Here is a 72,089-nt window from a genome sequence, read left to right as displayed (position 1 = left end):
GTAGTAGGTAGTTTTAACGATGTTGAGGGACTGATAAAAGGAAAAGAAAGATATAGCTCATTGATTATTGAATTCAATTTTTTGATATAGTAATAGTCATATAGAGGGAGAAACATTTTACTTTTTTTGAGATGTAATGTTTTATACAGATTTCCTGTGTCGGATTGCCAGATAAAGTACAGGATGTCCAGTTAAATGCAAATTTCAGATAAAAAACAAAAAAGTTTTCATGTAAGTATGCAATATTTGATATATCCTAAAAATATTGTTAATCTGAATTTCAAATGTACCTGGTGTCCTGTATTTTTATTTGCTACACTTGGCAACCCAGCCCCTGTGCATGTTTTTCACCAGTTGAGGATTATCTCTGAGCCTTTGTCTCAAATTTGCTTGCCTAGAGGTGTGTTTCCATACATGCCTATAATGAGAATCATCGTGGGACTCCGCAGAACGCTGCTCTGGAGAGTCTGATTCAGTGGGTTAGGGCGGTGCCTGGGAATCTTGGTTTCTAACAAGTGCCCTGAGCACTGCTCAGGGTCCGGCCTGCCCGCCCGCTGCCTTTAGGAGCCCTGCAGGCTCGGGCACTCCCGACAGACTCCTTCCAGCGCCCCTCCCCTGGTTTCTTCCCAAGTCATGGGTTCCCTTGCTGTGATGTCTCTGCAGTCTCCGTCGTTCGAGAGCCTGAGGCCCAGACACTCATGGGAAGCCCATCATGTTTATTTACCCAGAGTCTGGGATCCAAGGATTTCCGCGTCATTCCCCAGCAGAGAGGGAGCAGGCTGACTTCTCCCTGTCTCTGAATACTTTTACTGAATTTAGTCAGGCTTTGTCTTCACCGTCAGTTCCACATCATTTTTTTTATTGTTGTTCTTACTGTTACCATTATTATTTTATTTCTAATATTTGTCAGTGTGCCTAATCACTGGATCCAGAGTTTAACCGCAACACACTTCATTCTATTTGACGGCCATGTGGCTCACATCTGCTTAGGAGAATAATGTTATAAGGATTGTGATGGAGGGGAGGGAGGAGTAAAAAAAAAATCATCTCTCGAGTTCACATACATTGTAAAATGCTTGTATCCTTTGTTTTTCCCAGGTGTTCAATGCTTTAATTTTATTATATATCAGCTCTTTCCTAAACAGAAGAATTAAACTCGCAATGACCAAATCTACGTGTGTGAATCAATAAATCTCTATTTTCTGTTTATTTTATGGGATGAATATTTATTTTTAATCTCAGTGGTGTCAGGATATATAGAAAGCTCTACTCAAAATTAGCTTTCCTTAAAAATGAATGTGGCTTGGGTGACAAATTATTTGCTTAGGAGAATCAAAGAAGACATTTGATGTCTTTTTTTTTCAAAGAGATGAGGCAAAAGTTTAAGATTATGTCAGTTACAGAAGGAGAGAGAGGGCAGGAATGTTCTACTGTGTTTAAAATGGAAATCAGCTGTCATCCCAGAGACTTCATGACACATACTGAGCATCCTTGTGCCTGCCTGTGGTGGCTTCTCCTTCTAACACTCTGACTCTCTATGGGAAAACGGATGACAATAATTGTTAAATAAATCCAGTCAGGGTACTAATTTGTTAAATTAATTTAGATAAAATGTTTTGTATATATTTAAAAAAAATTCCTAGTGGAGTTATTTGTTAATCATGTTAACTTGTAATAAGCAAGCCCTTAGGAATAACAAGATATGTGGAAAATAGAGTTTTATTTTAAGGCTAAAACTCCAACTGTGGGTATCTTATTTTTGTTTTCTATAAAATGTGTTAACTGATATATCACAAGTGGGCTAATAGATGTAAAATACTCAGGGTAAATGATTGAGGTATACTGTGAACTTAGATGTTCGATTCTGAGGTGGTTGTTTTTTATTACTCACATGAGGAACGTTCTAATACAAGTTTCCTAAAGATCACACAGCCAGGCATATAAATAAAACTTCCCTTTATCTTTGGGGAGTTGAATATAAGTAGAATACTGGCAAAAAATTCTATAGCCATTTTGTTAGAGCTACTTCAGGTTATGGAGTATTTTCCTTTCAGTTAAATTTAGAGTTTCATGCTGGTATTTCATTATTTAACTTGCATGTTTACTCATCCCCAGGACTTCTGTTTAGGGGTAAAATAGTCTAGATTGCTACCTTTAATCAGAAGTTCTGTCGGGAGAAAAATATGTCCTGAGTTATCATTAATTTTCATTTTATATAATCTGTGGTTTCAGTTTAGCCTTTTGAAAATAGTTGAAGATGGAACAGTTACCATGATATTCAGCTTAAAAAATAAAATAAGTATTTTTATTAGTAAATAGCAGTTTAATTTTGATACATTTTATTTTTGGTTATAATGAATTAATAGTTCCTAGTGGAATATCTTATAATTGTCTTTGTTCTGAAGCTATTACAGTTCTTAAAATTTATACTCATCGATGTTATTGTTCAACATGGTGAGATAATATTTCATTAAAAATTTTTATACTCCCACCTGAAGTAATAAAGCCACTTTTGTAAAATAAGTAGTTGCTGAAAAGACTGCCATGTAATCTGTTACTAAGTAATTAGTACACGAAGGAGAAAGAAAATCAGTTCTATAAAACCGCATATGTATTTCAGCTAAGGTTACTTAGAGAAACAGTTTTTTGCAAGTTAGAAACCCAAACATTTTTAGATTACTTTGTGTCTAATTTTCCCATGTTGTATTTGGGAAAAAAAAGTACTAAATATATATGTTATTGAACTACTTTCTACTTCTCAGTGTGTATCAAGAAAGTAAAATGGTTGTGATGGTTGAATATATTTGTGATTTTGAACTAGTTGTCTTTTCATGTAGAAGGTAATTGATGGCCTGTGGCTAAGTAGGCATCTTTTAGGACAATAATACATATCCTGGAAGTCACAGAATAAGTCAGTCTGTTCTTGATTTCTTGTTTTTCCAAGACTGTGGAAACTATTTAAAACTATTTATATGTTTTCTTTTCTTTTCTTTTCTTTTCTTTTCTTTTCTTTCTTTTTTAAAATCTGAACTAGTTTTTTAGCTAATTCACCTTGAAAGGTGAGTTGCTTCTTTCAAGGTATGTAACCATGACCTGTATATGCAGATCATTAGCTACCTAGTTGCCATGATATTTTATAAAGGTGTATGTGACCAGAAACACTGTAGGACATCCTATTTCCTGTATGATGTTTCTGCTGTGGTGCACTAAGCCCGACCAACTATCCTCTTATTTTTGTCTTCTTTAGCTTAAGGACTAGAATAAAGGCAAGTTGAGCGGCTTCCTGAACGTCTTCCCCTTTGGCCTACACTTGCATATACCTCAGAATCCTCACATGAATTATCATAAAGATTTAGTCCTAGCTCATATCCAGACAAAGAATGTGTTTTTTTCCCAAACACTGAGTGATTTGACTAGCTACCCACCCAAAACCTTACCATCTTCGGACCTAAGTTTCCTCCGTTTCAGTATATTTTATTTCTGGTTCATTGCTTAAGTCTCTCCAATGGATCTTAATTGTTGAATCCCGTTGTCTTTAAAAAAAATCAGTGATTCTCACTTAAACAAAAGTAGCATTTGACATTAAAGAATACTGTCTGAACTAAGAATAATTACTAGTTCTTCTGTGTATAACAAAACAGCCCCCTTTGGATAAATATAATACACTAGACCAAATCAGAATTCAAAATCTTTCTCTTTAAAAATCCACCCTCCTGGTTTCTATGATGTTCCTTATCTCACCACCCTTCCTACACATGCCCACCTGAATTTTCTTCTCTATTCTTTCTACTGTTCTTAGTCTGCTCTGGCCACATCTTTTTATGCCTCTGCGCTGCTGGAAGTCCTCCCCTGGCTATGCAGAATGCCTCAGGGAGGACTCACCATGATGTCCTTGCTCCCCAAGTCTCCCTTTCTCTCCTTTCTGTGTTCTGTCCCTTAGTGGATAGCACCGTCTTTCCTCATTCTCCAGGCATCTTCCCTGAGGGCAAGAGTGGAAACAGATAGACCTTCTGAAGACCAGGTGAGGCAATTCCTTTAGTGTGGTCTATACATGTTAAGAGTGTGGTAAGGAAGGTGTGTTTGGTATTGCAGGGAGAGGAGGGGCATGACATAGCGAATTCAGGGAGTGGGTAAATGGAATTACTAAGTAAGAAAAATAAGCTTTTGGGACAATATTGGATGCAATTTTTTTTTTTACCAGTACAAGAATAGAAAGATCAGTGGAACAGTGTAGAAAGAGTAGCAGTACACCTAACTAAGCAAACTAGTATATCTTGAAGGTGGCATTTCAAATTAGTGGAGAGAAATGAATTATTCAAGAAAAGGTGTTGAAACAACTGGCTAACCATTTGGAAAAGGAATAACATTGGTTCATTCCTTGTGACACAAACCAAAATAAACTCCAGATGGATGATAGATTTATGTTCAAATGTTGAAACCACATTTATTGTACATGTCAACTTAGCAGGCTGGATGGTTTTCACAAATTTATGTACATTTCAGGAACAGGTATGAGGCCCTTTAAGGTGTAAATTCAGACTTCTGTTATCCACTGTTTTTAAATTTTTTTTCAAATATTATTTGACCCATTATGCTAAGGTGTTAAATAGTGGGGGGGACACTGGATAAAACCAGAACAAATATTTATATTTTCCTACTTTCGAGCTTCCTCTCTCTCTGTCTCTCTCTCTCTCTCTTGCTCTGTGTGTGTGTGTGTGTGTGTGTGTGTGTGTGTGTGTGTGTGTATGCTATAAATTTTGTAGTCATGAAAATTTCCCTGTTGGTATTAGAACAAAAACTGGTAATTACTAGGAGAATCATTGAGCAATTATATAATACTCTAGGAATGAAAGAGAGTATTGAATGGAAGGTCTTCTAAAAGAGCATTTATGTTTCAGGACAACGTGGAAAAAATGTATAGATTATAATCAACCTGAATACTCAGGAGAATTCAGATGTCTCTCAATGTTTCCATTATATTCTTCTATCTATTGTGGTACACAATCTCCAGGAACAGACGCATCATTTATTGTATAGTAAAAATATGTGAATAACATACAGCAGTGAGAGGAATCACATGAAGTATTCAAGCAGAAGCCTGATTGTGTCATGCCTTTTTAATTTGTTCAATTCATTCATGCCATATACATAAGTATTAACTAGCACATGCCTTTCCTTTTAAGGGCTGGATATACAAGTCATAAAGTCAAAGATGTAGTGTTGTAATGCAATAATAGGAATAAAAAATGTGGGAGCACTAATCCAATACTATAGAGTAAAAGAGGGCTTCTCTGAAGAGGTACCAAAGTTGAATCATGAAGGATGACTATAGTTGTCAGCCAAAAACAGAAGGGTGGAGTGGGAAGAAAAATATGTATATAGAGGTAAGAGACAATGTAAAGTAGTTAGGAGAATTAAGAATGGTTCAATAGGCTGGACTATAACATGCAATGCTGAGACATGCCAAGAAAGGAGGCTAAAGGATCTGGATCATAAAGAGCCCATATATGTTCAACTTACAACTTTATCATTAGGGCAACCAGTAGCAGTTGACGTGAGACCACTATGCAGTCATTTCCTACGTCTGCCATCTAGGGTACACATCACACACATCACAGAAGGCTGCAGGGCCAAGAAGTTTGCCTGTCTTCTAAAAGATGATTTGAACCAATCACAAAATGTCCCATACTTCCACAAACCTTAGTCACATCCGTAAGTCTGGATCTCTCTGGCTTTCAATGATCAAGATTCTCATTTCTGTAACATTCGCACAGTCCTCATCTGGCCCAGTGTCTGGTATTTGCATCCTTCCTTCACCCTTTCACTCTACCCCATGGGCCTTCTACTCTTTAATTTATAGACTCTTCCATAAATCAATCTTTTCTCTGAATGTTACTTTCCCATTCTTGCAAGAACTGGATTGTGTTCATGTGGAGTTTGTTTCTGTTCCCTCACATCACACTACCTCAGAAAGGATCCCCGATGCCCCCAACTATCCACCAAATCATTTTGCCTCTTCTACAGTCCTTGTCATCTTCAACACCCAGGCCTTCTGGTTATAACACTTTCCTCACTAACATCCTCTCCTGCTCTCACATTCTCCCATCATCGTAACTCATCGCTCAGGTCTTTTTCTACTTTACCATCCCATATTCTGGTGTCCTAGTTCCGTGAACTTTCTCCCTTTATCCACCCCAGGCACCCTTTGACATGCTTGCAGCTGCACCCTTATTATCACCAATATTTGCACTATCTTCAACATCTCAATTTCAACAAGTTTACTGTTAGACGACTGCCTACCAGCTGCCTTTATCTTGGAGCAGTATTTCCACATCATCAGCCTTCCAAAACATTTACCTGTACTAATCTCCCACTCCCCCCCGCCACTGTCTTGCTTCACTTTGCATGTAATTCCTCATTAGACACACTCCCTTGCAAACACCCTCAACTTTCTTGCCCTTCTTTTCCTTAAAAACACTCAACTGGCCTTTTGATCAGAACGCATTTTGTTGCCAAGGCAGGAACACAATTCAATTCATTTGAGCAAAAAGGGAGATTTTTCTTTCTTACAATTGGGAAGTCTGAGTTTAGAACAGTTGGGTCCAGAGGGTTGAGAGCGACCAACAGGCTTCTGTATCTTGGTCTCTTTTCCCTCCTTTTCTCTGTAGGAGTACTGATTCCTAGGCAATGAGAATGACTCCCAAATAACACTGGATTTGATTTTTAAAATCAATGGCCTTAGAAGAAAGGAGGTCTCCATTAATCACTTAATAAATGAGTATGACCCAATTTGTATTGTATGCCCATCTCTGCGTCAGTCTCTGTGGACAGTGATTGGTTGTTGTTGAGTTCAGTGTTTGAAGTCACGTGGGCCTAAGTTCCAACTTGAATTCTGCTTCATGCTAGATTTGGGACTTTGAGGGAATAACCTTTTAAACCTTAGTTTACTCAATGCTAAAAATGAGAATAATGATAAAATAAGTATATTAATATCTTTCTCATAGGACTATTGAGAGAATTAACTGACATAATTTATGTACATTACTTAGTATAATATGTACACACATTAAATATCCAATAAACCATTAAATCTCCTAATCTTTTTCAATATGAGATGGGACAGCGCTTCTTTAACTTCTGTCATAAAGTTTAATTTTCTCTATAGTTTCACTCACTCCCATGCTAACATATGAATTTAAGAATCACTGTGAAAAGTTTTCAAAAAAGCTGTGTTGGCATTTGATTAAAGTTTATTAAATCTATAGGTAAATTGGTGAACACTTAAGTTCCCCAGAAATAGTGTGTTTCTAATTTTTATATCTCTCAGTAAAATGAGAAGAGCCTTTACATTTTTCAGTGTGTGTGTGTGTGTGTATATATATATAATATAATCCCTGAAAATGATCAATTTTTATTTTTATTTTTTTAAAATTTATTTATTGATTTGAGAGAGAGAGAGAGAGAGAAACATCAATTTGCTAGTCCACTTATTTATGTGTTCATTGCTTGATTCTTGTATGTGCTCTAACTGGGGATAGAACTCGCAACTTTGGCATAATTGGGACAACTCTCTAATGAACTGAGCTACCCAGCCAGGGTTAAAATAGCATGACTTTTTAAAATGTATTTTTAACTGATTATTGCTGATAAAAAGCTATTGCTTTCTGGATACTCATTTTTTAAATCTGCTGCCTTCCTGAATTTTCTCAGTTCTAAGTAGTTTTCCATTGTATTGATTGTATTACCAGGTAGATTATCTTGTGCACAAATAATTTTCTCCCTTCCATTTTATAGCATAAAGATTTTATTTTGTTTTTTCTTACTGATTTGATTAGAACTACAAGAGCATTTTAATACACTGTACCTTTTATTAGTGCAGGAATTACGTTACCTTTCTATGTTTCTAACTTCTGGCATGAATGTAAAATTTAACCTGAATGTGCTTGTACCTATTAAAAGAATATAAAATTGTCTTCTTGAAATTATTGAGGTGATAAAGTATTTTAATTAATTCTCAAATATGAACTACTCTTAAATTTTCGGAATAATACATACTTAGTTAAGTATTTGATTTATGCTATATAAAGCTAGTTCTAATTTAATTTGCCATTTAGGATTTACAATTTTAATTCAAAATTAAAATTAGTCGATGGAATTTTGATTTTGTTTCCTTTGTCATATTTAGTATTGAGTTAATTTCAGTTATAATGATTAGGGAGGTATTCCATATTCTTCTGTTTTCTGGAATAAACAACATAAAAGTTAGATCTTTATTGTAAGTTTGATAAGACAAAAGAACTTTTCAACTCAGTGTGAAAGAATGTTTTTGGTGGTATTTTTGACAAAATTTTTTTATTATTTCTAGCATATGTTATCTATTTCAGTTTTGATTTCTGCCTGTACATTTATCTAAAAATGTTCAACTTATGAACATATAATTTTGTTATTACAGAATGAATTTCTCTTGTTTTGAAAAATGTTCATTTATATATGTAATATCTTTGTTTTATTTATGTTTCTTAGTAGTTTTGACAGAAGTGCTTTATTTTATTATTCTTTTGAAAGAGCTTTTTTTAAATCAATCCCACCACTTTCTGTTTTTTTAATAGTCTATTAGTTTATGCACTTAAAAATTTCTATATTTTGTTTTCTATTTTTTAATCAGTGATTAGTTCAGTTAATTTTTTGTTAAAATATTTTAAATCTTGTATAAATTTTTATCAGGTTAGTAGTTTATCTGCATTTCTTAATTTTTATGTATTCTAACATTTGGCTTTTTTCCCTGACCTAAGATACACACATGCTCGCGCTTGCGTGGACACACACAAGGTCTGTCCAGAAAAAGCCCAGTCATTGTTAATATATTGAGAATGGTTTGTGTGACATCAATGCCACCTGGCAGCCAGGGAGAGTGGACTGGAATGTGCATGCATGAACAATGGTGACTTCACTGCACTAGTCAAAGGGAGGGTAGACGCTGTTGAGTGAGCATGTGTGCTGTGTGGCCATCACATTCAAAATGACTGAGCAAGTAGAGCAATGACTCTGCATCAAATGTTGTGTTAAGCTTGAACATTCTTCCACAGAAACTATTCAGATGATTCAGAAGACTGCCGAGAAGGGCAATTGGTGTTAGGCAACTTCATCATAACAATGTGCCTGCTCATGCATCACATCTCATGTAGAGTTTTTTGTGAAGCATCAAATCACCCAGGTGACTCAGCCCTCCTACAGCTCAGATTTGGCACCCTGCAACTTCTGGCTTTTCCCAAAACTAAACTAATCTTTGAAAAAGAAGAGATTTCAGACTGTCGATGAGATTCAGGAAAATATGAGAGGGCAGCTGATGGCGATTGGGAGAACTGTGTGAGGTCCCAAGGTGCCTACTTTGAAGGGGACTGAGACATCATTGTCCTATGTACAATGTTTCTTGTACCTTGTATCTTCAATAAATGTCTCTATTTTTCATAGTACATGGCTGCATATCTTCTGAACCTCGTAGATACATCATATTTTAAATAATATACAGATTTTGTTAAACATTTAAAAAACATTTTAATTTTCAGGTAAAGTAGAAAACTGATCTATGATGGCAAAAACTCTAAATGGGCCTATCTAATATACTACTAGCTGTGTATCTATGCATATGCATGTGAAGATTTTTGTAAATCTGTGTACGTGTGTGTGTGTGTGTGTGTATCTGGGGAGGTTTAATTTACTCTTCCTTCCTCATTGTTTACTAATCCTGGGCGGGGGTTGGAGGTGGGAATATGGCAATCAGATGGTGTTAAAAGTTGCCCTGAGTGGAGAGCCGAGCAACTATTCGGTTTTAACTGCCCCACGTCCACATTTCTTTCATACAACTCCTTTGGGAGTTAATCCCTGTTGGGTTTTGTCGTATAGGTTAGGGTTTCAAAATCTCTTGCCAACAAGAGAGGGATATAAGAGTAATTTTATCTGCTGCTACCCAGACACATTGTATTTCAAAAACATACACTTAGGCATTGCTGATACATGCTTAGGAAAACATTTTCATATGTAACTTCCAACCACATTGAACCACATTTGAAAAATTTTTGAATGTCAACTCTGGCATAATCTAACACTATATCATGAACTCAGAAATTTTTTAGTTTTTGATTTAATGGGAATGTGTTTGATATATAATATAATTTTGTGAATGCTGAAACAAATCATAACTTAATTAAGTTGATTTAGGGGCCTGGGAGAAAGCATTTAAAAATTTTTCTTTTAATTTGTTGTTTTTCTTTTTCTTTTTAACTTTTTTTACTTATTAATTTAGAGTCCTTCTTTTTAAAAATGGTTCCCCTTCATTGGGAACTAATGTGAATGGACTATAGCCGTCTGGCCAGTTTTCTGTATATGATCCCTGCCATCCTGATTTAAAGGTATATCACTTCCTTCATTTTCTTTCATCCACAAACCCCATTGACTACACCCAAGAGCTAGGTACCACATTAGACCCTGGACAAATCAACAGTGAGCAAAACTAAGTCCCTGCTTTCAGTCTAAAATGTAAAAGTTGCAACTGTGATACGTGTGACACGATATACCTGTTGATATGTGAACATACGGTGGATGGGCTGGGAGGCCAGGGAAGGATTACAGGGGGAATGGATCTTCTGCTGAGGTTGCAAGTTAAATAGGGATCCACTAGGACAAGTTAAGAGAAGGTCCTTCTAGGCAGGGAGAGGAGCCCATGCATACACCCTGAGATGGATGAAACAGGTATATGTAAAGAAATAAAGAAAAGTCTAATGTGGTTTGGATGCTGGAGAGTTGCAAAGAGGCTGGAGAGGAAGAAGAAGGTGTCTGCATTCTGCTGGATCTTACATGGGAAGATTTGTTCTCAATTCTAAGTGCAATGTGAGGCCGAAGCAGCGTTTTCAATGGGTGATGTCATCTGATTTAAACTTACGACTTCGTTTAAAAAATATTCACCAAGTGCTATTGTCTGTTAGACATTGCTCTGGGTAGTGGAGCTACAGCAGGGACTAAAACAGACAAAAACTGTTCTGGTGCAGCTGATAATGCAATGCAGTGTTTTTAACATGTCAGAGAAGTCCTCATAGGGGAAGTGATATGTAAGCAAAAGTCTGAAGAAAGCGAGGAGATCCAGGAGAGAGCCAATGAGGCCAAAAAGCCCCATGAATGCACATGCACCAGGCAAAACAATTGTAGTTGTCCTGCCTCTGGCCAGTCTGCTGCTCAGAGGAGGCTGATGCATGCATATGCTCATGTACAGACATCTGCACACATGCGCACATACTTGTACATACAGTAACATGCAGTGCATACAGTGAACATGCATAAAAGAGTCTATAGTGATCATGTAGAGTGAATGGCAAGATTTTTATTGCTGAATGGAAGAAGATGAAGTGGATGTGAAGACAGAAAACAAACGAGTGTATTGAGTGACAGGATTCAAGGAGCAGAGAAGGTAGTGGTTACAGCATTAAATGCTGCTAGGGGTAAAGATAAGAATTTTGACATATTTTGGGTTCAATGACTCTAGGGTTACTAAATCTTATTTTGATGGAGTAACAGAAGCTAAGTCCATTGGAATGGAATAAACAAGAATGGAGAGTGTGAAAATAGGTAAAATTTTGAAAGCTTTTCAAAAATCTGAACAAGAGAAAAGGTAGTGTCTGAGGAATGTTGAATTGGGGCAGTTTTTTTTTTAATGGAGAGACAGTGGTATGTAGAGAAATCTAATTGAGAAGCTGTTGAATAGACAGATGAAAGAATGGAAGATTAATAACAGTTTAATGGGTAACTCTAACATGACAAATACTACAAATTTTTGTGGCGACACAAAATCATCAGAGTAATCAATTTATAAATATATTGTTATCTCTTTAAGTGTATTTTTCCAGCATCAACTAATCTCTACTTAACTAATGGTGTTGCTTTTTAAGGAGAAGGGATCATGCCTTTATTCTTCTCTTAGTTGAATATTTGACTTCAGTGATTCACTGCCTCAATCTCGCTTCACTAAAGATAAATTAAACCTACATATTACATACCTTTACAATGCATGACATTTATAAATAGCTAAATTTTAGGAGCTAATATGAAGTACCTGAGTGGAATTTAATCAACCATTAATCTCTTTCTTATTTCTGGGTTATTTATCAACTTGATGCCAAGGGACAAGAAAAATTATCTGAACATTGTTTAGTACAATCATCATTAATTAGTTAACACTTATCCAGAAGGGTTTTTAACCTTTTGCTCCCCCAAGGATTATTCTAATGTCAGAGTATAATACAAATATCTATAGCAACCCTTAACTCTTCCAGGCTTAACATTTATCATAAGTCAATTCGCTCTCTAACAGAAGGCAGGGAGTGAAGGGCTGGTTGTGGGGATCCAGGTACCAACAGCAGAATAGCAGTAGAAAAGAAACACAAGCTTCTAGGAAAATTCTCTCTAATACTTCTTTTGTAGTTTTTAATTTTTGATGTGTTCAATAACCTATCCTATTTATTTTCCATTTCTTTTCTTGGAACTCTTTGTTGATAGGTAATTAACATATTTAGATTAAGGCCAAATTAGCATTATGTCTTATAGTTTTACAACTTTTCAGAATATCATCTACTCTTAAGAGTGGACTCCAAGGCACACTGTGTGTCAAGTATTGAGTAATAAATCCTGGCCAAATGGTGATATTTTGAACCTAATCAACACTGGTGTTCTTTACTTGCACAAACAACCATGAATGACAGGGGATTTGAGAATGGTCTTCTCACATCTAATATAACTTTAAAATTGATTTTCCTTTTAATAATGTTTTTCCTGGCTGATCGATATGAGTCCCTCTTATTGAGAAAAATAAACTATGCAGGATTCACTAGATAATCAAATAATATCTTATTAATTGTTCAGGGAAATGTTGCAGGCTTAAGCAATTTTAGGTGCAGATGATGAACCTACTACTTGCTATATCCAATCTTTAAAGTTGTTCAAAGTCCTATGAGTCATCCTCATGAACTGAAAGGATGACTTAGGTGCATATGCACAAAAATTATGATTTGATACCCACTTGCTCACCAATGAGGAAAAGCTCCAGATAGAGTAGGATCTGAATAAATAAAACACTTTTTTTTTCAGTAGAAGATAATTTGCTATCATTGTCTATTTAGTTTTAGACTAGGCACACATAGCTTTATGATTTATTGCTGAAGACATTTTCTTTTGTACTGTAAAGCCTCGTGTCAAAACACATGATTGTGAAGGGTTGGGGGCCTTTTATAAATTACTTGCAGATCTGGCACTTTGAGCTGAATACTGATTTTTCTATTTGTCTTTTAAGAACAATTTTATTTGTTTCTTTTTTTAAAAAAAACAACCCTGTGAAATACCTCTCTTTTGACTTTTTTTCTATGGTTTTAGTGATTTGGCTTATTTCTATGAATAAACTGGTGCATCTTCAGAAACTGTTTTATTAAAAATATCACCAATGGAGTTTTATTAAATATTTTTATTATATAAAGTTTTCAGGTGTGCAACATTATAATTTGACATCTGTATGCACTACAAAGTGATCACCACCCAAAGTCTAGTTACTCTCTTTTACCGTACAATTGACCTTCTTCCCCTCTTTGCTTACCTCTGACTGCTCTCCCCTCCAGTAATCATCGTCTGCTCTCGGTATCTATGAGTTTGTTTTTGTTTTATTTGAGTTGTTTTTGTTTTTTAGATTTTACATATGAGTAAAATTATATGGTATTTGTTTTTCTCCTTCTGACTTATTTAACTTAGCATAGTATACTCAAGTTTTATCTATGTTGTCTCAAATGGTAAGATTTCACTTTTTTATGGCTGAGTTGTATTCCATTGTGTGTGTATCACATTATTTTTTATACATTTATTTTGTGAACACTTTCTATACTGTTTTCCACAGTAGCTGCACCAATTTACAATCCAACCATCAGTGTATAAGGAAGGACAAAGCTGGAGGTATCATGCTTCTTGACTCAAATTATCCTACAAATTATATTAATAAAAAAAGTATGGTATTGGGGTGGAAAAACCCAGGCACACAGACCAATGGTACAGAACTGAGCCCCAGAAATAAACCTGTGTGCATGTGGAAGATTTATTTACAATTTAATTACTAATTAGGATAAAAATCACAAACTTGTCCTCAAAATATGAATGAGATTTCCAAAAGGAGCATGATAGTGTATTCTGTTGTGGTTGTGTATGAATTAGTACTAAGGAATAGGGTAATAATCAATTTATTAAGTGCAAAACTATGAAATAAGTCAAAATTAGGAACAGTTCTACAATATTAAAATTGGATTTAAGAGTAGCTCTGAACTCCACAACAGTGATGAAATTTGCAAAATGACGGTGGCAGATCTTAATCGCTTCTATGACACTAACTCTTCCTTCCTCAGTAGAAAGGAATGAGTAAAAGTAATCTATTTTTCATATTACCCTGTAGATGATAAGGGTATTTTAATTTTTTATAAACATTTGTATTATTAAGTTGAGCTGCCTCATTCTAATCTTGGCATTTTTAAATTTTAAAATGTATAAAAATAAATACAATTTAAGTCATTATACATATTTGCAAATACCAAATACAGTTTTGTGATTTATGTTCACAACACACAATGAGACTTCTTTACTTCCTCCTTCGTGCTGGTTGCTTTCTGTTTCTCTAACTATATGAGTTTCTTCTTCTTCAAGCTTTGTCTGATTAAGATGCAGAGCTACAATAAATATTAAGCAGATAACAGTTCGGCAGTTTACATGATCACGTTGTCTGCTTTTCCCAAAAATGGTGACTCCATGTGACCCTTGACATAGGATCACATATAAATTTTATGTGATCCTTGAAATAAGTGTATGGGCATAACTGCTGGCATTTGCATGGGTTTAGTTATTCTGAAGTAACTAGCATGTTTAAGATGTTCAGCTCTTTGGAGATATAAGCTAAGCCATTTTCAGTTGCCATTCTGTAACATGCACAATTTACAGCTATTACTATCCTGATTGCCACAGAGAAAAATCTCTGGTCTAACTATGGTTCTCAACCCTGGCTGCCATTGTTCCTGGCCTTCTTTTGGTGATTCATGTTTTCTTAAGTTATCTATATAAACTAGACTTCAAAGTATTTTAATAATATTTTTATGACATTTATATTGCTTGAAGGTTTTTTCAATCTTTGTAGTTGTCTCCTTTTTAAAATAATGCCTGTTTTTGCCTTAATCTCTTTGGTATTATTCTTGTCTATTCACTTAGTTTTTTGAAAAACTCTGTGCTTTTTATTTTGTCAGTCAACTCATCATTGTTTTTATTTTTATTATAGTCTTTTTCTCTTTTTGTTTTATCCCCTAGCTTCTTGTGTTACAAGTAAGTGCATATTTTCAGTTTTTTGTTTTTACCTAAGCATATTTAACAGTGTAAATTTTATTTTGAGCACTATTTTGGATATATTCAAAGTTTGGAAAATAGTGATATTATTTTTATTCAATTTTAAGTCGTTTATAATTCTCTTTTATTTCATATTTAAATTATAAAATTTTCAATACTTGGATTTTTATTTGACTGTTATAGTTTCTTTTCTAAGTATTTTGTTGTGATCGATGATTATATAATGACTTTTATGGTATATTTAAAATTATTTTTCTTTGGAACTACCTTTGTAGTCTATTAGAATGTCAAATTTTATAAATATTCCTTTAATATATCATTAGAAGATTTACTCTCTACCTATTGGAGGCATGAAGAAATTAGGTCACTTGTTAATTATGTTATTCATAATCTCAATGCATTTATTGTGTTTTTAGATATTTGGTCTAATAGTTGCTTAGAGTTATATCAATTTATCAAATATGGTATATAATTAGTGATACCTTTCTGAAGTTATTAGTTTTTCTTTATATATTTTCATGCTATTCTATAAGGTGCTGAAATATTTGGGACTCATATCTTTATAGTAGCACCATCTTCCATGCCATCCCTGGCTACCACTAATCTGCTTTCTATCTTTACAATTCTGTGCTTAAAAGAATGCTATGTAAATGAAGCCACACAGTCTAGGTTTAGTCCATATTCTTATTCTCCCCCAAACAAATAAATACACTGAGTATACTAAATAGACAATTTTTATTGTAATCTATGAACATTCTCCTTGGGATTTTAGTTTCAACTTCTTATTGAAAACATATATTTGTATTTGTACCTATTTAAGTGTTTAAATAGATTATATCAATTTAGTTGCTTTAATTCTTTGCATCTTCTTATATCCTTCCAGAGTTATTTTTTTCTCCTTGGTGGGATATAATTTTATTGAGAAAAGGTTTTGTGCATGGTCTATATTTCAAGTCCTCAAAAGTCTACAAATGCCTTTATTGAGCCCAACTCTCTTGAATGAAAGATGGGCTATAAGAGATTTCCAAATTTAAATTATTTTCCATAGCTTTTTAAAGATGTTGTTCCAATCATTGTCGTATTTAATATTGCAAATTACGAGATCGAAGTAATATATTTTCTTCATTTTAGGATAATCTACCATTTCTGTTTGAATTACTGTAGATTTTTTTCTTATCTTCATTATTTTCAAGTTTTATCTGGACACTACTGTAATCCTTCATGTTTTGTTTTAATCTTTTCCATTATACAGTGGACAATCAATTGGAGGACTAGGCCTTCCGTTTTCCTGCTTCTTCTGACTTTGGAAAATTCGCAGGCATTATCCCTTCAAAATACGTTAATTTATATTCTCACATTATCTTTTTCCCCTTTTCTGGAGTTACTAAGAGTAAACTTAGGAAACATCTAAATCTGCATTCCCTATTTTCTTCTTTAGTCATTTATTTTTTATTAAAAACAATTATATTTTTTATTTTAATCATTTTTATTTATGCTAGATTTTGATGTTACCATTTATGCTTATTTTATGTAAATATTTCCCGTCTTTCTCTGAGGATATTAACTAATTTAATAAGTTAATATTATATCTAAGTCTTTTAACGTATAAATTTTTCGATTCGTTTCAATAGTGTTGGTCTTGCTCAGGTGACTGACTTCCCAGGTGGCATTAGCTTTGGGGCATGACCACAGGAGGGTGTTTCTCAGTACAGACACAGGTGCTAAATGGTGCACAGCAGTGGGGAGTGATGTACCCTCAGGAGGGCGTTTTGCCTGAAGGAAGCTTCCCAGTGTTTCCTGACTTCATTGCTGGGACCTGGCCTCTTTCCTTTCCCTGGGATTATCTCTAGTGATTTCCTTTTTCTTTTCTTTTTTTGAGGATGTATACACATACTAATTAACCCTATTGTATCTTTTCTAAAGGTTGGATGCAGAAGGGGAAGACTACAGCATGTGGTTAGTTTTCTTATAAGCTGAAGATCTAGTTATGTTCATTGTAACATTGGCCTAATGTATACTTAGTTATGTAGTAAACTCTCTTATTGTAGTGCTTAAGTTATTATAGAAACTAATAATCTCTTTTAGGACTTTTTTTTACATCCATATATAGGCAGGTTTAAAAAAAATTTTAATTTGCTTGAGGTTTGTTCATCCTATTATCTCTAGAATAACTTATGTGTTTCTCTTCCCAACCATTTATTTTTTGATGGTTTGTCCAAGATGAATATTCTTGATTTTTAAACAATCAAATTAATTTAAAAATTTTATTGGTACTTTGTGCCTTTTTGGATAAAATTATTTAATTTTTTACATTTTTTCTTTAGCCTTCTTAAAAATTGAGCTATCAATTTATTATTTTAATTTATAGATTGATTTCCATTCCATTAAAATTTTATGTATTAGCACGCAGCTACAATGTGTTGTGTAATTGTTTGTGTGGAGATTTCTACTGGATGAGTTAGTGGGGAAATATAGAGATGTTTTCATTTAAGCCAAGTCCTGAGTTTTTCAAAACCACTGTCAATTATGAAGGAGGCAGCAATAAAAAGCTTTGTTCTATCAATACTACATGAAGTAGTTTACCATTGTCCTGATAACATACTGTAAAAAAAATATATCCATTTACACAATTGGGAAAACAACAGTTTAAAGATCAAAAGGGATCACTGTTTTCTTGTGAATTTCCCTTTTGGCCTGAGGCTAAAATTTGGCATCTGCGCAGGATTTGTCTAGGAGAAGGGCCAAAAAGAAAAGCTGCCAGGCCAAACATTGTATTTCATTACACATAAGCATCCTCAAATGGTCTCAATCTCATAGCTGTGTCTTTTCTCTATCAATTATCATGTGAAATGGAAGTAAAACATTGTGAGTTTGAATTGAGTAAATATAATTATATGTTTTATGTTGGAGATGGTATTATACCATAAAACTGTGGAAAGAATGGCATTCTATGCAATGTTGAGCAAAGAGCAAATTCAAATAGATTTTGCTACGGAAATACCCTTTACTAATGAATAACTCAGAGAGAAGAAGAACATAAGTCTTTCATTAAATATTGGTTGACTCTATTAAATTATTATGCTAGTAATAATTATTCATAGTAATATATTTCTTGATCTTTGTTGTGGGTCTGTTAAACATTAGTAAGAAATGACATCACTCAAATGCTCCCTTCCCAAATTCAACAAACAAACAAAAACAGGTAGAGAATACTGAATTAACTGAATAAGAACACATTTAGATTGTACTGATTGATGGATCTGAAGGCCTTGATTGATTCTTCCTCTTCTCCATTTCCCTTTTACATTATATTTCCTTTATTTTTTTTTGTTCTAGTCAATGCTGTTAAAATGGCTTATCATCCTATTTCTCTAGATTCTAGTAATTTTTAAGAATTTAAATTGCTTTTGTTGCAACAAATGATACTATTAATTATTAATTAGAAAAAACCCCTCTAATTTGTCATGTTTTATGAGATTTATGATTAATTACTGAATTATTTATTTATCAACCTGGGGTGAAAAATATGTTCTCTAAATATAATTAAAATAAATATCATTTATTAATATAATGTATGTGGTGTTGGTTTCATTAATTAAGAAATCTTGAAGTGGAAAATTGAGTTATCATTTTTTTCTTTAGATTAACTTCCCAGTTTACACAATGAGTTTAAAATAATACGGAAACTATTTGGCCTGTGCAGTTTTAGGATTTATCTTTCATATTTTTCATACTTGGTGCATCTTCTATCTTGGCTTTGTGAGAGAACCATTCTGAAGTCCGATAACAAATGAAGATCTGTAAGATGTAATGGTTCAGTTCAATATCTACTCTTAAAGTATTTACCTTGTAATTCTTTGACTACCTCTCCTCCCTTATTGCTTTAATGCTATTTTCTTTCCATTAATATTCTGTAATTTAATTACTTTTACTATGCAGGTGACTCACCCAAAATTTGTCTTGGATCTGCTGCTCTCTCTGGAGCCCCAAACTTACTACTCACTACTACCACCTGTACTTTACACCCACCCCTCCAACACAGTATGACACTGATTTTCTTTCCTCAGTCTGTCACTTACTAATTGTGTGACCTTCAGCAAATCACCTTGGTGCCTCAGTTTCACTATTTGGAAGTTACATGAAATAACACAGGCGATAAGCTTAGAACCATCTGGAGGTGTTCAGTACTTGCTCCCTTGGCTGACTTTTCTCTCCCTGACTTTCCCTCTCCCAGTTTTCTATTTTTGTCAGAATCTCCATCCAGTCATCAAATCATCTTCAGTTTGCTCTTTTCCTTGCTTCCCACATCAGTTCCAATAAGTCCCATCAATTGTTTTTTCTTTGATTCCTAGTGACGATACTGTAGGTCAGGATCTGATTGCCTGGCCCATTTTATAGGTGGCTTTTACTGTTCCTCCTGATATCTGGTTCTCCCTTACTTAGTTCTTCTTGCATTCTTGGAAAAACTTTATGAAATACAGTTCTGTTAGTCCTTCCCCCACTGAAAATTTTTCAATGACTTTCCCAATACCTACAAAATAAAGTTCAACTTATATTGTTTTAAATTCAGGACCCTCAGTTATGAGGTGACTAGTCGTTACGCTCTTTACCTTTTCTATTCTGTTTGCCATCCTTCCCTCCTGTTGCATTAAGCTGCTTCAACTGCATCTACACACCACGTTTTCCTTCCTCAGAGTCCTTGTTTATGCTCTTCCCTGCCTCAGTGCCTCAGAATGCTTTTCTCCTCATGCCTATATGACAAAAATCAAACCTGTATTTTAAAGGTACGACTCAGTTTTCTTTCTTCCCAGCAATTTCAAGTAATTCAATTATTTCTCAATCTAAATTCCCACTTCATCTGTATGTTTCAATACTTTCTGCCTTTTATTAGTTACATGTCCTCTCTGTCCAAAAGTCTTTTAAGTTTTTTAATGGCATAACCATATCTTCTTCATTTTGTATTCACTCATGGATGGAAGTAAAGCTTTTCATCTGGTACTTCATAATTACTTGTTGAATAAATATATGGATATATTTTGATTTAGTTACTACTCATGTGATTCCTAAAAGGATTTAAGAAAATTTATGAGGGTGGAATTAATGAATATAGCAGTCCTTGCTATAGATTTTCTGTAATGTGAGGATAGTCCCGGCATTTGCTACTTATGGATTATAAAGCATGTTGAGAGTCTGAATAAATTTATTTTTACTGTGGCTTTGAATTTACATTAAAAAGTACTGAGATAGTTGCATCTTGAAAACTTTAGATTCAAGTCAAAGATATTAGAAGCATTTCTTTTACTTTGGCAAGATATTTTAAAAATAAGATACTTACTAAGCAGCCTAAGAAAAATGCTGTTTCCCATTCAGTAAAACACTTCATAGGAGAAGAAATATTTTAATTGATAATTCTAAAAACATGCACAATATTTCTTTCTAGAATATCTTGTGAAACTGGGGTTTTCCCAATTTTTGTGCCATGTCTATTCAATGATATTTTAACAGTGCTTTAAATTCTTAACAACTTTACTAAATGTTCTTTATATTTTCAACTAAAATAGGTAATGTGATTTTTTAAAGAGGCAAAAAAGAATTCAGAACAAACTGTTCTTAAGATGTTTTAATGAAATATAGAAAAGGTTTTAATAGCCAATATACTTAACATTTCTTATCTAACAGATGAACTTACGAATTTTTGAGAATGTTTCTTAAAACATAGTTTTCAGTGATTCATATAGTCAAAACATATTTTGCCCTTTAAAAAGGAACATCTCTGTCAATCCTCCAATAAAGTCTATAATTTAAGCTTCTGATTAGGAGCTTTACCACACAACTTCACATTAGGATTTTGGCATAACATAAATATTGCACATTCTTCATTTTTCAGTTTCCAAGATGTACAGCTAGTCATTTTTTTTGGTCTGTGGAATTTTTAAAAGTAACTTGTAGTCAGTTTCTCTTTAATTTACTTTGAAATAATTATTGAATGTTTTCATTTTTATCACTACTTGGTTTTGCCATTAATAATAGTGCAGTCGGCCCTGCACATGTGCAGGTTTCACATCTGCGATTCAACCAACCACAGAACAAAAAAAAATTTTTTTAAAGTTATGTTGTTGACATGTTAGGCCTATGATGGTTACACCTGTACTGAACATGTACAAACATTTTTCTTATCATTATTCCTTAAGCAATATAGTATAACAACAATTTACATAGCATTATATTGTAATCCTCCTAGGAAGAAATAAATATAAAGGAGTAACAATTGCTTTAAAAACGAGACATCCCAATGAATATTTTTGACAAATGTTTTTCTGAACTTACATGGCCAGTGGTAAACATTGGACAATTCATCATTTCTAGGAAACAATGCATAATACATTACTGAATTTCTTAAAAATCATTATTCATTTACCCTTGTTCTGTTTATTTTCCTCTTGATGTGTAACAGTTATTTCGCATATGGAAATTTAGGTTGAGTTTCAGAAGCTGCTTGAGAATTTGTTTGAACCCTTGATAACAGGCAGCGAAACTGCATGAGGCACAGAAATTATTTTCTGAGAGAGCATTATAATCATCTCTATACTAGGAACCACTGTCAGCGTTGTTATTGTAATCATCATGCAGCCATTACTGTGCAGACATTTAAGAAGCTTTAATGATGGAACATTTGCTCTCACAGTGCACATAGGGATTGGTGCATATATTTTGATTCTTTTATTAAATGCAGCTGCTGAAGCTCCAAAATGGTAAGAGACTTGCTCAAGGTCATACACAAAAAATTAATGACAGAGTTAGAGAAAGAACTCATGGAATTACATTACTAGGTCAAGTATATTAATCACTGTATAACCTTACTCTTCTACCAGTGTTTAATGGAAAAATTGTGTGCCACAATTTGCTATACAGATAATATTGTAGCCACAGTATAGGTCAATCGTTCATTATCTTTAGGTCCTGGTCTTCATGTAGCTGTAAGCAAATCACTTTAATCTCTTGACCTTTAAGAGTGTGCTGTTGTTTACCAATGACTTCCAATGTCTACTAAGTGCGAAGTATTATGAAGAGATATGGGCAGAATGTGTTTTCCAGCATGTCCTCAACAGCATCTCACATTGCAACTGCTCTTGACCAATGTCCCCCTATCAAGAGAGGAGGTCTAATTCTGCTCTCCTGAAATCTGGGCTGGTCTAACTGACTCACCTGGAACAACAGCATGCTCCAAAACCGACGTGGCATGGATTCCCACGCTTGGTCAGAAGAAGCCCTGAAGCATCTGCTTTGATCTCTTGGAGCACTCACGGTTCCCAGGTTCTCTCTCTGGGAACCCTGGCTTATCCTGAGGTTCCTAAGTCACCCTGACAGGCCACATGTAGCATTGAGTCTTGGCTGAGCTCAGCTTTTAAATCATCCCAGTTGTAATGCCAAACTTTATGAGAGGGGAAGCCTCCAGTTCTTGGAGTCACTTTCATTCCTCCCAGTTTTACCAGCTGAAGCCCCGGACACATCAGACTAGATGCAAGCCATCTGCACTGAACATTGTCCAAACTCCTAACCTACAAAATAAGCAAAAAAAAAAAAAAAAAAAAAAAAAAAAAGGTGTTTCTGCTACTAAGTTTGAGGAATTTGTTATGCAGCAATAGATAATTTTGAACAGATGATGATAAACTCTTTAGACAAAATGAAAGTTGTTATATGAGTACTATCTATCTCTTGATATCTCTGCTGGAGCAGAGAAGCTTTGATAGTGCAAGCGTATGGATTGGTAACTGCATCACCACCGTCCATGCGTGTTAGAGATTGTTAGGCCCTGGGCCTCCTGTCCAGACTGTCAGCAGCCTGGCCAGCCGTGCACCCTTTCCACTGAAGTCAGATGTCTCCCTGACACATTCTACACACTCCAATCAGCAACACTGAGGCTGTAAGCGCTGGCCTGTAAAGTCCCTACAGTGGATGGGCAGTGGTCTCTGAATTTGGATACGCCCGCTGTGATTAAAGTTTCTTGTAGAAAGGACAGATGCTGGGGTTCATTCTGAGGCTGAGGCAAAGCATCTTGGTAAACAAAAACCTGGGTCAGGAAAGGGAAGTCCTGGCCTTTACCTACAGGTTGCCTTAGGGAGCTCTCTGTATCTAGCTGTCCTTTTAATATCTCTTCTCCAAGCAATGAATTCACATAATAGGAAAAGGGTTAAAACAAATCTCCGGAGAGAAAATAGTGAGATACTGATGAATACATATATCATTCCATTTTTGTAAAAGAAGTATGTGTGCACACACATGCACATACATATACACACAAAAATCTATGAAAGAGTAAAAACCTGTCTTGAAGGGAATATAGCACATACTTGAGAATGGGTATTTATCTCTGTGGATAGAATTAGAATAGAAGAGGGCAGGTTAGAAAATGAGAATTAAACCTGTCTCTCTCTCTCTCTCTGTCTTCTTCTCACTTTCTCTATTTCTCTCTCCCATTCTCCCTCTTTTTCTGAATGTAGTAGAACCAAATCATTACAGCATAGATCTCATCATAGATCTTCTGGATCTGTATCACTAAAAACTTGGTTTCCCAAAAGACATGTTATTTTGCCATTTTAGCAGACACCCCTCACATATCACTGAAGATGATCTGTCTCTTTTGTTGCAGCCATCACTGAATTATTCAGCATAACAGAGGCTCTGGTAGACTTTCCTTAGGTGCAGCCTGCTGTTCCTTACCTTATGCCTCTGCTGAAGGGCTTCTTTGTTGACTCCAAGCACAGGCTGCCTACCACTCATGTGGGCAAAACTCAGAAGTGAGGGATTTAACACTCCATCGCAGAAGCTTTTGACTAGTGGGAAAGGGAGACAATAGGTAAAAATTTTCCCCTTTCCTGGCCCAGACAGAATGTCCTAAGGTGGAGCTCACGGGGCCACTCAGAAGACAGTCCTATGAGATTGTAGTCACTTTTAGCCATGGCCACTTTGATAAAACATTGTCACATTATCACTTCATTTTTCTCTTTTTTATTTCCCTGGTCTGACACTCCTCTTGGCTGGGATTACATTTCTTTATAAAGTAAGTAGTAGCATATGATCCCATGGTTCAGGCTCTGCTGTCTTCTGAACCCTGTATAAGAGACATGGAAAAGAGGAATTTCTTAATTTTTTAAAACGCCTCTTAGCCAAACCTCACGTATGTCTCATCTTGACAAGCTGTTGTCAAAAAACTAATTAACACTGTGGCCAAATAATAATCAAAAACTTGGACTCTGGCATTGATGTATGCTTAGTGACCGCTGGGCCAAAATATTAAATGAAAACTTTTGTACAAGCACATAAAAATACAGAGGGTAAAAATAAAAATTTCATTCGAGTGGAAGCCATTTCTTGGTAGAGTACTGATGGGACTAAGATAAGAATGGCGAGGGAGCACTTCTAAGGAATAAAGAGGCAGCCAGAGGAAGAAGTGAATGGTTCCTATTAAAAATGAACATTGGGAGAGTGGGGTCTTTGGAAAGCTGTTGGGCGGCTGGCTCCTGGCCTAAGTGAAAGTGATGTCAGGTTGAATTCTGAAGATGAAGCCACGTTAGAGAACTCTAGACTTAATTTATAGGATGATAAAGAAGATGAGACCATTGCAAAAATAGAGGCCTTACATTTCCCAACAGATAGGTCAAACACTGAAGCAGAGGCTAATGTAAATGCATATGAATGTCCTTCTGCAGTTCCCTTCAATATATGGATTAAATTTCAAAGGCTTCATAAGAAACATTCTGAACAAAAAAACCTCAGCTTAAAGATTCAGAAGGAAAAGAAAGAAAATGCTCGAGAATAGGTAAAGTGAAGAATGAAGAAGAATCTCATGGTGAACAGTTCTCCAGTGAAACCCAGTGGATGGAGCTTACTCAGTATTTTGGAGTCAGTGATAGGTTTGAACTCTCTGTTTAAAAGAAAAAAAATCACCAGGCTGGGTCTTGAAAAGACCGTAGACCAGGCTGTGAAGTGAAACAATGAGAAAGCCAAGGAGCTCAGCCACCAGCTAGCTGTTGGAGAGCTTAGTGTAAAAAGTGCCCAAGCAGTTGCCTGCCACAACTTTGTAAAAGCCAAAAAGGATGCTGAAGATTTACAGCCTGCCTAAAAAAAAAAAAAAGAAAGAAAGTGACATGGGGATTTGAAGCAAAGAAGAGATGGGTAACCAAAAGAACATGGAATATATGTAACTTGCCAGAGTTCTTCAATTCACTTGACTGTTTACTTGACCTTTTACTTTAGTTTTCAATTGCTCAATTTACTGAAAACAGTTTCTTAACTATGTCAGGAAATTAATAGAAGTAGAAAAAATAAGCCTAAATTTGGGAGTTGATTATCAAATCTTTTCAATTAGTTTCCAAAGAGTTGATCCTTTTGAAGAGAATGAAATGGAGCACACTGTTATTTGTACAAGATGTTTAAGCATACACATGGGGAAAAAGATAGAATTTTATTTCTTTCTTTTTATAGACCCACAGTATAAAATCAATGTTCCATTTCCTCTATTTGGCATAGCATAGCCAATGAACTCCTTGTACTTTCTTATTTGTAATCACTGTAACTGCATATACCTTGGGATTGTGTTTTTAAGATTGGCATTTGATTATAATGGATTAGTCATAGGTGCATGAAAATTTTGATTGCTATTATCTTTACAAAGGACTTTATCTTAATGTTATAAAAGTAATTATTGGTTCTTTATTGAAGGCCGTAGAGTTGATACTTTATGTTCACATAATAAAAGCAATTGACTAATTTTTGTGTACCTTCAGATAAAATATTATAATAGAAAAGGAGAGAATTGTAGTATTTGGAGGGTGATATAAATTCAGCTTGGCCTGAAAATGTCTTCCTAGATATCTCTCTTAGCCATGTCATTTTTAAAAAATGAAATGATTCTTAGAAGAGAAAATGGTATAATTGTATTAGACAGTTGTAACTCAAGAGAGTTATAACTTTGAACCTTTAAAAAAAATGAGCAAGGGAGTGATGGGAGAAATCCAGGAAGGGCTGAGTATGTGGCAACAGAACTCAAATGCTGCAGACAGGCAGAGCACGATGAAGCATGAGAAGTCTCCATTGGAACTGGCCCCGGAAACTAGTCCAGAGACCAATATTTTTTGGGGAAAGCCAACTCTAGAAGATAGCTAAAACTAAGTATTAGAATAAAATGTATTCACATTATCCCACATGCTGGTACTGAGTGGTCATATCTAATGAATTGTTTAATAATATTCCAATGGAAAAATTCTGGAATTTGTGAGCTAAAATGAGCAGAGCTGGGGCAGGAATCCAGGTCTCTTGGTTCTTATTCTGTATGTTCCTTGAGGCTTTACAGTCCTTGAAATGACCAGGTTTATATTACTAGGCCTATGTGTCCAGTGGCTATCTTAAGGCTTAGCACCTAGAACGTACTCGATGAACATTTATTGAAATAACGAATACTATACCATAAATGTTTAAAGCAAAGATGCTCTCTTGCTGTATTTAAACATACACTTAACAATGTAAGATGTAAAAGAAAGAAGTACTTTCTGTAATATAATAGTACTCAATTAAGAATGCTTCCTTGCTGTCACAAAGATTTTCATTGATATGAAATCAATAGTAAGTTCTGTGAAATTGCTAGAGACGTCAAAGAAATGGAAAAAAAGAATGAAACACACACCTTTTTAAAAAAGAATTCTCTGAGGTTTCAGGTATTCGAGAACTGGTCTATTTTAGCATCAGTGCTTATTTACCATATCATAGGATCATAACGGGAAACGTTAAAGAGCCGATGCTTTAGATGGGTTACCAAAGTCTTTAAGTACAAGGTATTTTCAGATTTTGTCAAAACACTTTCTTGTGCTCAAAGCATGTTTAAATTACTAGAAACATACTGCTGCCTGACAAAGCCGTCTATAATACGGCAGGAAAATCAAAGATGTCAAGGACTGCCTCACTATAGTCAAACCACGTGATAAAGAAGATCTCTAGGGATGCATCTTTTTCTACAAACTACTGACATTTTTTAAAAACTTCTCCAGTACTAAAGTCTCATAATAAAAAAATTGGACTATTGGCAAATTTTGAAACAATGTTTTTTAAAACTACAGGAAAAGGTCTCCAGTATCTGGCATACAAGCGGGCATTGAGAAATAAGTGAAATTATGCCTTTACCAATTGAAATGGATGTTCCTAAGTTCTTGCAGGAGAGCTAACATACTTAGTTCATGACACAGCCGCATTGCCCTTCATTCAGAACTTATTCACTTTTATTAATATACAATTTAAATAGAACCTCAGGTTGCAAATTAAGGTAGATGACAGGAAAGCTTTATAAAAGAAAAGGTTTGACACTAATGGAAAAATTTCTCATTTAACTGGAAATACAGGGTGAGGTGAAAGTAGGTTTACAGTTATATGTGAAACAGTTTATTCTTGTATTATGATTTATTAATTTTGTATTTTTTCCATATGAACACGGTAAACATACTTTTGCCCCATTCTGTATAAGTAGCTAATTTGACTAGAATTTGGCTAATTAAGATTTTGTTTCATTTGTTAATAATTATACCCTATGTCATTAAAGACATGGTTTTTTCTTATAGAAACTCAGTTTTCAGATGCAGTTGTAATATTGTACTTTAAAAATATCTTTCGTAATCATGTTTTTGTCTCTGTTAGAAACATCTAAACCTGTAGAGAATTTTTATGAGTTTATTCGAGCCAAACTGATGACAGTTGCCAGAAAGCAAAATCTCAACGGATTAAGAAAGTGCTGTGGAAAATGGCAGTTTTGTAACTTACTTTATATATTAGTATCAAAGGAAGAGGCATGGCGGGGGGCGGCGGGGGGAGTTCCATGACATTCTTGGTGGCAGAGTAGGGGGTAGGAGAAAGCAGAGCGGGTGCAGTGGGTGATCGCTGAGTGGGGCGGGACTGGATTGCTCTGGCATTTCAAGGGTGTGCTTTGTAGATGGAAGAAGACAATAGACAGGCTCAGTAAGGTAAAGATTGACCTTTTGTGAAGGAAGATAACACTGTCAGTTACAGAGAGAAACAGCAGCAACACAGAACAATGTAGAACAAGCAAGAAAGGCACGATTTGTGGAGTGATCAAAGAGAATTTAAGAATGGCAGTAAGTGCCTCATGCTCAAGTGAGAGCTAAGCCAAGCCATCAGATTTGGAAGGAAAGCAGTTTTGGTGTCAGTGAAGGAAGCAGCTTTCATTGGATTTTGGGTGCAATGGCCAGATTTTTATGGAATTAAGGGCTACTAGGAAGGTGAAGTCATGTCATCGGAGATGTGATTTATTCAAAGATTTGTAAATAAAACAGAAAAGAAATGAGTAATGGTTAAATAACATGCATGGTCTAGGAAAAAGTTGTTCAGTATGGTAGAGAGTTGAATCTATTTGAAAAAGGTGCTTGGATTTGTAAATCTGAAGAACCAAAAGAGAGGAAGGTGGAGAGTTATATAATGCTGAAGGGCAAGGTGACGTTTTCGTGGTGTGGGGCTAACAGGGATGAACGATGACCAGTGAAGTGGAGGAAATCTCAAACAGGAAAATCCTTCATCAGGACTATATGAAATTAACCCAGTTTGTAGGAGTCAGAGAAAGATTACTATCTTTAAATTTCAAAGTAATCATCTTAAATATGTTCTAGCTCAGTCCTCATTATTCACCAATCCCGTATTTATGAAGTTACGTACTCACTAACATCGATTTGTAACCCCGAAAGCAAGTCTGTCAGCACTGTCACTGCTGCCCTCCTGCACAGGGAACAAAGAATTTGAATCACTCATGCACATGCTGCCAGTTGAGGTCAAACAGAGGGACACTGCCTTCTAGCTCCAGTCTCATACTGTGAACAAGTCTACTTTTTTGCAGTCTAGTGTCATGTTTTTTAAATATGTCTGCATTTTGTTGGTGTTTCACTGTTTAAAATGGCCCCAAGCATAGTGCTGAAGTGCTGGCTGCCATTTCCAAGTGCAAGAAAGCTCTGATGTGCGTTATAGAGAAAATATGTGTATTAGGTAAGTGTCATTCGGGCATGAGTTACAGTGCTGTTAACTGTGAGTTCAATGTTAAAGCAGCAATAATATATATATAAGAAGGTGTCTTTCAACAGAAACAGATATAAAGCAAAGTTATTTATTGATCAGTTGATGGAAATGTGACCAGATACTCGCAGGGACCTAACCCAGTATTTCCCCCGGAAGCAATGGTTCAGTATTTGCTAATTCATTGTTCACCGTGACTGTTTAGAACACAGCTACTGCAGATGACAGGAACTGACTGTATTTTTAAATAAGTCCAAATTTAAATGTTATTAAAATGGAATATTGATAATTCTCTAAAATATTTTTTAGTTCTGTGTTTTATACTGCCATAATATATTTTTGGATGGGAGCATGGTAATTAATAAAACATTTTTTATAAGTTTCTACATTGAAGCAAAGAAAATCAATTTATTATCTTTTCATAAAGACTCAAAATGATAATTTAGAAGAAATTTTATAATAATTAATTCAGTTGTTATGGATCTTTCAGATAATGAGCCATTAAAACTGGCTTTTGTATTAAAATGAGTCTTAATATCTGAAAAAGTATTTTAAATGTCTTTATCACCTTATATGCCATAGATAATATAATACTGATATGTATCTTTTCTCCACTTGAGTTTTATTTCTAGTACAAATTCATTTCTAAAATTTGATCAATGTGGACAATTCCTGAATGTTTTCTAAGCCTTCTGTTTTATTTGGTTCAACTGACTATTTTTCCTATAAACATACTAGATAATGTGACTGTTTATATCATCATCTAGAAAACCCAATAGAGAACCAAAATCATTTCAGAAAGGTTAGATTTATAGTAGTTTTGTAGAAATGATGGAATACAAATTATTGAGAACAACCTTCTTATATCTATGCCTCTGCTGCCCTCCAAAGAGAGATCACATAATGAATCAGCAGAAGTAATTCTTGTTTGAATTATAGGATTCAACGCGTGACAGCATGCTTAATATTTAATATGGATCCTTCTGAGAATTGAACAGATAAGCACAGACTATTCATCAGTTTAATGGGCATTTAATAAGCCATATAAGGTTTAGTGGAATATTTTTGTGATAAAAAGGTAGGAATAATTGAAGAAAAAAGAGATCAGATGAACACTGCAAACTCATTAGAGCCTCGAGCCAGAACCACTTTGCTAAGCCACTCCCAAATTCCCGACCCTCAGAAAGTGTATGAGATAATTAATACATGTTGTTTTAAGTGACACAATAAATAATACATATTATTATTACTTTGGATCAATCATTTAAGTGTATCTTAACTTGCATTGCTCAGTGCAATGTATAAGCCAACGTAACTGAAACAAGCTGAAATTCCAGAATTCTCAGAACTTCAGGAAGATGCTTCATCCTGAGGGCATTGCTACTGAGATATCAGGGGACAATAAATATATAAAAACATAATACAGACAACAGACAAGAAGAGAGAGAATACATGCTATGTTGCATCCCCTAATGTAAAAAGCCAGAATGTGAAGTGGAAGAAGGAGGCATAGAGGACAAATGTATTTTCTTTATGCCAAATCCTGTGTATCACTGGGTTTCTTCACTAACAGTTTCCTATAGTCTTGATGGAGAAAGAAGAGCAGTGAAAAAATTAAACTAGAACTTAGGACATAAAGTACAACTTAAACTTTATGAGGAGTTCCTGGATTATAGTATGGAAAAAACATTAGGATTAAATTTTAGGTTAGGTTCAAAATTTTCATGAAATATATTTACTCTTACAGTGGATCTAACACATTTGAACTTACATGAAATAAAATGAAATATTCCAAAGTGGGAGTTGATGCTTTGAGATACAGGGAAATAGAGACTATTTCCACAGTCCTTGTACGTGGAGAAGACAAGAAGTAAGCTAGATATAATCAAGAATATTTTCTTGGAAAGTTTGCAGTGTACTCATGAGGAGAGAGTGTTTTGGGAGAGAGAAAGATTAAGACTAGAGGAAAGGTTTTAGAGAATGTTCTTATTTAATGAATGCGAGGAGAAGGGTGTGAAAGACAGCAAATTAGACATGAACTGTAGCAGAAAAAACAGAGGAGAGAGTTTTACAAAAGTACACCTCAGCTTGATTTAAGCTATGGTAAAACTTATTTTGGTATGAAACCACATTTTTTTCTCATCAAGTCTCAGCAAAGACTGTCAGAACCTGTTTGACTCAGTAACGGTGCTGAGTAGTATTCAGTTGCTGAGGTAAATACAAGGTCTGGTGAGGGTAGTTCAAGTGGAAATTTTTCCCATTTTATTTGATACTGAAAACCTTTTTAAAAATTCTATATCTGTCTTTGATTTAAGATCTAATGGTGCTTCAAAATCACATCATTTTCAATGTATATTTTCTGGGTTTAAGAGATTAAGGAGAATTAGTTCTAATACCAGGATATAACTTGAAAAAGCTTATTGCAAGTAAATCCATTATAAAATTTCATTATCTTTATCTTTGACTGTTTCCCTTAGAAGTGCATTAAAATACAGTAGTCCCCTCTTATCTGGGGGGGGGGATACGTTCCAGGACCCCCAGTTGATGCCTGAAACTGCACATAGTATTAAGCCCTATAAATACTGTAATTTTTCCTTACATCCACACATACCTCTGATAAAGTTTAATTTATAAAATAGGCAGAATAAGAGATTAACAACAATTAATAGTAACAGAACGGTTATATCAGTGTACTGTAATAAAAGGTGAATATGAGCTCTCTCTTTTTCTCTGTTTCTCAAAATACTGTACATTTTCAGGCTGGGTTGATGATGTGTACTGAAACCATAGATAGTAAAACTGGATGAGAGAGGACTACTGTAATGCATTTTGTCAAGAAAGAAAGGACAAGTAGGCTGAAACCCAACTTAGTCATCGATTATAACTGTCATATATGTGTCAATAAAATAATTTCAATGGCTAAAGCAAGTTAATAGATTAAAGGTTTTGTTGTTTTATGGTCATCTCTTGTACATTTTATTTTGAAGTTTCTGACAAAGTAAGTCATAGAAAAGATACACATGTGTTGTATTATATCCTTGAAGCCTTGCACCGTTAGTAGCTCTTGTATAGTTTATTCAGCATATGCATACATTATGACTTTAGATAAAGGTATCAGAAGGCTATCAAATTAAATATTTTCTATTGTTTATTCAGATACTAATAATCTAACTTGTTAAACCATTGTGCAGCATCCAGAAGGTAATTTTTATTCTTCATAGTATTTTCAGATGGACAAGAACTCCAGTGTGAGTTTCCCAGAGGTCCGTCTACTTCATCTTAATTCATAGTGTCATTAATAAAACTCAGTTGATAGAGACATTTCAGAAATAAACATTTATGGTGGGTAAGCATAAATTCTTATTAAAGAAAGATTTTATTTATTTATTTTTCGAGAGAGGGGAAGGGAGGGAGAGGGAAACATCGATGTGTGTTTGCCTTTTGTGCGCCCTCTACTGGGGAATCTGGCCTGCAACCCAGGCCTGTGCCCTGATAGGGAATCAAACCAGCATTCCTTTGGTTCGCGGGCCAGCACTCAATCCACTGAACCACAACAGCCAGGGCTAAATTCTCATTTGGAAAAATACTTCAGAAATAATTTGCCCCCTGATTTGAAATTCAGTTTATAATATTCATGTGGCAACTAAATCATAAGAAAAACTAGTGCCAGGAATAATATTTAAAAACTGTGAGGAATTTGCCGTGTTTTATAGAAGTGAACATATGCGTAGTATAATAACTTTTTATATTAACCTTCAAAAATTAACAGTCATATTTGTTCATCATTCAAGTGAAGACAGTGATTAATTAGAGCCAAAAGATGATGAATGAAAATGTGTTGCTTGATTGAAATTAGCTTTTACGAAAATGAGTACTGACTTTGTTCTTTGTGAACTAATCAAGCTCATCATGTAAGTGGTTGTCTTCTTTCCTTTAGAATAGATTCCATGTAAATGAAATGTGATGACTTAATTCCAAAACTTCTCACTGGTCCGTCATCCTATTACACATTTTATGATACTGTTATGGGAGTTAACGCAAGACATTTTTTATTACTATGACTTGGGGTCATGCAGTCATTTTCATTGTAATTAGAGAATTAAATCATATATGTTGTTCATAATCAGTCATAAGAGCCTGAACATATAGTTGGTTATAGATTTAAGAACTTATTCTCCTGTCAAAATGTATTGCTCACACGTGCCTTTGTGAGTCTGACCTGCACTATGAATGTCTGGGGAAAAAAGGTACAAAAGAAGAGAATGCAATCTGTTCATAATTTCATGTTGGGTGTTAGTGTAATTTGGGTTGAGAGCTGGAAGCAGAAGATAGGACATGTGGTCTAAAGCCATGAATTTCAATCCTCAGTTATTAGTCCTATCCTGCATGTCAAAATGCCTACAGGCATTCATAACTTTTTATTTCTCCTCTCCCTCTTAGGATGTATGTCAAGTATTTCAGTGTCCTCTTTACACATCTCTGCTAAACTTGAGAGATGACAATGTTAACCGTCCCAAAGTTTGAAGGATTTGCAGATTTGTTCTATTTTGATCCAAAGTGCAGAAGTATGGCCAATGGTAAAGGGAGGTCCTAACCTACCGAGAATGTAACAACTGGGGTTTTGAACTTTTAGCATGCTTTAAAATATAAATTGACCATCTCCCCAGCATTAAAATTGTGAAAAAAGGAGCAATATTATGATATGCCAGGAACACTGTGGGAGAAATTTCTGCAGAGACTGGACTGGAGATCTGCACTTTTGTTCTACCTAAAAACTTTTTTTCCTTCTTTTAAAAATCTCTTTTATGCTTTTGTTTTTTCTCCATCAAAGCAACAAAGAACTGTGGTGGAGACAGAATATGGACAACATTTGACAAGCTGAAGAAAATATATAATTTCTTTGTATTCCCTAAAGCCCCAGACGTTTATGTCCATCCATATCTTGTTCACTAAGCTGGGATTCTATTAGATGAAAGGAGAAAGTAGGATTCCTTAAGCATTTATGTTTTTTTTTGTATGTGTATTGTTCCCATATTTCTAGCAGTGCTTTCTAGCAGTGCTTTCAGGGGTAAGATTTTTTTGATAATCCCTGGAAAGGGATTCTGAAAGTTCAATATTATGCTTGTTTGAGTTAATACTTCATTATTGTCCCACAAATTAGTACACTGAGCAATAAAAGTAAATGCACATTCAAACTCTTTACCAAAAGTAATAATAGTAGCATGTATTACTTATTGCTACATAACAAATTACTCCCAAATTTAGCAACTCAAAACAACTTATGAGTGGTTTAAGTGGGTGGTTCTGGTTAAGAGTTTATTATTTATTTATTTGTTTAAATGATTTTATTTATTCTTAGAGAGGGGAAAGGAGGGAGAAAGAGAGGAAGAAAAATACCAATATCAATGTGTGGTTGCATCTCAAACACCTCCTGCTGGGGACCTGGCCTGCAACCCAGGCATGTGCCCTGACTGGTAATCAAACCAGTGACCCTGTGGATTGCAGGCTGGTGCTCAACCAGCCAGCTAGGGATCTGGCTAAGAGTTTTTAATGCAATTGTAGCCAAAAGGTCAGTCTGAGCTACAACCAGTTGGAGGCTGAACTGGGGCTGGAAGCCCCGCTTTTGAGAAGTACCACTCCCATAACTGTTGACCAAGCTCAGTTCATCATTAACTATTGGTGGCTGACCTCAGTTGTGTGAGCCATTCCATAGCACTGCTCACAAAATGGCAGTAAACTTTCCCTAGAGGAGTGATCCAAAGGTAGCACCATGGAAGGCGCATAGTCACAGAGATGGCCCTTATGACCTAGTCCCTGCAATTGCGTGCTAACACATCCATCTTATCCTGTTCATCATTGGAGGTAGGCACTAAGTCTCCCCTGCACTCCAGGGGAGGGGAAGCAGGCTTTTCCTTTTGAAGGGAGAAAGATCAAAGACTTTGTGGACATTTAAAACTATTACATAGCACTGCTATTAATAATGGATAACATTTAGTGAGAGTTTATAAGTTAGACACCATTTTCTCTAAGCACAAAACTAGTTCTATGTAACTTCTCTATCTCAAATTTACCTGATGTGCTCAGATGCCCCTGCCTTAGCATATGCTCTCAAAGCTGTGATATCTTCTTTCCTTTCTTCTTCTTACTGTCCTGATTTAAAACCAACTTTTTTTTTGGTCTGTTGATTTTATTATAGGGTTCTTTCACATATTACTTTGTCCTCTTTTTCTCTCTTCATTAGGACTGACATTTGGTATACCAACCCCAGAAACATGTTCATTTTCCCTGATCAAGAAAGCCAGTGGATTTATACCCATTTGTTTATAATGACCTAAAATCTCTCTCAAGCAATTCTTAGTAAAAGGACTGGAAAAATAAAATTGTATCTTCTATTTTATACCTGAAGGCAAGGAAATTGTGGAGGGTCATAAATTTCCTCAAATTCTCTTGTTGTAACAATTAAAAAATGAGAAAAAGTCAGATATATATGAGTACTCTGAGTTCATTCCTGGTGGGCGCATTAAGATAAGGTACACATCACCCCTGCCCCCCCACCAAACCTTATAGATTTGACCATCATTGAATCTAGTGCTTTTTGTGGAGTCAGCTACGTGGTAAACCAAATGGTTCCACATGCAGATTAACTGCTAAAGAGAACTTTTTGAAGTAAAGAGAACTGATCAAAGTCATGATAATTAGTCAAAAATAAAGCTACTTATTATAATATTCCATTTAACCCAATTAGGGGAAACTCATGTTTAATTGAATCTATACTTATTATCTAATAGATTTAAGGTTTTTTAAGATAATAGGGCCATATAAATAAAATACAGTGATAGCAAAGGAAGTTCAACCCTCCGCTGTAGAATGTAGACTGCACAGTTTGGTAAACTAAGCAGGGTGCTTCCTCTTGAGTGCACACGTGGCCAAAAGCAACACCATCATCGTTATCGTCGGTTAATATACATTCAGAGCTTGCTATGTGAGTAATATTTTCATTCTGTAACTTAACTATAAAAACATGTATAAATAAGTCCCCTTAATATATTTATTGTATAGATGAAAACACCAAGGCATAGAGGGATTAAGTGACTTGTTCAAGGTTACATGTCTAGGAAAAAGTAAAGGAGGACTCAAATCCAGGATTCCTATGTTGTTAACTCCCCATGTCATATTATCCTTAGACTATATTTTGGTGCTTCCACCATGTATGAACTGCCTTTACCAGCCATACAGACCCTATTTCCCATCACAGTGTAATAAGGTATCTATCTTCTTCTCAGACACTTGGCAAGGAAGTCCAGTATTTGACTGAATGCACATATATAGATTTGTTTTTAGAAACCTTGGGTAGGCACACTAGAATATGGTGGGAAACATCCAAATCCACAAGAATACTCCTTTTGTCTTCCTCTTCAGCATTATTATTTTTAAAAATTTTAATAAAAGGGCTCTAATGTAATGTAGTGAATGGCTTTGGCTAGTTTTAACACATTTGTCATCATCGCTGCCTTTATCCTTACCCCCAGCCTCTAGTGTAGTCTGTATGAAGAAGTGTTCCTGTCATCAAATGTCAGCAAATGCCACTCTCTTCAAATTCTTTGACATCAAGACGTTGTTTGACCATAGTTAACAGTTAACAGTCACTGTTAACAGATTTGTTATTCAGTGCTCCTTGATTGCTATGATTTTTTAAAATCTAAGGTTCAACAAAGCGTTTTTATTTTCTTTATTTAAAAAAATTATTGTATTTTTTCCCATTACTGTTTAGGACCCTTATACCCTCCCCAACTCAATCACCACACTGTTGTCCATGTTCACGAGTCCTTTTGCCTTTTTGCTCAATCCCTCCACCCCATAACCTTCTCCCCTTTACCTGTGCTCCTGCTCTCTATCTATGAGTCTGTCTCTGTTTTGCTTGTTAGTTCAGTTTGGTCGTTAGTGAAATCATATGGTACTTGTCTTTCTCTGCCTGGCTTATTTTACATTGCATAATGTTCTCCAGGTCCATCCATGCTGTCACAAAGGGAAAATTTTTCTTCTTTTTAACTGCTGAATAGTATTCCATTGGGTAAATGTCCCATGGTTGTTTTATCCACTCATCTACTAGTGGACACTTAGACTTCTTCCATATCTTGGCTATTGTAAATAATGCAGCCATGAACACAGGAATGCTTATGTTCTTTCAAATTAGTTGTGTTCCTTTGGATATATTCCCAGAAGTGGGATCTCTGGGTCAAAAGGCAGGTCCACTTCTAATTTTTAATCCATACTCCTTTCCACAGTGGCTGCAGCAGTCTGCATTCTCACCAACAGTGCAAAAGGGTTCCCCTTTCTTCACATCCTTGCCAGTAGTTGTTTGTTGGTTTATTGATTATAGACATTCTGACAGGTGTGAGATGCTATCTCATTGTGGTTTTAATTTGCATTTTTCAGATTATTAGTGACATTGAGCGTCTTTTCATGTGTCTAATGGTCATCTGTATGTCCTCTTTGGAGAATGGTCTATTCAGGTCCTTAGCCCATTTTTTAATTGGGTTATTTGTTTTTTTGGTGTTGAGTTTTGTAAGTTCTTTATAAATTTTGGATATTAACCCTTTTCAGATGTCTCAGCAAATATGTCTTCCCATTCTATGGGTTGCCTTTTTATTTTGTTGTTTCCCTTTGCTGTGCAAAAACTTTTTAATTTGATGTAGTCCCATTTGTTTATTTTTCATTTGTTTCCCTTGGAAGATATGTCCAATAAAATACTTCTATGAGCGATGTCTGAGATTTTGCTGTCTCTGTTTTCATCAATGATTTTTATGGTTTTGGGTCTAACATTTAAGTCTTTGTATCAATTTCGAATTTATTCTTGTGTGTGGTGTAAGAAGGTGGTCTAGTTTCATTTTTCTGCGCTTATCTGTCCATTTTCCCAACACCATCTATTGAATAAACTATCTTTAGGCCATTGTATGTGCCTGCTTCCTCTGTCAAATATTAATTGACTATAAAAGTACGGGTTTGTTTCTGGGCTCTCTATTCTGTTCCTTGATCTATGATTCTGTTTTTATGCCAGTACCATGCTGTTTTGATTACTATGACCTTGTCGTGTAGTTTCATATTATGTAGCATGATTCCTCCAACTTTGTTCTTTTTTTTTTTTTCAGGATTGCTGTTGCTATGCAGGGCCTTTCGTGGTTCCATATAATATTTTGAAATGTTTGTTCTAGTTCTGTGAAATGCGACATTGAATTTTGATAGGAATTGGCATTGAATCTGTAGATTGCTTTGGCTAGTATGAACATTTTAATAATGTCAGTTCTTCCTATCCACAAACATGGTATGTGTTTCTACTTATTTGTATCTTATTTAGTTTCTTCAGTCTTATAATTTTCTGAGTACAGGTCTTTTACATCCTTGGTTAGGTTTATTCCTAGGTATTTTATTCTTTTTGAAGCAATTGTGAATGGGATTGTTTTCTTAATTTCCCTTTCTGTTACTTCATTATTGACATATAAAAATGCAACTGCATTCTGAATGTTAATTTTGTATCCTGCTACTTTGCTGAATTCATTTATCAGTTCTAGTAGTTCTTGGTGGAGTCTTTGGGGTTCTCTATGCACAGTATCATATTGTCTGCAAATAAAGACAGTTTTACTTCTTCCTTTCCAATTTTGATGCCTTCTGTTTCTTCTTCCTGTCTGATTGTTGTTGCTAAGACTTCCAGTACTGTGTTGAATAAGAGAGCTGAAAGGGGACATCCCTGTGTTGCTCTCAATCTTAAGGAGAATGCTTTTAGTTTTAGTCTGTTGTATATGATGCTGGTGGTGGGGCTATGATGTTTCAGATGCCTACAAAACTAGGGTTGGGAGGGACTTCTCCCAGTCTCTATTTACTGATCCTTTCTGGTTTTTTCCCCACTAATTCCATGGGGGAAATGGTGTAATAAAACCTACATGTTAATATTTTCATTAATAGACCTCCTTGGCTTTTTGGCTATACTGTCTGTTAGCTATTATGGAAGAAAACCTTTCACCAGAAGGCAAATTAATGTCAGAGAGATGAGATGAGGGCTGGGAAGTAAAATGACGTGCAGTGCATAGTTCATTTGATATGGTCCATGCTGTTTGAACTGTTCAGGGCAGGGAGAAATAAGATTTACAGTTGTGAATATGGAAAACACAGTATATTCTTGTATTATTTTTCTTAATTGCATTATTTTCCATATGAACAACTATAAACCTACTCTTGCCTCACCTTGTATTTGTTTGTATTACATTTGGTACAAGGTTCTATATGTTAAGTTCTATTATATAAGGTTCTATTATATGTATTATACAATTTGTGTTTTAAGACATATAAATGTGTATTATGTCTATACACATGTATGCATATAACTTGAAAAATTAGTAAGTAATGTATTTCTTCATAGCCTAATACTTTATTTTTTGTTAAAAATATTATAAAACATGGTCTCAAACTTTTAAGTACACCTTGAATTTCTCCTCTGAATTGTTAGTTATTGATGATCTCATTTATAAACACTAAATTCTGTCACCTCCTGTCATTTTATCCTTTATTCATTTAAATGTTTTTTCTTATGTGTATTATAAAAATGTATTTTATGATCTGTTACCTAAATAAATATTTGCAAATGGCAAAAAATACCTATATGTGTGTATATGTATATACATATATGCAATCGCTGCCTTCATCCCATCTTTTTATATATGTGTGTATACATATATGTGTACACATGTGTATATATGCATACAAGTATATACTGGACATATATGTAATGCACACATATGAGTCTTACTAGATATATTGTACAGTGTCCTTATTCTGTCCTCTTTGTATGTTTTCTATTTTTTCCACTCTTTTGTTTTTGCTTTTTTAACTTAATTTTGGGTCAATCTTTCATCTTAGTAATGTGATTTTTGGTTGATTTAGTCTATTCTTAAATCTATTTTGTTTATACATTTTTTCAATTATTTTACTTTGCCAAACTGTTTTTTTCCCCAACAATCTAATAGTTTTTTCCCCCTCATTACTATCTCTGTTGTTGGTGTATTATGATAGCCTTTCAAATATCTCTGAGGTTATTAATTAGATTTACTCTCCCCACCCCCTTGCTTCCTTTAGTAACTGTTTTTCAGGAGTTAGTCTGCCTGGGTGCAAAACTTGTAAATAGCTTGGTGAGACTTTTCTTGCTTTAATTTTCTTCAACTTTTTGATGATTTGAGGCTAGATATTCATATTTGTAGTTATAATTTTAGATTAAGTAGTAGTGACAGCTGGAATACCTTTTTAAAGTCTAAATGTGGGTTATAGAAAACTAATGTTGTTGCTCATGAGTTGGAGGGGTAAGAGGCCTGTTAGGTTGAACAGGATAGGTAGGTGGTGTTTTCTGAGTGTGAGACCTCTCGGCCATAGTTATCAGAGAACATGATTTTAGTACAGAGCCTATTTTAGAGTGTCCAAGTCAGAATTACACTTGCAGGTTTAGCTGTACACACCTAATTTGGGGGAGGCTTGAAAATAATTGTATGGGACTATATCCCAGTAGTTAAAACTATACAATATAGGTGTAAAATAAGTTGAAATGAATCAATACAAACGCAAATAAAAGAATCACAGAACATCGGCTATATTCCATTAATATTCCAACTAAGCTCAAAAGCTGATTAAAAGGGAAAATAGGAATGGGTGCCACAGAGCAGATAAATATGCGTGTGAGGAGCTGATAATTATAGCCAGTGGAAGAGGACCAAACTGTTACCGCAGTTGCTCTCTGGTGCTCTTTTTATTTTCCTAAGCTAAGCTGGTGTTTACTTAAAGGAATTGTGCAGCATATGCCTGTCATGCTCACAGCAGATTTGTAGTTCCTGCAGACTTGGTGTCAACACCTACAGCATGGAGTACCAGAAGTTCAACTTACATCCTTAAACAAACGCTAAGTCAATATCCACAAGGAGTGAGCGGTGTGCCCCAATCTCATGTGTGGAGTTTCTCAACCCTGCAAATGCAAGGTCCTCCCATTACAGCTTCTGGTTCAAAAGAATCACAATGGAGCCCAGGTCTTTTGTTTTTTTAAAGGGTGATTCTGATGGACATCTTGAACTGAGAATCACTGGACCATAAGTTGAAGAGAAGGGATTAAGGGAGAAAAAAATAAGAATATTAAAAAAATAAATAAGACCAAAAAAATGGAAGATAATACATGGTGAGGGTGAGTTGCTTGTGTGAAATCTGTTAACAGTTGATGGTGTAAAACTCCTTTTTCACTTGCCTTTTCTTGATTTCCTGACACTATTGCCATCAAAAACCTCCCTGCTAGGTGGAATGATTTTGAAATTTATTCAGAATAAGGAAAGATTGAAAGTAGAAAATAATAGTTATGCTTAAATTTATGCATGCCTTAAAACCAGTGGGAAATATTTCAAATGAGTGCTTAAGCCTGAAAACTTGGTGAGGAATTAGGAGTATGTTTTATTTATAAGAAGCTACTAAACTGGTTTTCCATGTGGCAGTGGCTGTACCATTTTATATTCTCTAGTTCAAAGTAGACTGTGAAATATAACAGGAGAGGCATATACCACAGAGCCTGGAGTTAAAAAGCAGAAGCAATGACATCTGTTAGGGAGAATTAGAGAAGTCTTGACACAAAGAAAATTATTTTGGCCCTGAGAATGCATAAGAGTTTGTTGAATGTTATTGTTGAAAATCCAGATGCTGAGACAAGTTAAAAAATACACCTGAGATTACACCACTCAAATAAAACTGTAATTTACATGAGTATATTTCACTTTACTCTTTCTCTGTATTACCTATAATGATATATAATTACCTCAGTATATATTTGAGAAAATAGTATACACATAATTTTATATGCTGTTTCAAGTTAATAGTATATTAACTTAAATAATGTAGGGTTGTACCATAGTTTAAAATATTTTTATAATTATTGTAAAGTTAATAGCTATCTCTTGTACTATTTTAAATATTCTCAATACTGAGCCTGCACTCTTCTACAGGATTCTTTAGGTAATGTCTTAGGCTTTGCTAATATAAGCTATGTATTGAATATCTTCTTATGTAATGCTGCTTTCTACATTTTCAGATTTTTATAGGGTAGATAATTAAAGAAGAGGCTACTAGGTCAAAGTTTGTGACAGTTTTTAATGATAGTGATACACAGACAGACTGAGGAGTGAATATGGGATGGCGGTGGAGATGCAAAAATAAGAGAAGGGCATACAATGAAAATAGCAAGAGAGATAAATCTAAGATTCCACATGGGTGAAATCATATGGTATTTTCTTTCTCTGACTGGCTTATTTTACTTAACGTTCTCTAGGTCCATCCATATTGTCACAAAGGGTAAAATATTCTTTTTTACGGCTGAGCAATATTCCATTGAGTAAATGTCCCATAGTTTTATCTGCTCATCTACTGCTGGGCATGTGGGCAGACTCATAGATGAAGAGCAAATGGCAGCTAAGGGGCGGGGGAGGTTAGGGGGTAGAGGGATTGGGCAAAAAGGAAAAAGGACTCATGGACAACAGTGTGGTGATAGCAGGGGCTGAAGTGTATTAGGGGACAAATGGTAATGGAGAAAATACAATACCAATTTTTTTTTTAAAGAAAGAAAGTAATCTAAGATACGTATGGAGAGTATTTAGTTCTTCACTTTGACTGAAGGGTAATGCACAGGCTGTAAAAGAGAATAGCTGAAATGCCCTGAGGTATGGCTAAACTTCCCAAAACTGGAATATCATTTTCTTTGGATGCTGCTAGTGGGTAACACTAGAGACTGCTCTGGGTGCAAATAAATGCAGAAATTTAATAACCGAACAAACAGTTTTTTACAGGGATTTTCAGAGCCTTTAACATGTTACTGTGAATCATTATTCTCTAAGTGGAGAATAGAATGGGTAAGGTTTCCTGTAACTTTACCATGGGAAAATGGGAGGCTATGGCAGACAGGATTTGACTGATGGAATCTGAACTCATTTCGATGGGCAGGAAAATCACTAGAGAGAGCCTGTCTGCTCATGTTTACAATAAATGGTGAAATTTTTATCTTTGGATCTTCTTCCTAGAATATTGGACTTGATTCACATAAGTATCTGTTGGTTGAAGAATTAATGTGATCAATATTTTTCATCTGCTTTTCCAATAAGTTTAAGTTATTGCACTCATTATTCAATCTTTTGACTTTCCTGGAGCCTTTTGAAAAAATGCTCCAGTCCTCAAATGTTGCTATTAACAGCCACTATTGTCACCATATGTATGTATTTGCATGACAGCTTCCAGCTTCTCCCTTCACTATTTCAGTTAATTCAGATAAAAAACAATAAAATAATATTTCCTCCCTAGAGGTTTGCTTTGTCACTTTGTATTTCTAAAATATCATTATTAGTTCAACTCTACACCATTCCCTTTGAGGTTTCCCCTACTTTAGAATTCCTGCATTCTTTATTATTCCTGCTATGTGAACTGACGCTCAGTTCATGCCCTCTGGCAAATAATGCCCTGAAGGTCAGATGACACATATCATAAACACGGAACACTCATCACTTGTAAAATTATGGTCAAAATATACATTTTATTCTTACTATTTTTGATTCATCAGACATCTATCCATCTATCTTCCTCCTTCCCTCCCTTCCTCTCATTTTCTCCCTCCCTCCCCACCTCTTCATTTTACTATTTGGCAGACTCTGTAGAGAACCACCTATGGAAAATGCTATCTGTGAAAATATGGGTGAACTGCATCTTGCATGCATATACTTACAGAGGTTATCATTTCTGTTATCTCCATAAATCTTCCCTAGTAAGCTCCTTTTCCTTTTACAAAAGTACTTTACTTACAGTCTAGTCTGCCTTCCTTTCTGATATAAATAAATCACATATTTTCTTCACATAGTTGCAGAGCCACCTTTTCTGTGATGCCTTTCTGAAATATTTCCTGCAAATTAATTCCCTCATGCACATGAAGCATAAAGAAAATCTAAATGAACAGCAAGGCAGAAGAAAAAAAAGAGACACATGTTAATTTAAAATTTAAAATATTAAATATATCAACTGCTATTCTATAGAAAAAAGTATTGGCAGGTGGTATTCAAATACATATTTTCTATTAAAATAGCAACAAAACAGTTTATATTTATCCTTCTAAAGAGAATGTAACAATAAAGTTTACCTGCCTAACATAAATTTCAATCCTTTTAGATTATTAAATTATAAAGAGCCAATTTCTAGAGGAATATATGTTATAGAGAGAGAGGAAGGAGGAGAGAAAGCAACATCAGTTGGTTGCCTCCTGTATACACCCCACCCTGTGACTGAACACACAACCTAAGTATGTGCCCTGACCGGGGATTGAACCCACAACCTCTTGGTGTATGAGATGATGCTTCAACCAACTGAGCCACCTGGCCAGGGCTGGAGGATTTTTAATAGCAGATATCAGCTATTTTCTCCCCATCACCTTGCCTCATTAGGTCTTTTTGCTACCTGAACTCTAATTTCTTTAGATACTAGCATGTCCCTTGAGCTTAGTGAACATGGCTCAGGGAATGATGAAAATTGGTCCAAACCAGTCTTGATAAGCTCATTTTCCTTGGCCTGCAATTGCTCTGGAAGTACGCACATGACCCAGTTTTGACAAACAAAATGTAAACAGAGCCTGTTGGACAGCAGGGCTGCTCACCCTTCCTTTTTGCCTAATCCCGTCTCTGGCTCGCTGTCTTTTCTCCTGTGGCTCCTGCATTTCACCCCCTTTCTTCATTCTCCAACCTCATTTATGCAAAGCTACGAACTAAAAACAAGTTTTCCCGGAGGTCTGGGAGTGAGACAGAGAGCTTACAGCATAGAAAAGAACAAAAATACTACTTAACTTTAAATGCTAAATGCTGCTATTCTTAGACTTTCATGGTCTGTCTTCATTACAGAAAATTTCTTACTTCTTGTTTCCAGTAAGGCCTCTCCATTATCGCCAGGTATTTCATCATTGTTCTACCCTTATGTGAATGCCAAGTACTTATTTCCCTCTTTTTAATTTTGTTTGCTTTATTATACAGGGAAACTCAGCACGTTCTCTTAATGTTTCTGTTAATAAAGGCTCTGATTGTCCGATGAAACTTTCCTTTTTCAAAGTAATTTTAGAATATATTCTTAAAGAAAACGCCTAAGAAATCTATGATGAAAATACTTCCCCTCTGCTAGATAGCAGAAGCAAGGCCATTTTTTTTTAAAGTCGACTGTTTATTATTTTTTTCCTCTTTCAGTTACAAAATTATACCTACCTCCACTAAAAACCTTTCTCAACACTCTGCCCCCTCTGTGGAAGTTTTTCTCATCATTTTCGCAGATGGAACAGGAATACTGCCCTGTGGGGGACCACCTTTCAGGCTTCAGTTCGGCTTCCTGGGGGTGCAGTGCTCTGGAGCTGCTGAGTCCGCTCTTGGGCTCTTCCTAACACTTCTAACAACGCTTACCACGTGGTGGGCCGGGCAGAACCTGCTCCCGAGGCAGAAGGAGACCGACAATGCTGGCGTCTGGCAGAGTTATCAAAGGCGCCATGTCACTTGTGGGATGCTCTACCCTTAGTTATTTGATTATGATCATTTAAAAATGACCTTTTTTTTTCTTCTAAAAAATCATTTTTCTGTTCTAATAGGCTCCCTTGATCCCTAATAATATCACCTGGCACTTTCTGAAAACTTATATAGAGCTTTTAGCATTCGATTGACAGAGCAATGAATGACAGGTGAATACACAGAAGTAATTATTTTTTGTTTGTTTGCTTAACAAATGTCTGAATATCTTTGCTTTTAGGTGAAGTCTTATTTTATTTCAGGCTAAATCAATCAAAGCCTACATCAGATTCTCAGCTAACGGGATGTAGGCAAGTGATACTGATCCCAAAATTGCTTTGAGAAGTTATCTGGTCTGATGATTGAGTGAGGATATCAAGAAAAACCAGGCTAATCATAAGTGAGCTATAATTTAGTAATAACAATTAGTTAGGGGTAATGGAATTCTGTTCAACAGCAGAATAGAATCATTGGCAAGCAGTTGAGACATCGACAAATTGTAATCTCCAATAAAGGAGAATGAAAAGGTGCTTCCTATAAAAGTGCCACTTGTTCCTAGTAGTTCTATTTCTGTATTTGTACTCCAGGCTATATTTATTTTCATGCCATTGGTTAAGGTAAGAAAATATCCTGAATATTTCTAGAATATTTATGTAATAAACTTGGTACTTTGTAATTATGGTTTTAAAAATTAATAAAAACAGATAACATTCTTGGATTCTAATAGTTACTAACATTTGTAGAGAAAGGTGTATATTATCATGTTTTTAAAGTCAGTATTTTTCCCTGCAATAGCAGAGACCCTCAAAGAGCCCTGCTTTTATATGATTTTTCTCATGGAATGAGACACCCATAGGTCATAGATAATCCCTTTACTTTTTAAACTGGTAAAACTTACAGTATGAGCTCCATATTCTATCATGAAGCTCAGAATAATTAAAATTTAAATACTTTTCTTCATCAATAATTTATCTAATATAAGAAAAATCATTTTATTAATAAAAAAATTAACTCAATTTGATCATCCCTTTGTTAGCAACTGGGTTCCAACTAATTAAATTTTCACATAATTATTTTTTCAATCTGCTGCCATTTCTTGTAAAGTACACTTTTTTCTTCTTTTTCCTTATTAGCATCACATACCCTTTCACCTTAAATTGGGAGATTTAATGAAATACTAATGAGACTTTTAGATTCAAAAGAATGTTTAACATTGTTATTTTCCAAGGCATTTAGAATAAAGAGCTGTAATTGCATATCATTTTTTTCTTTTGCCTACCTGACTGTTTTTCTTAAAAGACATATTTTTATTTCCAAATAAATGAATCAATGGCCAATGTTAATACTTACGGTGTTTTCTTGAATAAAGATCAAGGGTAAAAATGACTAAGCCATAAAAGGAAATACTTTTGTGCATTCAAATGTTGGTATCATAATAAACATCTTTTTCCCCATGACTTTCAATGCATCTTAGGTTTGTTCTGACCTGTCGCTGACCCCACACCAAATTCAGTCCCAGGCATCCTCAGTAACCATGCAGGCCTTATATAAGAGCCAACTTAAACACAGAAATGGTATTTTAAATACATTTTCACTGTATATTCTTTGATAACTTTTGATTATATTTTAGCAGTTTTATTGTATTATTGTTTAAAGAGAAAATAGAAAGATAGCTCAGAATTTTCTCTAGCATGGTTGATGAAATTGTTTTTATTGTTGTTACTTTACAAGGGTATACTTCATCTTTCCAACTCAACACCGATAATGCTATATTATTGTTTAGGACAGTTATCAGTCCTCTTAATTTTACCTTAGTGCTTTGGCTAGTCTTGCTCAACCTCATCTCTTCCTCCTCAGATCTGTTAAATTTTATGTTCTTTCTCAAATTCACTGAATTTTGTTGTTTGAAGTTCTTGATTAGATCTAGCATAATCAAATAATTTCAAGAGTCAGATGATAATGGGAAAATATCATAAGGGATTAAGATAAGAAATTCATGAGGATTGTGGTGAATCATAGAATATGTACTTTACCTAAAAGGCATTAAAGTTTTAAAAAGATATACTAAAGCTTTCTGCCTTCCATAAAAAACAAACTCTTGGCTAGAAGTTGCCCAATAATCTACCAGTTTGTGACCTGTCTGAAAGTGACAAAGAATCTGTCGATCAGAACACCTTGTTGAATGACACAGTACTATGGTAGAGCTATGAATTAGATCTAGATCTGTCATTTCCAAAATCTTTCATCTAAACTTGATATTACATTGTCATATCATCCTAGGCATTTAAAAAATAGAGACATTTTCTTGGGGATAAGGGGGATTCAATGAAGTGAAATGATGTAAACAAGGTGTGTTTTTAGAAAGAACTTTTGTTTATAATAAAAAAAATTGATTGTAAACTTGCAAGTATAACATGGTTTCATATTAACCAGATAGAAAGTTGTTAGAAATTTGTACAACAAATTATCATAAATTTAGTAGTTTAAAACAGCTACATTTATTATCTCACAGTTCTGAGGACAGAAATCGTAGTGGCCACCACCCAAAAGTACTAGTGCAACTTCTGCTCCTAACACTACCACATCTTGCTTCCTTTTAGGGCCTGTACTAAGTACCATATTTGCATTTGCTTATTTAAATCTTGCAACAACTCTATGAAGTAAGTTTTTAGTACATGCCCATTTTAAAGAGGAGGGAACCAAATGGTGATGGTCATGCGATTCGATTCTATCAGTAATCAAGTGTATCTCCCATTGTTGTTTCTTCTCACATCTCACTTAGAAGTGGAAGGTAAAGGAAGACTTTCCCAGGATGAATAAATAGTAGAGGATGTCCTTGCTGTGCTGGAGCATTTTCTCGCCCCCCACTCTAATGCATTAATGATGCCACTTTAACTTAGCTAAAATAGTGCCATCCTTTTTCCTGCCAAAAATACAAGAACAACCTTTCATGAAAAAATCTCCCAGTGTATCACTAATAATCTATGCAGGAAGACAAAAGGCATTATAAATATTGCAAATAAATATAGAGAATTTGTTAGGAAATTTTGGGGAGGTTTGGAGAAGGAAGAAAGGAAGTTGATGTATTCTTGATATTAATAGCTATTGGAAGCTCTTCTTTTCCTGTTGGGATTTGAAAGGAGAGAGTGGGTAAACCAGAGTCCAAGAGCAGTTCTACTGAGGGGGTTCACTGCTGCCCGAATCCACTGATACTCTGCAGAAACGTCAAAGGCTCCTCAAGTGTCGGGCCTCACACTGCTGACACTATGGCTGACACCCCAAGGGACGCAGGCAGAGGAAGAGAAGTTTCTCTCTCCCACTTCTTGTGCTTTTTATTGGCAGAACCCAAACTGATCCAGCATGAGAGAAAGTCTAAGAAATGTCATTTGTAGGTTTTCCAGTGCCTTGAAATACACAGCTGAATCAAAAGGAGCTGGAATGTAGCTACAAGCGAACAGTCAAATGAACAGCACATTGGGAACAAATGCTACGGAAACTGGTGTACAGATAGTCCCCAATTTATGACAGTTCATCTTATAATTTTTTGACTTTTGGATGGTGTGAAAGCGGTTCGCAATCAGTAGACACCATACTTAGGATTTTGACCTTTTCGTGGGCTGGTGCTATGTGCAGTACAATACTCTCTTGAGATACTGCAGATTAACAACAGTGTTGTGAGTGTGTTTAAGTTAGAGGAAGCTAAGCTGTCATGATCGGTAGTTTAGGTGTACTAAATGTATGCTCAACTCACAGTGATTTAATCTGGATGTAACACCATCATAAGTAAAGGAGCATCCATAGTTCCTGAAGTTCTTGTTTCCTCTTTATACCCATCCACCACCACTCTTCTCAATCTACCCTGAACCCTCTTTCTCTGTTTTCAAGGTTCTAATGGAAGGAGATGTCCATTTGTTTTCCTAGGGTCCTTTTCTTTGCTTGTGTTGTATTTCAAACCTGTCTGAAATTGCTGGAGTTTTTTTGGCTTCATAATCTACCTGAGTGCCATATTGCTATAGATCTTATTGTCTTTAATTTGGAAGAGATAGGTAGTAAATTCTTTGGATCAGTTTGTTTTCTTAAAATCAACATTTATTGAAATTTTGAATATGCAAATATTCAGTTGTAAAGATATTCTTCCACATTTTCCCAAGAAACTTTATAATTTTAGCTTTTACATTTAGGTCTATGAACCACGTCAAATAAATTTTTGTTTATGGGATGAGAGAGAGAGGTAAGGTTCATTTTTTTCGAAAAATATATTTTTATTGTCATAGTGTTGTTTATTGAAAATACTTTCTTTTTTCCTATTTATTCAACATGATAGTTAAAATATTCCATTCTCTACTTTTGATAGTCATTTACATATGTTTATCTTTATGCTTGTAGTTTTTAATAAGAATTTAAATTTTCTTCTATTTTTGTTTCATGTTTGTCAATCATAGAATATCAAATAGTGTTCAAAGCATATCTTGGCAAAAGGAATAGTATCTTCTGAATAATAATGATTTTACCCTTGTAAATTTACTTCAGAAGAGCTCTGTTTAAGCACTAAGTTGATCCTATACAATCCCACAGTATACTCCACTGGATTGGTAAAGTAAGATTTCACTAATAAGTGACAACAGCCTTCATTTTGATTTTTATTAGACTTCAGTAGTCACAGAAGAATAATCCAGAAAGTCACGTTAGATATTTTAATGTATCTAAGTTTAGTAACAAGATTTTGAGATCTCTTCCTAACCTTTTTTTTTTATAAGTAACAATATTGTATTTTTTTCCATTACCATTTACCCTACCCCCAATTTTCTCAACTCTCCAGAGTACTGGCTATTATCACAGGTAATTGTCTCTCACAAGACATCAGGAAGAATGAACAGCAGAGTATTAAATGTAACACCCAGAGTCACTCTGGATTGCTTAAAGCCCAGTAGTGTCTCAATATTTCTGCTAATGGCTTGATTTTTAATATATACATCACATTTTTCTCATTATATATATATATATAGCTGCTCCTTCCGTTTTTGTATTCCATTTTTAATTTAGTTTTACATTTTTAAAAGTAACTGAGTGTCATAAAATTATAACTAATGAATGTCATTCTCAGGTTTAGTCATCTATTTATTCTTATGTGAATATTTAAGTTAGAATATATTTATTAATACTGACAATATACCAAAATTCTTTCATTTTTGGTTTTAATGAATATGTTTTTCTAGGGGTAACTTCAGCTCCATTCAGTGATAAGAGAACTGATAGTATAAAGCTTTAATTTGGTCCATGTATAATGAAATAAAAATTTATTTCTCATTTTCACCTTTAGCCACAGGCAAGTGGGGTTGGAGGTATCATTACTTTTAGTTTTCAGAAGCAGAAATGTTAAGAATATGGAACAGAATAGTGAGTCATTTATGGTTTTAAGTCTTGAACTTAATTGTTCAAGCCTGTTTACAATGGTCGATGTTGATGAAATATGAATTTAGTTGTAAACACTCAGAAGATATTTCTGTGAAACATGTCGTGAAAAATATCAAATAGTTTAGTATGTTGGATTTTAGTTTCCATTGGCTACCATACAATTTATTTTTACACTTTTTTATGGTTGTAGAGATACAGTATTTTAGGTTAAATGAATTGCAAGAGTAATTAGAGAGTGTATTTTCCTTTTTTACATTGAGAATTTTGGCTGACCATATTAGTTGGACCATAAAAGCATAGGGGCATAGCAACAATTAAGGTTAAATTAAATTAACAATTAATTTAATTTAAATTAAAATTTCTAGCAAGTATTTCAAAGAAATCAAACAAACAAAAATCAACCATTCATACCATCCCCAAATCCCCAACTGACAGTTGGGATGGGATATACGTGATTTTGCGTTTAGAACACTCTTGGTTGTTTTAAATTAAATAAGAGACTAAAAATTTTCCTCCTTATTACATAATCTTAATCCAAGAAGATAAACAATGCTTGCTTGTTTCATGTCATTTCATTTCCTAACAGAAAGAGGCAGCAGAATGATTTAGAACAGAGACTTTGCCACTGCTGAGACTGAGGCTCCAGTCCCGCTCTCCCTTGTGACTCTACACAACTTATCCTTCACGAAACTTATTTTACTTTTTCAAATGCTGATGACAGCCATGCCCATATCACTAAGTGGTTGTAAATATCAAATAAGACGATTAAGTAAAGTTCTTTGCACCATTTGAGGACATATTGACTGCTTAAGAAATATCAGCTTTCATCACTACTAACTGGTAAATGTAGCCAGCTTTTATACACATACTATTTTTCTTTTTAAAAAAGATTTTATTTATTTTTAGAGAGAAGGGAAGGGAGGGAGAAAGAGAGGGAGAGAAACATTGATGTGTGAGAGAAACGTTGACAGTTACCTCTTGTAGGTGCCCGGTTGGGGACCAAACCCACAACTCTGGCAGGTGCCCTGACTGGGAATCAAAACTGTGACTTTTCTGTTTGCAGGAGGAGGATGCTCAGCCCACCGAGCCACACCAGTCAGAGCACAGCTTATTTTTCTTTCTGTCAATGACTAACCATAAAATTAATGCTTAGGTATTAATGTTTTTATACAGGATTAACTATGAGGATTTTACTTAAGATTAATTTAGAATAAAGGATTTTAAGTCCTTAAATCGAAGGAAAGAAACGGGTAAAACACCAGATAAAATTAAAACCTTGCCCTCAAAGAAAACGTTGAGTGCAGTTGGAAAATTTTACTTTTAAATGAATTAATTACTGTTTTATGTAACTTTGTTTTTAGTTTTAAAAAATTAGATTTCTTGATTACACAGAGACCTCTAAATGTTAAAACGGTAAGAGAGAATTTCATGCCGTAAATGTAAAATTAAATATTTAATGCTTCCATTAAAGTTTACAAGTCCTTGAGGAAATTACCTTCTGACGAAGCTGAATGAGGCTGGAAGTGTCGCTGCAGCGAATATCCTTATAACTCTGCTCCACGTGGCCCCTGACACTTCCAGCATTACCTTTGACATCCTTTTCACAGCCTCAACTCTTTCTGGCTTTCTGATGCCTGTCACAGGATGCATTTTCAGGATTCCAGAGTTTCTGAATCACACAGGCTTCTTGCATATTTTATTATGCACTATGTTTTTAACACAGAACAGTTAGATATAACTGGGTCATTGCTACTGAACAGTGAATGACACATTTAATGTCATTTTTTAGTGGCAAAATCTGCTCTGTACTTCCAGTGAAATGTGACTCACACAAAGTGAAAGACTCATATTATTTTTCCTATGCCTGGCAGTTTCAAAGAACAAAAAGTAAAATCATGATTTTTTTTTTTTTAAAACAGGTTCCTTTATAGAGAGGTACATGTCTAAAGTCAGGAGTAAAGCATTACTCATACCACGCAATTTCTGTAAATGAAAAACAGATACTTTTGACTACTGTTATATGTTAATTTGTAATGTTTGTTTTTATAACTATGTTCAAAACGGTAGTCAAGATGCATCATCGTTTGCTTTGAGAGAGTGACACAAAATGTGGTACTCTTGACTTTTAATGAGACTTCATGCAACAAGCTTTTATTTAACACCTATCAATCATGCTATATAAATATAATAGAACTTATTCTTCATATCTAGTGGGAAAGCAGTTATATCCAAACAATTACAATTGAGGCACTAGGTGCAACTAGAGTTATGTTCAAAACATTAAAGTGAAGTAAATGATTTTAGAATTATGTCAGATTTGTGAACATACACCTATTTTATTGCTTATAATAGAAATTAGCCTATCTGTGGCTCTGTATTTAAATGAGTATTGAATAGCACAAATTACAAAGTATACTATAACTCAGTACTTCCTGTTTATAGTTCAGCTTTTTTGCCTCTTCCAGTTTCTCCCCAGTGTCCTGCACCAAAAGGGGGAGTTTTTTGTTTCCTGTATTCACTAGGGCTTCAGGTAGAAAGCCAGGCAAATCTTGATGACTCTCTAAACTATCCTCTGGTGGGTAATTTTGTGTATAAATTTGGCTGGATCACAGTGTTCAGACATTGGTCAGACATTATTCTTGATATTTCTGTGAAGGTGTGTTTTGACTGAGATTAACATTTAAATTAGGAGACTTTGAGTAAACCAGATTGCCCGCCATAACTTGAGTAGGCCTCAGCCAATCAGTTGAAAGCTTTAATAAACAAGGACTTCCCTACCCTGAGGACAAAGGAATTTTGCTAGCAGACTGTCTTGGTGTCCAAATTGCAACTCTTCCCTGCATCTCAGCCTGCTGGCCTGTCCCATCAGATTTTGGACTCTTCCAGCCTCCACAATCATGTGAGCCAATTCCTGAAAATAAATATCTCTGTATACAAGGTCTGTGTTCAGAAAAAGTCCAGCCATTGTTATTATAACAAGAATGGTTTGAGTGACATAGAAGTAACCTGACAGCCAAAGAGTGGACTGGAATGCACATGCATGAACAATGACAACTTCACAGTACTAGCTAGTGAGGGCTATAGATGTTAATGAGGGAACATGTGTACTGTGTGGCTGTCGCATTCAAAATGACTGAGCAAGTAGAATAATGAATCTGTATCAGATTTTGTGTTAAGCTTGAGCATTCCTCCATGGAATCTATCTGGATGATTTAGAAGGTCACAGCTATGGGCAACTGGTGATTGGCCGCTTCATCACAACAGTGCATCCGCTCATACGTCACATCTCGTGCAGAGTTTTTTGGTGAAACATCAAATCACCCAGGTGACTCAGCCCCACTACAGCCCAGATTTCGCATCCTGACTTCTTGCTTTTCCCACAACTAAAATCACCTATGAAAGGGAAGAGATTTCAGACTGTCAATGAGATTCAGGAAAATACAGCGGGGCAGCTGATAGCGATTGGGAGAACTGTGTGAGGTCCCAAGGTGACTATGTTGAAGAGGACTGAGGTGTCATTGTCCTATGTACAATGTTTCTTGTATCTTCTTCAATAAATGTCTCTAATTTTCATAGGACATGGCTGCATACTTTCTGGACAGATCTCGTATATACATGTCCTCCTGGTTCTGCTTTTCTGGAGAACCCTGACTAACATACCTCTTCTAACCAGTTTAAGTTCCTATTTAGTTTTATATCAACTCACCCTCCCCCCTTGACCCTGAGGAGGGGGCACACAGAGCAGGGTCCCACCGACTATACAGGGGCAGTCATTTTCTCTCTGTTCTCTGTGTCCTTATACAGTCCACAAAGCTCCTCTGTCTTCCTTTCTTTCTCTTTTCCCCTCCATTCCTCTCTTTCTCTCTCCCCATTTTTCTCCCTCCTCTTTCTCTATTTTTCTTTCTCCTGAGTGTCCAGAAAAAAAATAGCTGTTTAAAATATTCTCCCTTCTCGGTGGTTAATTATAAGCTTTTTGCCTGAATCTGAAAGTCTATAAGATGAAATTTTTAAAGAAAAGTTCTTGTAATTCTAAAAATCTCATAAATCCCCAGTTGGTGCCTGATTCTTGGCATTGAATAAAATTCAGGACTTTTATGACCGTTGTCCATACCAAGAGGTAAAAACAAAAGAAAGAAATGGCAAACACAAACAAATATGAGAAACGCAGTCTACTTTGTTGTATGTGTGTGTTGCAGTTTTAGTTTAATGGTGGATGAGAATAGGTCAAAAGGACCTAAGAGGATGAAAATTACTTCAAAATGTCCCACCACCTTTATTATAGCTTGGCAAAGGAAATTCAAAGGAAGAACATGTGACATAGTTTCAAGAATTACAAAGAACATGTTTATGTTCTGCAAATGACACAGGGCAGTTTCAAGTGTTTGGGAAATGTGATTGTTATGTGGGTATAGCAGGCGGAGGTGACAAGATATAAAGCAACAAGGTATGGTGGGAAAGGGTGGACTTTAATCAGAAAGTATTGGATTTAAATCCTGATTCTAATACTAGCTATGTGCCTTGGACAGGTTCATTAAACAAGCTTTTCACATATATTATAGGGATAATAATAAATAGTTCTCTATGAATGCTTTTGGAAAGTTAATTTTTACGTATTCTAGTCTTTTCAAAATGCATGTCAAGTTATACCACTCTCTGCTTTAAGTAGTTTATCTCTTTAACGAGGGTCAGGAAACCTTATTTCTTGTACACATAACCCATAAACATACCTTGTTGGTTTGGTTCTTTCCTCTGCAACTGTGTTTCACCTTACTTGTACTCCTTATCCTTTTTGATTCAGCCATATGGAGCCTTTTTAGTTCATGAAATCTACCATATTCTCTCACCTTTGGGTTTTGGTGTAGACTGTGTCCTCAGCTGTTAGCTTAGATACCTCATATTTATCTTATATATCATCTAAATGTAAAACTATTTTCTTGGGCAAGCTTTCCTGAACCCCTAGTCGAGTCAGCTCCCCAGCGTATGGACTCTTATTCTGAAATTTATTTTTACACAACCCATGAGATTTTTGGTTGCATGTTCCTCTTTCCTGGAATTTGCAGACTCTAGTACAGCTCAAATATTTTTGTTATGTTCACTGCTATATCCCTAGGACCTAATAGGCTCTGCCTGATCATGCTGAATTGAGTAGAAATATAAAGCACTTAGTTCAGTAAAGAAATCATAGTTGCATTTTCCCTTCTCCCCCCTAATATTTTGAGAAATATATTGTATGTTGTAGTTATAGAAAAAAAAGAATTAAAGCCTCCTACATTATACTAAGAAAATTGGACATTAAATTCAAACTAGCTTTTCCAAAAACAAAATTCTGAATTGCCCTCCCCCAAATTGTTCCTTCCCTATTCTTCCCCTTTGAGGTGATGTCACTATCATTCCAGTTGTTCAAACCAAGAATCAAGATGTGTTTCTTAATTACTTCTTTCCCTTGTTTCTCACATGAGATCCTTTACAAGTTCTCTGAACTCTGCCTTCTTAGGTCACCATTTATTTCTCTTTTCCAAACCACTAACATGCCTTGATTGCACTTTTACAATAGCCTCCCAAATCTTGCCCTAAAAAACCCCAGAAACTATTTTCTCAGTGCCATCTTTTAAAACATAAGCCAGATTTTGTGCTAAGACTTCATTATCTACTCATCATGCTAAGATAAAATGCAAAGCTCTTTCTTGATTTCGAAGGCGAGTATGAGTTTCAGCAACCTTACTTTCTCCTACCACTCTTTTCTCTGGTCCGCTCTTTCTAACCAAGCTGAGCTGGCCTTTTTTCTGCTCCTAAACAATGCACTTCCCACTGGCAGTTCCCTCTGCCTGAAATGCGTGCTGGGCCTTAGCTCATTTGTCACCTTCGCAGGAAAGTCTTCCAACCACTGATTTATGAGAATCTCTAGTCATTCTCTATAACATAACATCATTGTTTTTTTTCTCTTCTTAGCACATGCTATTATTTGACATTATCTTTTCTAGTTGCTAATTTATTTTTTTTATTTATTCTTACTGGGATATAGATGCTCCATTAAGGCAGAGAACTTTCTGGCATATTTGGCGCTGTTAACTCAGTGTTTGGGTTGTAGAACACATTATTATTATTATTATTTTTTTTGTGTGTGTGTAGATGGATTATTGAAGAAATATACACTATTTTTTTTGTGGAAAGGTAATTGTAGGAGCAATTTAGTTTAAAAACATTTGTTAAATAGCTTGTCTAGTTGTACCATGAAAGATAAATAGAATTGGAATGATTAGGGAAGAAGTCCATGCCCAGGAATGAGGTACAAGATATGCTTAGAAAATGCGAAGTCGCCATCTGAGCATAACTCAGTGCATGTTACAGCGTGAAGAGAAAATGATGAAGGCCTGAAACCCAGCAGTGATAGTGGGGATGTACAAAATGGAAATATTTGGGAAAGGAAACTGGAGAAATTTTTCAGATGTTTATTTTTGAGACAGTTTATTTGTTATTAGATTATTTCAGTATTCCCATGCTATGTGGGTGTTATAGGATTTTAAATCTATGAGCAATAAAAAACACACAAAAGTCAGCAGTCTGAACAGGATTGTTAATATCCATAAAAATTTTACTGTGGATCAGGGATAATTTCTCATCGTTGTTTCTCATTTCATTTGAATCTATTACTCATATTCTTAGAATAAGGGTTTCAGGAAATGTATTTCTGTTTGTCCTGAATTGTAACTATTTAATTCTGTGCCTCTACCTGTTGATTGTGCTACATATTATGAGCTGGGACAGAATGATACTTCTATTCTCAATTCACTGATTGGAAAATGAGACTCCCTCAACTCCTCCAAAAAAGAAGTGTAAATTATCCAAGGTTTTGGAGTTATTTACTGGTCAAATTATGGCTTAGACACAAATTTCTTAATGCCTGCTTTTCTAACTCCTCTCATTAGACTACTATATTAACTTATCTTCTCTTTGAATATTTCCCCCTAAATCCCATATACCTGTAAAACAATTATTTTGGGGAAATATTCCCTTTTAATGTGCATGTTTAGGAGATATAGGACACATGCCTCATACTTGCTGAAAAAGATCTCATGATCCTTATATTAGACCTAAAAAAACCCAGTAATATTATTTTTTTGCTTACTAAAACAATGAACTCTCAAAAAGGAGAAAATTCTTTTTCTCTAAATTGATATATGAGTTCTGAATTTTATTTCTGTATTATTTGCCATGTGTAAAATTAGTCAAATGTTTTGGTTTTAATTATATTTTGACAGAACATATACAACTGAGGTCACATTTTGAGTGAGAAATGGAAAATTCATGATATTTTATAATACTTTAATTACCAATTACAAATCAAGTTCTTTATCTGTGAGCTTTTTGAAATCTTTTCAGTTTAAATATAGCCTACCTTATATTTTGGAAAACACATTAAAGGATAATTTAGCTTTTTAGGTTATTTTGATGTTTTATTTACTCTTTTATTTGAAAGAAAATCTCACCAAAAATGTCTGTTTTTTTTTTTGTTGTTGTTCACTTATCTGCTATGCATATTTTCAGGTTACTTTTAGTCCAAGCGTGTAGATTCGGAGATAGACTCACTCTGTTCCATGTCTCTGAAACTGAAAAATCAAATGGGGACTTGTGAAGTGACTCAGTGACAGCAGGGGGCAGAGGAGCCACCTTGTGCATTCACACGCCATCATCACCATGGGCATCAGAAAAGGGTTATTTTCTTTTTCAGTCCCACATAGCTTCTTACAAGGAATACCTATATGCTGGAATAATTCTTCTGCTTGACCCACCTTACCTGCCAATTTCTTCACACATAAGCTAGGTGAATATTAACTAGGATAGCCGCTTTCTAGAACATTTCTCTATCAATTACCCTTTTTCTCACCCACATTCCCTTTTTTTGCATGTAATTTTTGGGAACAGGATATTGTGCTTTATACTTGATTTTTATTTTAAGGCAAAGCTTTATAACCTTAAACAACTCACTTATTTTCTAGTGTATTCCAGATTATTTAAATGATGCAAAGCCATTATATAGAACCAGTAAAGCATCCTTGGATACTTTATTTATTTCTTTATTATTAAATTTATTGAGGTGATATTGGTTAACAGGGTAACATAGGTTTCAAATGTACATTAGCATGACACATGATCTACGTAATGCATTGTGTGCTCACCACCCGAAGTCACATCGTGTTCCATCTCCATATATTTGGCCTCCTTTTCCCTACCTAACTGCTACTCCTTGCATCCTTTCCCTCTGGTAACCTGTTGTCTGTCTGTGTCTCTGGGTTTCAGTCTTATATCCTAAAAATGAGGGAAATAATATGATTCTTAGCTTTTGCAGACTGACTTATTTCGCTTAGCATAATATTTTTGAGGTCCATCCATTTTGTCGCAAATGGCAATATTTAATCTTTTCTTATGGGTGAGTACTATTGTATAGGTCCAATCCTCTATTAAAGGATACTTTGGTTGTCTTTATGTCTTGGCCAGCATTGATAATGCTGTAATGAACATAGCATATATCTTTTTAGACAGGTGTTTTTGAGTTTTTCGGGTAGACACCCAGAAGAGGAATTGCTGGATTGCTGGGTCATATGGTAACTCTAATTGTATACAGTATCCCCTGCCTCCTGAACATTTGTGGAAGACCTACATTAGTATCTGTTTTTGCTAATTGAAAGAAATTCAAAGAGAATTTTCCCTTTTATGAAAAAACCATTATAGTGCAAATAGAGGTCTTTTTGTAAAAGGGAAAATTCTCTTCTGATATCTTTTTGTTTAGCTAAAACCAATGTAGGTCTTCATAAAAGTGAAGTTGCTTAATGCGAACTCTCCGAAAGCAGAATATACTTTTTGCTTTATGCCATTTTAACTTATGAAAAGTTCCATAGTATGCTCTACTTTTGGATAGTAGGGAAAAGTTTTATGTATTTTAGCAAAAACAATGTGAAAAGGAGATATCCGCAGAAAGTAATATCAATTAGCAGTAATCAATAGCAATAAATAGCAGTAATTCAACATTGTAATCGAACTCAGGGCATCATCAGTGATACCTTTATCAATGAAGGCATTTACCAATGTATTGATTGCTGAAAGTCTCAGGATTACAACTATATTCAAGTTGAACTTTCAGCATTGACTGATGTCTTCATTATTAGTACATTATGAAATTGGAGACCTGATTAATTCTAGTCATAAGCCAATTTTAGTCTTTGATCCTAGATTTCAGTAGTCCCTACAACTCACTTAAGTTATACCATGTATGAAAATAAAACTCTATAGAGTTTCAGTAAAAACTCAAAATAAGTTTTATATTTTTTGATTGATTCAAAGCCCAGCAAGAGGAAACTCTAAGGTGACCAACAAGCTAAGAATCATTACTTGAAGTGTCACAGGTCTATATTCATAGAACTTTACTGCTGCTCTGGTCTGTCAGGTCATTTTAGTTCCAAAATTTTCTCATTTTTTCAATAATGAAAAGAAGTCTACAAGGGTTTGAATTCTAAATCCAGGGCACAGGCCCGAAGCTTGAAGAGCCAGGATGAGGGTTCATATTGTAATCCAGGGCCCTTTGTGCTGCAAAACTACAGCAGAGAAATCTTCTCTCTGTATTTGTTATGTTAGAATAAAAAGATTTGGGAGCTCCTGTGTTAATGCACATTACTTAATTTTACTATACCTTATAAGCCTGGTTTAAATATTTCTAATAGCCTAAATCTATCACATTGCCATGAAGACATTAATAGAAAAAGTCCATCTCTCTTTTGTAACATTTGTTACTATTTTCTAGAGTGGCACAAGAATCCTAAGATTTTACATTTAAATTACATTTGGAAAAACATTTCTCTTTTATTTATTCAATAAACTTGAATGCTTGTTACATGAAAGACAATTAGCTAGACATGGGGGGATTTACAAAGAACTTAGAGTAATGGAGTGACTGTAAGGAAAACACGCATCTTTTCAAAAGTCAGCAAAGTTTTCAGGTTTGTACATGGGTGCATTAAAGTTTAATACAACAGAATTTATTTTAGAGTTTCTAAAATATTGTTTTTTAATTTTATTATTTGATATCGAATGGTTAAAACCATGCTTTTTCCCTTCATGTGGAAGACCATTAAATGCTCATAGAACATGGCCTTAACATTTTGATATTAGTCAATAGTAACCTTGCTAGATTCTACTGTGGAATGACAGCATATAATTAAGAGATGCAGACTGAGTGTGAAAAGTTAATTAACTGCAAGATTTTGACAGACACCAGGTAATTAAAAATTAAAATGAAAATAGCTTTTAAAAAATTTAATTATGTTTTATTTTATAATATGAAGCTAAGAAAAGTGAAAGGGGATGTTTTCCATTAGCTTGTTCGTCCATCATGGTAGTTCTCACATTATGCTCCCAATGAAGTCATAATGCACTTCCCACCTGCAGTGCCCTTAATCTGTTTCCTAAAGTAATTTTAGAAATTAGCATACTGCTGTGGCATTAAAGTTTAATACTTTGTTGGCACCATAGGCAGAAACTGCTAAAAGGAAAAAAAATATCCCACAAAATTGAAACTAAAATTATTTTTCTTTGTCTTTTCTCTTTTCACAAAGAAATGGAACTTGTGTGTACTATAATCATGAGGACAATTTAATTTATGATTCACTCTGATTCCCTAGGAGCATTAGCTATATCTTATTATGCCTTGACCTTAGTTTCCTGATTGTTTTATTTTATTAATTCTGATTGGCTTTGCCTGTGTTTTTAGAAAGAGATAGTTCATTCTTACAAATCATGGACCGTAGTCTTTAAAATGGGTTTGGGGCTAGTGCATACGGAAATCTTAAGACCACTAAAGTCATTCAGTTAGAACTAACTACAGATATCAAATATCTTGCAGGATGTGAACAAGATCCATTTGAAAAGGCAGCTTGTTTATTATAAGGCTTTCAGTTTGGTGAGTAGCTGACAAATGTTGGGCTATTGGCCTGAATGTTACAGGTCTCCTTGTAGGACTCTACTTGACAAGCATTGGAAGATTCATACAACATTCATGTGTTCACCAAATATTTATTGAATGTTTATTATGTGATGATTGTGATTTTAGCACTGGAGATAAAATAACAAGCAGACATGGTAATTGCCCTCATAGGACACCCATTAGATTGTCATTGTGTAGGTGGATGAAAGCCATCTTGATACATGAAGCAAAATTCATTTGCTCCATTGAAAAAAAACAAGTTGAAGAGGTATTCTCCCTTTATCATTCTCAGATAATTTTGTCTAGAACTTTTCATAAGGAATGCTTCTTCCAAAAAGTGTTAAGTGAACAATAAAAGTCATTGGCATCAGCAGTTATGCAGGGTAGGGCAAAAGTAGGTTTATAGTTGTGAGTATGCAAAACACAGTTTATTCTTGTGTCATTATTTATTCATTACTATATTATTTTCTATACAAAAGCTGCAAACCTACTTTTGCTCTGCCCTGTATTTCCTTTGTATGAGTTAGTGCTCTGAGTAATTTCTTAGGGGAAGAGAAGCTATTAATATGCCTAGGACTGAATGTACCTCTAATAATTTTATTAAATGTTTAGTATTTTCAAAAACCTATTATGTATTATTTTAAAAGCATTAGGTGTTTTTAGAGAAAAAAATCAAGCAATATAATCCTATCCTTATTAATTTGCAAATTAAATTAAAATACTTGTAAAAGTATTTTACTTTTTTTTACTTGTAAAACAAAATTTACAAGTTTGGTTTTAGCAGTCACTATGCTCTAAATCATTGAGGGCTTACTGCAATGTCAGTTTTCTCTCTTATTTTTACTTAACATGGTGCAGTTGTTCTTGACTATGTTTTTGGCTTTTATTAGGTTTATTAAATTTTTTAATTTCATATTTTACCATTGGGTTGCTTCCTATTACCAGTTCCTTCAAATATATTAGAACTTCAAAAGCAATTAATTAGTCATTATAATAATAATAGCAGTATCACAATACATATGAAGTTTATTATGAACAGAATTTAAGAAAATGTATAAAATGTGACTATGTATCCATCAATGTGTGTATTCATGGCTATTTCAAAGAATTCCATTTAAATATGGGGCAAAGAGGAAGTATAATTATCACTATCTAAAAAAGTTAATTGTATTGGTTTACAATAATCCATTTGCTTCAAATATCTAATATATTGCCTATTATGAAATTACTAGTGATTTTCAGAACAAGTACAGAATTACATTTCCAGTATAAATTTGGTTAATCCTATAATTGTATATAGAGAAGGGAAAAACCTTAGAGTCACTGTCCCAAATTATGCTCCTCAAAACAAAAATAAGAATAAATAAAACTATTTCCAAGAAATTTGTAGAAAAAATTGTAGAACACATTATTGACAAAACATCCTTGTTGAATAACACTGTTGAGTGCCACACTATATTGGTATATGTTGTAGACAACTATTTTTTCAATATGTATTCTAATAGATATTTGATTTCGTAGCTGCATTAATCAACTGATGTGCAGATTATGAATCAGCTGTTACCATATATACAAGTCGAATATGAGGAGAGGTGCTCAACGGTGATTCAGTTCCACCTCTTTGAGGGTAATAAGAGGACAAGTTTACTTTGAAGTGAATGTATCTTCCACTGAACTTTAATCCATACTCTGAATCATAGTTATTGCACATATATTGAAAGAAATAGGGAAAATTAGTAAGAGGATCCCGTCACTATTGCAAAATATTCTTTTCAGTATGCTGAAACAACTCTGATGCCTATTCTGAGGTCAGCTGACCATTGAGTGTAAAGGCAATTTCCCAAGTGTTGAAAGGAAACAAACAAAATAGAAAGCAATTGCTTCTTGGAATCAGAAACACAAGTACAGAGAAATTTCATGACTTCAAGGGACATGTATAAGTAACTATTCTAGTAAAGTATCCCAAGCTCTTCACAGCCTGAACTCAATGCTTCAAGAATAAAGGAGTAAGATTTCTCGTTATGTGGAGATGGTATCAGAATTTTATATAAAGATGAAACTCCATGATCAAGAATTTGACATTCTTCTGATACTCTTCCTAAGAATTCTTTTGAGAAGTATTTTATATATATACTTGGACATGTGTAAGAACCATGATGAAAAACCAAAAAATGAAAGCAAAAGCAGGGACAAATAATTTCCAGGGCTGTAGACAGTCAAAGTAAGATTTGAATTCCATATAGTGCCCTCTCCCTTAAAATAAAACACTCAGCCTTCTGTTTTTAAATGTGCCTTTCTCACTGGCTTTGCTTCTGAAGAAGTGCTGGAAATGGCCTTTAATGAGAAAACACTCATAATTTCTGAATCCTTCCTCAATCTTAATATTCTGAAGGGCTTGATAGTGCCAGAAATGATTGCCATTTCAGTAATTTATTTTAGGAGATTAGATATTCTAATTTGTAGAATTAAAGAGTCATAAAATATGTGGAAACCGACAACCAATACAAGCTTTCAACCACCAAGGAGGTTGAAAATAATTATAAACAATATAATTTTTATCATTGTATGAAACAGTTGTGACTTTTAAAAACAGTTTAAAAGGACTGTGCTTTATTTTTATTGCTGAACATTGTATTAATTTCATTTAACAACTGAGATCCACATTGTCAAGCACTGAAGCACGTCCTAACATCATCAGCAACTGCTACGGCTGCTAGTTGGGCCTGCCCAGCTTGCATCTACTTAACCCGTGAGGAGGCAACAAGCCCAAATGAATTAGACACTTTACCTCTCACAGCACAGCAGGCAGCAGGAGCTTCATGTTTGTGTCAGTTCTCCATGTGCAAAGGGTTCAGGTAGGTGTTGTGCACACAGTAGGTTTGTGTCATGGCTGAGGAACTCGAAAAACCCCTGACTTGTAAGGGGATTGGTACCAAACCTATTTATCCTCCACTTCAGACAGAGAGGTTATCCAAATTTTGGTCAGGAAACCAATCCCCTCTGAGACCGGAGGAGACACGTTCTTTGTTTCCCTGGAAGGTACCTGGGAAAATAGGGGGAACTTTATTACCCTAATACAGAAACAAGTCTGTTTCCTGACCCACAGCATCTCTGCAAATGTCCTTGGGCGCACTCTTGGGCATGGTGGCTAGCTTAGACTGAAGGGGCAGTTCAGGCCACCAGCCTCTGTTCTTCCTTGTGTATGCCAAATGGTTAGCCCAGCATGGGAAGTCCATTGTTGCTTCAGGGGCCAAATCGCCAAAGAAGTTAATGTTTGATTATGTCTGTAAGTATATGACTCCATACTGAGTTTTTATCTGCCAATTTCCATGGAACGTTCTGCCTTTTACCACTGGGCTAGGCAAACGTAGGCTCAGCGTTGGTATAACCCTTCTCATTTCCAGCGAAGTCAGAGTTCTTCAGTGCAGATTGTATTCTTCTGAATACAGAACAATGGAGGTATAACTCTGGGTAGAAAGAGTGACTATCTCTTTGATGTGAAAGTTAAAAGTGGATTTCCAAATTACCAAATAGTTACTATGGGGAGACTATTTCCCCATAAAGGATTACAAAGAAATAGAACAACTTCTCAGTGGATCAAAAAGCAAAATTCTGAACAAATAGTTCTTAGAGATGACTTGTTAAACACAGCATTGGGCAAGTTCTAAGACTGATGATACATTCTTTTGGGTAGCTGTTGGGAGACAGGTTTTCTCATATCTTCATGGAGTGTATATTTGAACACTCCCTACAGAGGACCACTTGTCAATAATGTTTAAAGCTGTAAATTTACTCAGTAACCTCACTTTTGGGAATTTAACATAGAGATGAATTATGGAAGTGAAGAATAACATGGCACTAAGTTATTTTTCTTAACATTGTTGTTAAGAGCAAAAGATTAGAAATAAACCATCTGTTCATCATTAGGGCAAAATTAAATTAATTGCTGTGCATCCCCACAATGAAATACTGTGTATGAGAAAATGAGGAAGCTCTCTGGGTTAAAATGAACAAGTTTTCACTTAAACAATTTTATTGTTTAAAAAAGTTTCAAAATTGTGTGTACTGTATAGCATGTTATCTTAGATATAAAAAGTGGGTAACTTCATGCATTCATATTTCGTTAGTTTGCATATTGTCGCACTAGAAGAACATAGAAAAAAAATAAGTGTGGTTACCTGGAGGGAATGGAGGGGAGTCCGGGTGGATGGGCACAGGGATCTCATGTGAGCTTCTCAATGTATACTGCTTTTTATATTTTAACTTTTGAACCCTAAAGTCATAGTCCCCATTAAAATTCAATAATAACTAGAGAATACAAATGTTAAAAGTTTAAAAAATAGAAAGTATAAGGAGGTATAAGAAATGAGATTTGTTTATATTAAGCAGAGGGAAGTTAAAGCTAAATTGACAATAGTCTTCTAGCATAAATGCTCTGGCTCAAAAAATGAGGGATTTAAACCATGGTCCATGCTTTCTTCAAATTCTGAGACCTTATCATTTAACATAAAGAGTTTTTATGAGAAGCGTTATGTTCAGATATTTTCTTTCTCCATTAAGAATAGCACCAGTCAGTGTGGGCTTACGTTTTCAAAGGAGAAGTATGATGTTGGATATGGAAGAATTTCAAATCATCCATTTCTGATAACAGCAGTCTTGATTTGCACATATTGGATATTACTATGTAGTTGACTTTAGGAGCTTCCTATTTGTTTAGTTTAAATTAATTAATTTAATTTTAAATGACATATATGATTGCTGTAAATCTCTAGTGGCATAAAAGTACATAAAGTCAGAAAAAAAGGACTCCAACTTCTTTAGTCCTACTCTGCAAAAGTAATTATGGTATTGTAACTTTTTTCTTACATATACCTCATATATTTTATAATTGTACATGTAGATGCTAATACATATATATTATAAAAAGAGAGAGAGGAGGCAGAAGGACTGGGAGTGAAGGAGAGAAAGAGGGACAGAGAAAGAAAGGGACAGAAAGGGATTTTCTTTTCAAAAGAAATGAGTTTACATAGTTCTTTGTAAGTTGCTTTTTTTCCCCACTTACAAATATGGCTAGTTTAATCTTCCTCATACCTATACATTTACCTCAGAAGATACAATCTGTATGATTTTTGCATTTTGAAATTTACTTATGTATTATTTGTACCTTAAGGTAGTTGGTTTTATTTTTGCAAATATTATATAGCATCATCAATAGGTTAAAAATTTGCTTTATATCTATTTGTTGACTATATTGATTGTATTTTATTATCTTCTTTTTATCATCCTTGCTTTACTGATTTCATTAATCTGTTCCCATCTCCCACTGCATAATGCCCTCTAGGGAAGTGCTCAGAGATCTAGACGGAAACCGATTTGGTGTAGATTTCAATGTTTTTATGATTAATTCCTTTAGGCTTTCGTAGCTGTTCATCATTTCACTGCCAGTGGTGTGCTTCTCTGTGGATTTTGTTCTTGATTCATTTTAGTGAGTTTCAGAGAAACATACTTTAACCTGAAGTCCTAATTAAATAACACATATCATCTATTGTAGGTTTATATACATGATTGAACTCAAAGAGAGAAAACTGGTGAGGACAAAGGAATTAATTCTGATTAGATTCAGAGAAGTTGTGATGTGGTACTAAAAACAGAATTTTAGGACGCTGGGCATAGTCCTTAGGTAAGCTCCATTAACTTGATTCAGATTGTAAAAATAATACTAATTCATGTATTATTCTACAGCAATGTATAAAGAAGTTGACAAATCTAAAGAACAATAATCTATTTTATTTATAGAAAACATATGAATTAGGACTATATTGTTGTGTTCTAAGCAGCACTTAGCACATCTATTTGAAGGTACTAAAAATATAATCACCTTCCCAAAGAAACATACTTTAGCACTATTTGTTATAGAATATTTATCAAAAAGCTATCATGGAAATAAATAACTTGGAAATGATTTCATTTGGGTTTTTATTTTTATAAGATTTTAGAATTATCTTATGGCGATTCTTCTGTGCCATCAAATTGGAGTCCTTTTATTTGGCATCTATTTCTTACCACGGAAATAGTCATTGTTCTCACACATAGTTGATACAACCTGTACTTTTGAACCTTACTATATGCCAAAAATTAGGCAGGAATGTAGAGATAAAATTATAAGCCAAAAATAGATACAATCTCTGCCTTCATGGTATTTACAGTATGCCAGAGTATATTTACAGTCACTAAATAATCTCACACATCATATATATGAAATAAATATACATGCCTTCCCTTAGATAGCTCACTATATATAGTGTATGTGTTTGTATAGTATATATAGTGTGGGTTGTGTGCACATTTGTGTTTGAATGTGTACAGAAATGTATGTACAGAGAGATACACAGGGTCATGTTGGAAGCTAAAATTGAGGGTTTAGTGGTAGTTAACTAGTCTAGGAAGGAGGCCAGTGTGCTCTAGGGAGAGGGAGTACCCAAGCAAATGCTTCATGGAGCAGAAAACTTGGTGGGTATGAGGAGCTAATTCAGGCTTAGGGGTCTGACGTGTGAGACGTGAAGGGGACCCAGCCTTATGGGATAGCAAGGCCGTGCTAAGGTTTTGCTTTTATCCTGAGAGTGATATGGGGCTCTGGTAAAGGATTTCGAGGAAGGACATAAGATGATGAGACTTTTACCTGGTAAAGATTTTTCTGACTGCAGAATTGAAAAATGTTAGGGGGGCAAGTGAGGCTTAGAATGGGTGCCATGGGGAGAAGACAAACTACGTGATTCAGGGGAGACATGGCACCCTGGACTAGTGCCGTGAGGACAGAGATGGTGATTGGACATGGCAGTTCTAATGGTCTTCGCCCCTTGAACATGTTAGTCTGAATTGTCTTACTTACTTACGAAGTAATTACGTACTAAATCTTACTTACATACAATATAGTAAGATTTAGAGTGACTTGTAAGAGATTTAGTAACCTGACCTCCCTAAGAAGTAGGGTGAATTTAGGATGTCTGAATACATATTTGCTCTCTTAGTGTGAATAAAATGTTGGGTATCTGCGGAAAGATATATCACTGTCTCTTCTGCTATGTAAGTTCCCCCCACATAAAATAAAGATGCATCGTGCCAATTACCATATTTTAATAAAATTTCAACCTCAAACTGTTTCATTGTTACAAAGTGCTATATAAGTTTGAGTCAATGCAACTCTGAATTCTAATTTAAAAATTATTGGGTGGACATTAAATGGACAGGTAAAGTACTATTAGATTGCAATTTTGTATAATTGAGCTTCATGAAAGGTTAGTTGAGCTAATCTTCAGTTTTAGGTAAGAGTATTTTACAAACTCATGTAAAAGTTTAAATGATAAAAAATTCATCTTTTCTTCAAATTTAACACGTGCCAAATTGTCTAATAAGTCTGTATTTATTACATCTAATAAAATTCTTACTAGAGCAGAGGCCATAATTCAATATAAATTATTAACTAAAAATGTATATGTGTCGAATCATAAAATCTTTGACAAATAGTTTGGAAAAATATCATTTGTCTTTTTAATTCAGTGTTCTTGCCACTGAAGGATGTAACCTTTATCGGTCTCCTGGGACTTCAACTTAGAAACAGGAACACAGAACTTATGATATATAAATAGTAGTCACTTTTGGAGATTCAGGGGAATGAAGCAAAATACTCAACATCAAGAGTTTTACCATCTAGTATGGAGTTGTGTTTTCCTAGTTTATTCTTGCTGTAAACAATCAGCCAGGACTCAAATTTTCCCCTTGTTGAAAATTACTGAAATATTCTCAGGTTTAGCAAAACTTTCTTCTCAGTACCTTTTGCATCTTGTTTTGTCTCTTTATATAGGTTATAGACTAAGTGTTTTTATGCAAATCAAAATTTTATTTTGAGAAAAAAAATCTCCTAGAGATTTTACCAGATGGAGAGTGATTATCTGCAAATGAGAAGACATAGTAATAGTATCTTATGAAAAGGACATTTATCATAATAACCTAGAAGAAATGAATGTGCAGTTTTCTCATTACAATGCCCTTGGTTCTCTGTGTGTGTGTGTTTTAATTTTAGGTAATTTATTTTTATAGTTGACTTTTTTAATATTATACCCTATTACTAATTAGGAAAATAGCATTTTTAAATGGTTTCTGTACCAGTTTGAGGATATACTGTGATTCCAAAACTATTTGATAGCATTTATACTAGGGTACTATTTCATAATTCATATAAACTTGCTACTTTTTTCCTTTATTTGTTGCAAGTATTACATATTTTTCCATGAGAACCTGGCTATGAGGCATTGATGCCAAAAGAAGAAATACAGGGCTAGTGACAAGTGGTGCTCATTAATCCTTAATAATTTTAGCTTAGACATAAGGAGAGTTTATGGTGGGCAGGGCCCTGTGTGATTTTCTTACTGTTTTTTATTGATTCCTAAAAAGAAGAGGACATGGCTTCTTTTTTAGCCTCCCTCCTGCTGCTTTCGGTCCCGGGGATTATGCACCTGGTAGCCAGTGGCTGAGAAACCGTTTATGGACCCAGGGCTCCTCAGGGAAAATGCCAGACAGAGAGCACGCCCTTCCTAAAAACGCACACCATCAGCTGACATACTGAAGGTTGGCGCCGTGTGCTTTTCTTCTCTGTAAACTGAGGACTTGAACTTACTCTATAGATATCATCATCTCACCTTTAAAAAAAAAAGCCAATAAACAACTATGATGTAAAAGTTTTTCAATTCATGGGAGAAATGGTTCTCTATTTCTTTGTAATTTTCATTTTCCTCAGGCTTATCATATGGTTATCTCCTTACCACATTTTTATTATTTTCAGCTACAGCCATAATTCTTTCTGTAACCTCTTATAGTTCAATGGACCAGTTTTTGAAATAAGTCAAAATTGTATTATCTGATATAAAGCTTTATTTTAAAAGAGAAAGTACTAACCCCTCTAAATATGGGATAGCATTAAAAATTGTAGCGATGTTAAAATGTTTCTATCCAAGCTAGCATCATCAGTAATCAGTGATTTATTCTGGGAGGCATAGTGCATACATCCCTTACTGCTAGAGCTCCTTAGGCCTGATGGGAAGTACATAAATAATTACATTGTTTTTCTGTTACCTCATTAGTTCAAATTGTTCCAATCAAAGAGAGTGAGGAAACCTCTCTCACATTATATTCACCTTGAACTCTTTCCTGCAGCCAGGCCAGCTTATCTCTCTCCCTCCAGCAAACCCTCATCTCTCCTGGGCCTTTGACTTTGCTCCTGCTCGTCCTCCTTCCCTCTGCCTATCCTTCATTCTGGCCTCTGGGTAAGTACTGCATCTTTTCCAGAGGCTTTGCTACCTATTCCAGCTGTCTCAGCAAGAGGGTTGGTATCTCCAAGTTAAAGTGATCTTGTATAAAATCTTTATACCTTTGCTAATAAGACTCTGCACAATACTTACAAGTAAGATCAGGCATCTTTATTATAGAGGAATATTGGAGTTCAGAGGCAGATACTGTTATTTGATTTATGAATATAAAATACATCCTTGGGCTCAAGGATGTGTTTTCAGAAAATTCAGGGGTTATTTGGGAAGCATCACTGCTCATCAATGCCCTGTTTTAGATCCATAAGAAATAGTTTTCTG

General features: G+C 34.9%; 1 pseudogene; it reads left to right on the top strand.

Annotated features, from left to right (window-relative positions):
• Nucleotides 1-14,373: 14,373 nt before the first annotated feature.
• LOC129072515 (protein FAM204A-like) lies at nt 14,374-46,071 on the top strand (annotated as a pseudogene).
• Nucleotides 46,072-72,089: the final 26,018 nt, after the last annotated feature.

Source organism: Pteronotus mesoamericanus, unplaced genomic scaffold (genome assembly GCF_021234165.1).
Source record: "Pteronotus mesoamericanus isolate MK-2021 breed Mesoamerican mustached bat unplaced genomic scaffold, CSHL_Meso_final contig_32, whole genome shotgun sequence".
In the NCBI taxonomy this organism is placed as follows: Eukaryota; Metazoa; Chordata; class Mammalia; order Chiroptera; family Mormoopidae; genus Pteronotus; species Pteronotus mesoamericanus.
Note: the sequence above shows the minus strand (reverse complement) of the source record. Positions and strands in the feature narration are given on the sequence as shown.